Source organism: Borostomias antarcticus (genome assembly GCF_949987555.1).
Source record: "Borostomias antarcticus genome assembly, chromosome: 1".
In the NCBI taxonomy this organism is placed as follows: domain Eukaryota; kingdom Metazoa; phylum Chordata; class Actinopteri; order Stomiiformes; family Stomiidae; genus Borostomias; species Borostomias antarcticus.
The window spans coordinates 47,675,382-47,744,749 of record NC_140234.1 but is presented as its reverse complement, the minus strand read 5'-3'; the positions used below and the strand labels follow the sequence as shown (position 1 = coordinate 47,744,749).

At 44.4% G+C, this 69,368-nt stretch overlaps 5 protein-coding genes across 7 annotated transcripts in view; 2 read left to right on the top strand and 3 right to left on the bottom strand.

The window, feature by feature from the left end:
• Positions 1–9,231: 9,231 nt before the first annotated feature.
• igsf5b (immunoglobulin superfamily, member 5b) lies at positions 9,232–21,398 on the bottom strand. Of its 2 annotated transcripts, none has more exons than XM_084446707.1 (9): positions 21,274–21,398; positions 20,773–20,851; positions 19,090–19,398; positions 14,924–15,217; positions 13,195–13,323; positions 11,320–11,344; positions 10,560–10,661; positions 10,231–10,295; positions 9,232–9,696 (listed from the first exon to the last, which is right to left on the bottom strand). In XM_084446707.1, exons 2-8 carry the CDS (start codon positions 20,816–20,818, stop codon positions 10,280–10,282), a joined length of 921 nt encoding a protein of 306 aa, XP_084302833.1. In that variant the 5' UTR covers positions 20,819–20,851; positions 21,274–21,398; the 3' UTR covers positions 9,232–9,696; positions 10,231–10,279. The 2 variants fall into 2 exon arrangements, with proteins under 2 accessions (XP_084302833.1, XP_084302832.1); XM_084446706.1 differs by having other exon boundaries at positions 10,573–10,661.
• Positions 21,399–21,869: 471 nt separating this feature from the next.
• sh3bgr (SH3 domain binding glutamate-rich protein) lies at positions 21,870–33,552 on the bottom strand. Of its 2 annotated transcripts, XM_084437519.1 has the most exons (9): positions 33,414–33,552; positions 32,524–32,709; positions 32,316–32,396; positions 29,569–29,595; positions 29,036–29,062; positions 26,870–26,896; positions 24,297–24,326; positions 23,758–23,820; positions 21,870–22,755 (listed from the first exon to the last, which is right to left on the bottom strand). In XM_084437519.1, the coding sequence occupies exons 1-8, from the start codon at positions 33,456–33,458 to the stop codon at positions 23,797–23,799; spliced, it is 447 nt and encodes a 148-aa protein (XP_084293645.1). In that variant the 5' UTR covers positions 33,459–33,552; the 3' UTR covers positions 21,870–22,755; positions 23,758–23,796. The 2 variants fall into 2 exon arrangements, with proteins under 2 accessions (XP_084293645.1, XP_084293646.1); XM_084437520.1 differs by lacking the exon at positions 26,870–26,896.
• A 4,202-nt stretch (positions 33,553–37,754) lies between these two features.
• Positions 37,755–42,926, bottom strand: get1 (guided entry of tail-anchored proteins factor 1). The gene is made up of 5 exons (XM_084437506.1): positions 42,747–42,926; positions 41,658–41,823; positions 39,172–39,239; positions 38,929–39,043; positions 37,755–38,618 (listed from the first exon to the last, which is right to left on the bottom strand). The coding sequence occupies exons 1-5, from the start codon at positions 42,834–42,836 to the stop codon at positions 38,545–38,547; spliced, it is 513 nt and encodes a 170-aa protein (XP_084293632.1). The 5' UTR covers positions 42,837–42,926; the 3' UTR covers positions 37,755–38,544.
• A 515-nt stretch (positions 42,927–43,441) lies between these two features.
• On the top strand, positions 43,442–45,930 carry hmgn1a (high mobility group nucleosome binding domain 1a). The gene is made up of 6 exons (XM_084447435.1): positions 43,442–43,595; positions 44,983–45,006; positions 45,130–45,159; positions 45,257–45,289; positions 45,432–45,575; positions 45,672–45,930. The coding sequence occupies exons 1-6, from the start codon at positions 43,578–43,580 to the stop codon at positions 45,762–45,764; spliced, it is 342 nt and encodes a 113-aa protein (XP_084303561.1). The 5' UTR covers positions 43,442–43,577; the 3' UTR covers positions 45,765–45,930.
• Positions 45,931–48,572: 2,642 nt separating this feature from the next.
• Positions 48,573–69,368, top strand: part of brwd1 (bromodomain and WD repeat domain containing 1) — a 26,974-nt gene continuing 6,178 nt past the window's right edge. Inside the window, exons 1-40 of the mRNA XM_084442400.1 lie at positions 48,573–48,681; positions 48,781–48,839; positions 48,960–48,989; positions 49,204–49,263; positions 50,439–50,589; positions 50,685–50,783; positions 51,082–51,242; positions 51,350–51,571; positions 51,831–51,931; positions 52,048–52,118; positions 52,317–52,417; positions 52,581–52,621; positions 52,727–52,828; positions 52,918–53,071; positions 53,611–53,745; positions 53,886–54,014; positions 54,283–54,508; positions 56,333–56,545; positions 56,743–56,926; positions 57,972–58,062; positions 58,244–58,384; positions 58,522–58,592; positions 58,718–58,943; positions 59,085–59,201; positions 59,412–59,519; positions 62,407–62,531; positions 62,804–62,886; positions 63,003–63,114; positions 63,231–63,292; positions 63,507–63,662; positions 63,747–63,867; positions 63,955–64,080; positions 64,917–64,986; positions 65,101–65,154; positions 65,840–65,968; positions 66,060–66,212; positions 67,346–67,515; positions 67,625–67,800; positions 67,922–68,062; positions 68,148–68,309. Of these exons, the coding sequence (XP_084298526.1) occupies positions 48,645–48,681; positions 48,781–48,839; positions 48,960–48,989; positions 49,204–49,263; positions 50,439–50,589; positions 50,685–50,783; positions 51,082–51,242; positions 51,350–51,571; positions 51,831–51,931; positions 52,048–52,118; positions 52,317–52,417; positions 52,581–52,621; positions 52,727–52,828; positions 52,918–53,071; positions 53,611–53,745; positions 53,886–54,014; positions 54,283–54,508; positions 56,333–56,545; positions 56,743–56,926; positions 57,972–58,062; positions 58,244–58,384; positions 58,522–58,592; positions 58,718–58,943; positions 59,085–59,201; positions 59,412–59,519; positions 62,407–62,531; positions 62,804–62,886; positions 63,003–63,114; positions 63,231–63,292; positions 63,507–63,662; positions 63,747–63,867; positions 63,955–64,080; positions 64,917–64,986; positions 65,101–65,154; positions 65,840–65,968; positions 66,060–66,212; positions 67,346–67,515; positions 67,625–67,800; positions 67,922–68,062; positions 68,148–68,309 (4,870 nt within the window). The 5' untranslated portion in view covers positions 48,573–48,644. The remainder of the gene's footprint in view (positions 48,682–48,780; positions 48,840–48,959; positions 48,990–49,203; positions 49,264–50,438; positions 50,590–50,684; positions 50,784–51,081; positions 51,243–51,349; positions 51,572–51,830; positions 51,932–52,047; positions 52,119–52,316; positions 52,418–52,580; positions 52,622–52,726; positions 52,829–52,917; positions 53,072–53,610; positions 53,746–53,885; positions 54,015–54,282; positions 54,509–56,332; positions 56,546–56,742; positions 56,927–57,971; positions 58,063–58,243; positions 58,385–58,521; positions 58,593–58,717; positions 58,944–59,084; positions 59,202–59,411; positions 59,520–62,406; positions 62,532–62,803; positions 62,887–63,002; positions 63,115–63,230; positions 63,293–63,506; positions 63,663–63,746; positions 63,868–63,954; positions 64,081–64,916; positions 64,987–65,100; positions 65,155–65,839; positions 65,969–66,059; positions 66,213–67,345; positions 67,516–67,624; positions 67,801–67,921; positions 68,063–68,147; positions 68,310–69,368) is intronic.

Below are 69,368 nucleotides of genomic sequence, written 5' to 3'. Positions count from 1 at the left end.
AGATCGACAAGTATTCAACTACCTCAAGTTCTCCCGCACAACTTCTCTTCACTATTCTCTACACTGGCTCCCTGTAGCGGCTCGCATCCAGCTTAAGACTCTGGCGCTAGCCTACAGGGCAGTGAAAGGAACAGCTTTCTCTTACTTTTAGGCCATGGTCAAGCCCTACACCCCCTCCCGACCACTTCACTCTACTGCCTCGAGGCACTCCAAGGTCCCTGCGGACGATCAACCTGGAGTCGAGAAATTCTTTTCGGTCCTGGCCCCACAGGGCTGGAATGAACTTCCCACTGACGTCAGGACAGCGAAGTCACTGCCCATCTTTTCTCGCAGGCTGAAAACTGACCTCTTCAAGAAGTACTACTGTACCCTGACCGTTCCTCTTAGCACCTATTTTATTTGTGTTTAGCTGTTCTTTCACTTTTACTTCAGCACTGGTTACATTCGTAGATGCTTGTTTAGAAAGAAGATGCACTTATGATTTCTGGAGACTAGTAGTTCGCTTGACTGCTTACATTGAATGTACATATTGTAAGTCATTTTGGATAAAAGCATCTATTAAAGGACTGTAATGTAATGAATAAATATTGTAGCGCGCTTTCATAGGACAAAATGTCATATGAAAATGTCATAAGACAGATCTTATTTTCCAAGCAGTTCCTGTGCCCCGTACACTGCATGACTCTAGGTGATACTCTTTAATTGACATTTAAACACATACTGTACATCGAACATGAACACCAGCCGGAGGCCATTATTCACTACAAGAGTCTCAGCCATGGTGACCCATTATTAGTTAAAAAGAGTCGGCTGTCTAGGTCACACACACACACACACACACAAACCACACCACATAACCACAACAATCAAAACGTGGACACATTACTAAAACAACGATTCAAACTTGCAGCACAGCACTGGATCGGGGCCGGGCGTTTTGAGGACGAAGAAGAAGGAGACAAATGACAAATAGCCTACATGGAGGTCTCTGTCCGGACCCTAATTATTTAAAACCTATTAAATAAAAAAATGCTTTTAAAATCATGTGTCTGAAATCCAAACAGTACCTTGCCTGAGTAGAAAGAGTTTGAAACATTGTTTGGCTTGTCTTCCTAATTGCAGAGTAACTGTGGCTGTGGTCAGTGGCCAATCAATCAATTTTGCCAGATGAAGTCCTATGCAGGGGTTGAGTTGAGGTCCCAACTGTTAGTGATATATCAGACCTCATCCGTAAATCTAAACCTTCTACATGTCAGTTAGACCCCCTCCCCACCCACTTAGTTAAAGCCTGCCTACCCTCCTTGTACTCCTTCATAACTGCCATTATACATTCCTCCCTTACCTCTGGTCTTGTCCCATCTTCCCTCAAAACTGCCGCTTTAACCCCTACTCTGAAAAAAAACTGGTGCAGACCCCAATAATATGAACAATTTCCGGCCTATTTCTAATCTTCCATTTCTTGCCAAGATACTGGAAAAAAACTGTGGCAACCCATGTTCACACTCACCTCTTCAACAATAATTTAAACAATATCAATCTGGTTTCCGATCTCTCCACAGTACCGAAACAGCCCTAGTCAAAATCACTAATGATTTACTGGTGGCTGCCGATTCTGGTCTTCTTACCATTCTTGTACTTCTGAATCTCTCTGCAGCATTTGATACCATCTCACATTCCATCCTCCTAGACAGACTAGCCTGCATTGGTATCACTGGCACCCCTCTTCACTGGTTCAAGGGCCACCTTCAAGGCCCTTCATGACCGAGCCCCTTCATATCTCACAGAACTTCTCCAGTCTTATGGCGCGTTCCAGGCAACCCGTAACTCGTGTTTTTCCTACCTCCTACACGTGAAAATGCTCTGGAATGGCAGTCAAACCCGTAACTTCCCACCCGTGAACTCGTACAGATCGATGTACTCCCAGTTGTACTCTCTGACGTCACACAGTCCTCTAAGCAAGATGGCAGCCCCCATGGGTATGGCGACAAAGATAACTTTAGGGCAACGTAAAGTAAATTTGTACGTTGTAATCAAAATATAATAATAACTAACAGTTTAGTGCTAGCTAGCTAACATTAAGGTAAACCTGAACGTGACCATGCAAACGGTGAAAAGTCAATGATGTCAATAAATAAAATGTAACGTACAATTTCTTAGCATAGCGAAATTAGGCATACAATGTTTGGCTTGCCAGCTCTGACAATGTGCCAAATCTCAAGCTTTTACCATATCGGCTTGTTTACATTTATCCAGAATGCCACGCATTCAGACAGTTTGCCTGGAACGCTATGAAGACGTGAGTCGTGACTTGAAGTCCTATCTGGAACGCGGCATTACGCTCCCTCTCGGTCACTCAGATCCTCCTCTTCCTCCCAACTTGTCACTCCCCCTGTTTGCCTGACTACCATGGGATCCAGAGCCTTCAGCCGCTGTGCCCTCCGCCTTGGAACGCCCTACCACAAGACATCCGCGCAATAGACCATCTTCCCACCTTTGTTTCCCGCCTCAAAAAACACCTCTTCATACAGGCATACTCTTTTTCTTTTTTTAGACTGATATTTATAATTGTTTTATTGTTTTACGTTTGTAAATTTTTCGTCTGTTTACTTGTTTTAACCATGTACGGTGACCTTGGGTGTTTTGAAAGGTGCCTTGAAATAAAATGCATTATTATTATTATTAAGTGGGGTTGCCAACAGTGACATCTGATTGGTGGAGCTTGCACTGTTGCACTATAGGATTATGGGTAGTGTATTTTTTCCATATGATAGAGTTTTGGGGGGATGGGATGAGGACAGAAAAATACTGTAAAATTGTATTTGAAATACTGTATAATTCTGAAAAATTTCACACTACATCTACCATGTCAGCAAAATTTCATTTTTTCATGAACATCAGAGATTTTGCAGTGAATATGGGGAGAGCATGGCCTCAGATAGATCTAACTAAAAAAGGATAAATGTCAGAGCTTGTTTACACCATAGGAAATCCTGGATAAACGTTTTAGTAGGCCTACATACTGTGACGGGAATGAGTTGTGGAACACTGGATTGAGCATAGATTCATTGACTGAATGGATTGGATTGAACACAGGTGGAACTGATTAGCAGACAAGACTGGTCACATGAGATGCAAACAAAACAGTACCTGCTACAAATTAGGAACACGCTGGTCTGATCTAACTTGAAGCTGCACTAAGAATTACTTACTAGAAGAACTACTAGAGGGTGGTGACAAAAACATTTTTAAAATACAACATTGTAAAACTATACTGGGATACTCCCCTAAGGACAAACTGCATAAAGGTCAACAGCTAAGCTAAATGAAACTATGGGGAAGTGTGCATGAGGTAAAAAGAGGAAGAGGAGATAAATGACAAATATGTGAGTCTTGTGGCTGCCTGGACCATAATATAAAACTTTAAATATCTTTAAAATCATGTCACAGCACAATAAGTATGCATTCACATTTTTATTCTCCATCATCCTGGGCATGAAGTCAAAAGTTGCACCAAGGGCAAGTCTAAAGTTTCCACAAAATGCTACAGGCACCATGAGGGGTAAAAAAAAAACTAAACCAAAGACTATGCAATAAAACCAAGGCACACACTCAACAAGTTGAGAACAAAAGACAAAGCTTACAAACAAGATGGCACAGGAAACACAGCTACAGCAAATAATGAATAGCCAAAGAACTGGACTGGGGGAGCTTCATGTAGGCTATACACAGACTAATAACACAGGTGGAAACCAATCAAACAATCAGTGGCACAGGTGTCCTGTCAATCAGTCAATTTAGCCAGTTGTAGTCCTAGGGTCCGCTATCAGGGCGGGGTTGCCAACAACAACTTCTCTGATTGGTGGAGACTTTGCTGTTGCACTATAGGATTATGGGTAGTGTATTTTTTCTGTATGAACAGCAGTAGTTTGAGGGGACAAAATGAGGTTAGACTTCAAAATACTGTCAAAAATTCAGTTTTTAAGATAAAATTCTGAAGAATTTCACACTACATCGACCATGTCATAAAAAAATGTTTTTTTTTATGAACATTGGAGATTTATTGAGTGAGTATTTGCAGTAGCTGCATAAAGTATTGTTTACAGTAAAACATTTTGATGCGCTGTGGGAACAATTTTTGATATTTCAAAAATCTGTGAAGATCATTTGTGGAGGACAGTCTGAAGATGTAGTGTTGCAATTGGGTTGTCAATTGACCAAAAAATGTGGGAGGAGTAGGTTCTGATAGGTTTTACAGTTTTTGAGAATGAACTTCATAGTTCCTGCCAGCTCAAAGCATATGGAACTTTCTGCTCACTTGGGCCTACATTTTGGTGGTGTTTGCACGTACGGCTGATTTGTTATGATTTTTTTAAGTTTTCAATTTTAGATGTTTGCTGTAGCGCCACCATCAGGACTATTGGCCCACAATGCCAGCTGAGGACTGGACCTACAGTACAGTATGTGCAAAGTTTGGTGATTTTTCATGCATGGGAAGTCAGACTTCCCAAGAAGAAGTAGAAGAAAAAGAAGAAGGAGAAGAATATTGGGAAATACAAGAGGGGCCGGCAGCTGAGACAGCACAGCCCCTAAATATAAAACAGTGCCATGAGCCCTCACCAGCACATAATTACAGCGACCGCCTCCTCCAATCGCTACAATACAATTACTGGCAGTTGACACAGAGAGAAAGAGAGCAAAGCTAAGACATGGAGTTGTCATGCAGTGCTTACATTAGCGATGCACCACTGGAGTCTATAAGGAGAGCGATACACGCTACTACACAGTCCTCTTTATCCTTGCATTGCTAAAGATGACATTGGTGATGTGCATGTCTTCCTCTCCGATGCTGCAACTCTCTAGTGGGACTGTGCATTTGTAGTTTTAAAACTATCCACATCAGCGTTTTTACATAAACACAGCATTGTTGGTAATGTCTAATCTTTCTCTGGTATAGGGTATGAAATGGAATCTGACAAATGACAAAGTGAGTCACGCACACACACACACATACCCACACGCACACACACACACACACACACACACACACACACACACACACACACACACACACACACACTGGAAAAGCGGAGGTTGGGTAGGATTAGAGAGACTTCAGAGGCAAAGCAGTGGAAGTGCTCTGCTTTAGCTATGGGATTCAGATGGTGGCCATCTTTTGACCCCACTCCAGATCCAGTCACAGCCAGCTAATCAGCCGTTCGATCCCAGAGCGAAACGACATGTAACGCTCACTCTGTCTCACATAGAAATGGGCCAGCTCAACGGCTAGCCCTCACTGCTTGACACTTAAGTGGTGACGGTCCGTCGTATCTCCTCCTAAATTGCATTAATTAGCTAATTCAGAGAGCCTTAATTATGCTAATCGCATCAAGGATTTTAGCTCTGATTGGATGACACATAATACAATTGGTTTAGGAAGCCCTTTACTGGTGCACAGTCACCATGCTGCTAATGCCGCGTTCCAGATAGGATTTTGAGCCCGTAAGTTACGACTTCAAGTCACGACTCACGACTTCATAGCGTTCCAGGCAAACTGTCTGAATGCGTGGCATTCTAGATAAATGGAAACAAGCCGATATGGTAAAAGCTTGAGATTTGGCACATTGTCAGAGCTAGCAAGCTAAACATTGTATGCCTAATTTCGCTATGCTAAGAAATCGTACGTTACATTCTATTTATTGACATCATCGACTTTTCGCCGTTTGCATGGTCACGTTCAGGTTTACCTTAATGTTAGCTAGCTAGCACTAGCTATCTCTTGTCAACATATTTGGGCATCATTACATACACATAGCAGATTGTAGTGCATAATCGTTTGTATTATTTTGATTACAACGTACAAATTTACTTTACGTTGCCCTAAAGTTATCTTTGTCGCCATACCCATGGGGGCTGCGATCTTGCTTAGAGGGCTGTGTGATGTCAGAGAGCGCAACTGGGAGTAGGCTACATCGATCTGGTACGAGTTCACAGGTGGGAAGTTACGGGTTTGACTGCCATTCCAGTGCATTTTCACGTGTAGAAGGTCGGAAAAACACTAGTTACGGGTTGCCTGGAAGGCGCCATAAGATGCACTAGAGAGCGTTGGCTTTCAATAAAGGGGAAGGACCTGCTTATAAGTTATTAATCAGTGTTGGTGGCCCTGAGAGGCACAGATAAAGCATGACTGTTTCCTTTGCCCTGACCAGTACAGTACCCAGAAGGGCCTCTTAATTCAAGTCAATTACATCAACAGAGGAGCGTCCTGAGGAGGTAAACCCTGCCTATGTCACTGGTATTTAACATGCATGCATGTTACATGCATGAATACATATTTATAGGGCGGATGTCGAGCCCTCAGGCTTCACATACTATTATCATATTAATATTCAACTAATAGCATAGCCCTATAGCATTCCATTCATGTGACAATGAAAAGGTGTTGTTGTCGCCTCACATGGCGGTCGCACAAGCGAAATCGCCCTGTCAATCTCATGTGTCTACCTACACTCAGTATGCAAACTTTTATTTCTCTATGCCAGCAATACAAGCTTCTCGGGGCAAACTTTAAAGATGCCTGAACATGCTCATGTACGTTCACATACCTGGCTGGCATTCTGAGGTCAGCTTCTGTGTTTCTGTTGCGTCAGTGCTTGGTCCAGCTCTTCTAGATGCACCCAGTCCTACAGGAAGTGGGGGAAGCATATAACAAGCCACTAGAGAGAGACCGGCAAAGCTCCAGAGAGCCATTAGCAGAGCTTCCATATTTATTCATACATGAGGAGGATGCACAGCAGCCCCTTGCTAATTGCTGGTGGAAGCTAAGGAAAGTGACGGGGGAGCTGAACTCTGATGGCTGCCTCTTTTCATATTGGTCCCTTTAATTGCGGAACATCTGCCACATCTCCGGTGTCCTGTAAGATAGGGAGTAGAAAGTTTGGAGATGACAGGACCTTCTCCATGAGAGGCAGGTGATTATATAAGAGCTTATTGCCCCAAAGCCCAAAACCCCCGGGTGTCACCTGAGGAAGAATGTGCAATATGACCGCGGCCTCGCACCCGAACCCAAGCAGGAGGGGAGCAACAGAGAGAAAGGAGGAGGAGGAGATGGAGGAGGAGTGAAGGGGAGATACTGTAGGGGAGACTGCCAAGACTGTGGCAGCGGGAAAGGCACACCTTGCTTGGCCAAGTCTCAGGGTTTTAGATGGCTCCTGGCGATATGAATACGCTGTTTCTGAAGGGTAACTGAGAAGCGCGGAGCCCCAGGGAGGGTAAGGTTAGTCTGGAAAACAGAACAGAGGAGCGGATCATGTAATAGGCCTCTCATATCATGTCTATGTCAAACCCCAGCAGAGAACCTTTAATTTATTTAATAGCCGACTGTTTGGTGGTAGACGTTTAGGCCTAGTGCAAGAAAACAGAAGGCGGCGAAGATTGAGCGTGGCGAGGAGAGGACAAACACTTTCCCCTCATTCTCAACCCTGGTGGGATTGGCGAGACATGAAAGATCTGTGTCACCGTCTGGTGAAATAGAATTTGCAGAACAGAACCATTTTGGAATGGAATGGTATATAATGTCAGCCTGTTGTCACTATGTCATTGACATTAGAAAGAGACAAAGTTCCCGAAATGTCACCAGTGAATATGCTATGTTTTATTTACTTTCTATAAAAATCCCTCCCTCTCTGTCTGATGTGCTTTATAATATCTGCTGACTCTGAGATAGAGTTTGCATTTATAAGGCAGCAAATTCAACTGGAACAGGACATCATTGAGATAAAGAGGCAGAGAAGCTGGAGCCAAAATGTACTGCAATGCAGCCTATATTTTGATCCAGTCGAGGAAATTTACAATATGATAGTTTTTGTCATTAAAAAAACACTCCCATAGGCCCAAATGTCTCTCATCCCAAACAAGGTCACTGATATAGAGAATGCATACACACTATCGAGCAGGGCATCTTTCCTATTCACGAAGCATAAGCCACTGATTGCATTCTTCCATACTTCTCTCTGTCCGCACGTTGTGAAAGAATGTAGCAAATGAAGCTGTTAGCTACCCCTGAGATAGATGTCCTTTTTATACCTGCCGATGGCAGTAACATTAATGCTAGCTTGACTATATAAATTATATGACAGGTTCATATACCTCTGTCGCTGTCTGTTTTAACCATTATGAAATGCAAATGTAGCTCAGTAGGAATATCCCGCATTGCTAAGCCTCTCACTCATTCTCTCCGGAAAGCAGTCAATGTTCATTTCCACTCCAGGCTTTGCTATGGCTGCCGCAGCCATTTCCTCCCCAGATGAGGGAATTCATTAAGTTTGAGATATAGGCTAAGTAAGTGGGGGAGATACACTGACACACTGGTTTAGAGTTGAGTTTTAGAAATGATTATGTAGGAGGAGAGGAGGACAGGGTAGAAACAATGTTGTCTGGCAAGCTGTTGTTGGTGAAGACGGCTCTTTCGGATTGAGTGTTTATGATTCCGGTTCCTCCTCATTTAAGTTCTGAGGGACACTTCCTGAACTGTGGCTCAGGTTAAATGAGGTTGGGTTTCTCCTTTGCCCAGCTTTATTATTGTGTTTGAGCCAAGCTAGAATAGCATGACGATGAGTCAGAATGGGCCCCCTATTCATTTGGTTGGTGTAGCCTACATTGAACACATCAATTATTGATCCCTTACATTTTCTCTACCAGCATGGTTGTGTTACATAACCTACCTTAACACGCATACAGTAGTCTAATGGTCAAATCATGTTTTATTGAGACTGTTTACATCAAATGCCACTTCTGACGACCATGCATGGGAAGAGAAAGAGTTGTTTGTCTTTTGTGGCTCTCGTTTTCAGAAAACATGCCATCCGTTATCAAAGTTGACATTCATTCATGAAGACACTGACTGACGATGAACAGGCAAAACAAAATGGCAATTATTTCTCTAAGGGATTTTCATTGATGACATTGATGGCCTGATCAGTACAGCATGTCCACTTGTCCAAAAGATTGTTACTTGGTGGAAGTCTGTTGTCTGTTTCTCCCCATGAGCACATGCCTGTGTCTTCTGTAACTGCAAAAGGAAAGCAGCTGTTGGCTTACAAATCAGCATCAACAATGAAAGCGTAAGATAGTAAGGGTTAAGGCTATTGAGTTTCTTAACCATTGTGTATACTGAAGCCGGTGCTTACCTCATCCCAAAATGATAGAAGAATACATTTGTCAGCACAAAATATCTGGCAGTGGTAGCATTTTATTATAAGAAATAGTGAATATAAAATTGTACAACAATACTGTGTAGTAGAAGTACAAAACCTGGATGATATTGAATGTTTATTTTAGGATATCTATGTTTATGTTTAGGCTATATCTGGTATCAACAAAGTACAAAAGTATTTCATAAGTATTTCAGCAGTATTTCATAAGTACATGATACAACATGTCACATATACAGTAAGTGGCCCATACTACTTTACATTATTGACAGAGAAAAAAAGAATGTAAAATGTAACATTACATAACATAACAACAATTAAACAACCTCAATTAGACAAAGATAAATCATTATCATAACCATCTCCAATATCGTCAAACCGTAGTGATTCTTCGGACGGTCTTGGAGCCCTCTCCACCCATGTCAGTGTGGGCTGTACTCTGGCTATGCAACGAGAGGTTACTACTGGAAGACACAACATCAGGGACCTAGAGAAGGATCAGTGGAGGGCTCTTAGTTTCAAATATATTGAGGTAGGTTGAACTTTTGACCCTAAGGAAACCTAAGCAAAGACACTTTTTGTGAAAGGTCCATTAGCATTACAATGCTCGCCACTAAACACGAGACAGGGTTTCTCATGTCCACCTCCTCTCAGCCCTTTTAGATGTCCGGGCCGGATACACCAAGTATGTACGTTTGATCAATATGGTAATCAATTACAGGTCACCTTAGGCGCTTCCTTAGAGAGCATCTTAGAGGTTCAATTAGCTCATGTATTGATAAGCTACAAACATTCTTGACATAAAGCAGTGGTGAATCTATAAATCCAGGAAGTCACACTTTGAAAAGTCAGTTTGCTAGCCTATTGGCCTAACATCTCATATAGTGTGTCAATATAGCGTTGTGTACAGGGGGGCAGAGCCAGGAAGGCTGTATTATTCAGCTGCAGTCAGTATCTCTCTCTTTCTCTCTCTCTCTCTCTCTCTCTCTCTCTCTCTCTCTCCCTCTCTCTCTCTCGTTACCTTGTGAGTGCTGAGTGAGTCCATCTGGCTGTGGGTTTCCTGGGTGAGGTCAATGTGGCCAATGACTGTCGAGAGAGACACAGGTGCATTTATCTGACCTAACATCTCTGACCACTTCCCTTTAGGGGAGGAATTACATCAGCTGTAGCATGGGACATTGTATACAGTTACATAGATTTACAAATAAAGGTTCCCTACAACATCCGAAAAGTATTCAGTGTGAATGTATTATTTTTGATTTTTCATATTTTAATGTCACTGCACTTGTTTCATGTGGATTTGTAGCATGTATGTACAGTAATAGTGCTTAATGAGGAGACTGTACCTACGTCTCTGGCTCACCTGTGTGGCCCTCTGTGGCATATCCCATGTTGATCTCTCCCCTTGTCGCCTCAGCAACTGAGCTTCTGCCACTCTCCGATTCATCTATCCTGGGAGGGCCCAAACCAACGGCCCAATGGGAAAGATAACCTTTAAGATAATGTGAATCAGATTTTGTGGACAACCAATTGTCTCCCAACTGCAAAGGCCTGAGCACTGTTTCGGCGAAGAAATAGCTCTGGGGGTTGGTGAAAAGCTGTTCACACATGAAAGTCATTATGATTCATCAAACCATTTCAGTAGACACAACCTCTCTGTGTATAGTTCATCCACTACAGGGATGGAACCAATAAAATATATATTGTTAACCATATTAAACTGCTGACAAAATTTCAAATATTTCAGTATATTAGTTTAGTAGTTTATATTAGTAAAACTGTTTTAATAAAAGATGAGAGAGAGCTTTAATAATCCCCAGAAGGGGAAATCCGAGCGTAATCTTTATCGAGTGAATACAATGTAATTACCCTTTAATGCTTACCATTTCAAGTTCTTCCCTTCAGTGTACTCTCTTAATTAACTATAAAAGCTGAGTCTCAAAAACAATGGTAGGGTCTTTTGTTCACATCCTCTTAAGCAGCCAGAGTTCATCCTGGATATCCATTTGTCAGGTGGTTCCAATTAATTAATGCCAAGGCTTGGACTTTTAATACATTCTAAACCCACGTCAAATGGAAGTTCAGAATCACAAAAGGTAGATTGGGTTACCTTATTGCATCTGGTTGACTTGATTCTGAAAGACAACACAAAGACAGTACAGCTCTGAAACACTGAAGGATCTTACATCACAACAAGCATGCACCAACTCCAATGCTCTCGACAATGACCCTAACATTATGTCTAATTTTATTGGCCACAGGATCCGCTAACTGCTCGAAACCCTCCCCAATAGAATCTGGCTGCTGGGAATAATGTATGATCTTCCAACCAGCACATAAACACCCTAGCCCGCGGTCTGATCTGAATTGTGGAGCCGAAGCCCAAGATTATTTTTAATGAAACCCATCTCACACCATCATGGCTTTCTTATCTCAAGGTCCCGGCCAGAGCCAGAAACAATAGTCTCACAGCGGCGTAGGTGACCCAGGAGAAGTCTAAAACAAACACTGTCTTCTTCTTTTGCTTTGTTTGTTTACGGCAGGAGTAAATGCCTCTGTCTTTATTGGAATTTGTGTTGTATGTAAAAGCCCCACAATGTCCAAAGTTATTGATGTGACTACAATGTATTTAAACCTTATTCTCTTTCCTGTAATTACAATGACACGGTGAGGTGGACAGCCAACAGAGAGAACATATGAACTTGGAGCTCTGCCATTCTACTCAACGTGGACCATCCTGATTATGTTGATTTTGATGTCTTGGTCTTGAGTCTGTGAAGGGGACATTCTAAATCAAGGACAGTAGTAGCACACTATTGGAGTAGCACACTATTGGACCACTGGTATTGCAGGAGAGACATTGGGAAAACCTGCCTTTAAGATAATCCCTCCATTCCAAAGCATGGTCCTGATTTGCACTGGTCCCAGATCAGTCACAGGGATTACAGGAAGTTGAATGCATAGCTCGGGGGCACATTTTTTACTTTTTATCACACAAAAACAGACAGCTTCTCCTGCTTGGCCTGAACAACCATCCCTCTCCAGAAACTTTCCACCAACATCTCTCACTGTCTCTTTCTCTCGCTCTCTATTTCTCTCTTTCTCATTAGCTCTCTCTCTCTCTGCCTCTATCCATCTTTTTCTCTTCCCCCTTTCTCTCTTTCGTTCTCTCTCCCTCTCTTTCCCTCACTCTCTCTCTTTTCCTCTCATCCCATGTCTTTCTCTTTCACCAAAGGCAGTAGATCATCCCCTCAACTTTTATTGGCTGACTGGTACAGCAGCAAGACATCAATCCTAAAGGTGGAAAGGTGTCAGGAATGGGCGACTCATATCAGCAGATGACTGATATACTAGATAGTTTGGTATGCGCTCAAACGGGACAATCTGGCAGCAGATAGTGAAATAGATTCAATAGATGGTGAAATGAATGTGTACATAGAAAAGTACTACCAGTACGACTAGGGACTCTTTAGGGGGTAAATTTAGTTCAAGGTACTTCAATTTAGACCCTGGCTCCTGTGGTGGGAAAGAATGCCGCGACTTCCTGCAAAAGTTCCTAGTCCCTGGGGAAAGGTTCCTGCCAACAAAAAGGCCCGCTAGTATGTTGGCCGATTTTTTTGCCACGGACCCAGAAAGCATGTTGTTTCTCTGACCACCAGGTGGCACTGTGTACGGCCCATGTCTCCTTGACACCTGTCTCTCTCTGTGGGCTGTGCTACAACGCTGTCACGGACAAGTGGGAGAGGATAGGCTGAGCAAAGCAAGCACTTCACACAGAACTCAAGCTTTCTGCTGACAGCTGTGTTCTGTCTGCCATGCCCTTGCCTGAACGCCAGCGCGGGGGGGGCAGGGTTGCAGAGCCACCGCGTGTGACCGCCTTGCTTCTTCATTATACTTTAATCATTGTTACCGTGAAGGCGGGGGAGGGTGAGGGTGGGTGGACAGTTTTCATTGAGTGGTATAAAGTGATAAGAAAGCTGCTTACTTGCTCTCCTGCGTCTGCAGCAGAGGACAATGCAGAGGCCGAGCAGCAGCAGCAGGAGAATGGCGGACGCCGAGGCCGCCGTGGCGATGAGGGCAGTGCAGTCGTTCTCCTCCACAAGCACCTCCGCAACTGCAGCAGAGGAAGGACGTCCAAGGGTTCAGTCCAAAGAAAGGGAGAGAATCGTGTTTTCCTGAGCACGGTCGATAGGATATAGATGACACAATGCTATTGGGTTTTGCTGGTACAACGAAAGGTACTGCAGGGTCCAGGGTAACTTTTTGTTTACTTTTGTTCTGGTTCTTTTGGAGTGCTTTCAGATTTACAAAAAAACATTCATAAATTCTAAGTAGCTCACAGCACCAAATGCAGTTTCAGTCACAACAAGGACATATGTTCATGTATAGGAGGACTTCAGAGAGAACTGTGAACTCTGGCCTACTTCAGCTACTACTTAAGTTCCCTGTCTACTAGCTCTTGTCATCAACAATAGGACACAGTCGGTTTTCACTGTTGAATATGAGTTAAAGGATCACTGAAATTCTGAAAGGGAAAGAGCAATTAGAGATTTGTATGTGTGTTTGTGTGTACTGTAAGTGCCTGCGTTTGACTCTGTGTGTGTGCACGCCTGTGTGTGTGTGTGTGTGTGTGTGTGTGTGTGTGTGTGTGTATGGGGTGTGATTCGTATGGGGTGTGATTAGTGCCAGCACACCATACTGAAACGCTTGACTTGCGCCTACTTAAGAAGACGCGATGACGTCTAAACGCACGTGTATGATTTCCATTGACAAACAATGGAGAGACAGACGTCTCATAGCTGTAACATACCTGTAACGCAGACGCTGTGCACATGTTGTTTACACGAATTGCGCATCGTGTGCGTGACGGCAACACTACAGGTTAGATGCGCCTCACATATGCGACACCAACACTACACATGACAGTTTGGTAAAATCATAGATGTACGTACGTACGTACGTCTTGTAATGTGTGCAGAAATTGCATAGCGACGTGTCAAACGTGCCAGTGCCTTGCTTGCGCAGCAGACGTGTTAGCGGCCGCACGTGTAAGGTCAGTTGCCTTTAAATCATAGCTGGTTCTAATCTCGTCCTTGCCAATTGGTAATGCATTCTCAATAAATGGAATTCGCACATGTTAAGCAACTTGTTTTTAATAAAGCCTAATATCTGAATGACTCTTTCTTCGCAATTTAAAACAAATGTTCAGATACACGTGTTTCTTGTCAATAGAGGGCGCTGCAGCACCGTCAGCACCAGTTCGAACAGCCACAACCTATTTGAAAACGTAGCGATAGTGGAGATAAAACGACACATATCTAGGAAAAGTTATGCAAGGAGGGTCCTGGAATTTGATTGAGTGCAAATAAATATTCTTTTTTTATTCAATATGGACAAATGAGCCCCGCTCGCAGCTTCTAGTGCCCGCTGACTTAACACGAGCGTGCAAACGTTACATGCATGTGCGCAAAAGTGACACGGCACTTTTTACACGTCACCCTCTGAGAATGCGAGCGACTCGTAACGCGTGCGTATATGCACGCCTATTAATCAGCTCGCCAAAGTACCTTTATACACGCAATGCAGGCGACGAAAGCACTGAGTGTTTGTTACGCTGGCACGAATCACACCCCATAGTGCGTGCGTATGTGTGTGTGTGTGCTGTGTGTGTGTGTGTGCGTGTGCATGTGTGTGTGTGTGTGTGTTCTTCTTACCCACTGTCAGACGGACACTGCTGGACAGGGGGGTTGAGAGGGCAGACACGGAGGCCAGACACTCCACCTGAGAGCTCTCCAGTGCCTGGATGACCAGGTCGCTGGTCAGATTGTAGAGCCCGTCAGCCGTCCCTCCAGCGCTGACGTTGTATTCGCCCTTGCCCACCTCTCTGCCGTTCACCCGCCATGCCAGCGTGGGCTCCGGGTACCAACCCAGAGCCTGGCACTCGAAGGCCACCCGCTTCCCCCTCAGCGCAGTCACATGACCCCCCAAGATGGCCACACTGCCACCCTCTGGAACGACAAGGGTTTGGGTACTCACTGTTGCGTAATAGTAAAGGTTTTGGCAGTTTCATTCCATTGTTCATTGCGTTGCACCATTTTGAGTGTGTGTGGAGGATTGAGTCGGTTGATATGCATGTGCACGTGTGGGTTCATGAATATGAATAAGGATAGGAGCGAGTGCATGAATTTCATCAAGAGCATCTCATCCTGAGCCATGCATTTGTACCACAGCCAAATCTATCCTAAGACGAACAGTGCTTAAGCTCCTCAATTGATCTGTTCACTTACGGAGGCTCACCCAGGATTTACATTCTTCCCTAAATGATTGATCATGTGTGTGTGTCTCGATTGGCTGATGGTTGAGAACGCCTCTCTTTTCCCCCATCTGACTGCCACCCAAATAAGCCACTTAAAGGCCCGGCCATATCTCATATGTGAAGTCTGTCGTCAGGCACGGAGAAAGGCAGAGGGTCCAATGGTGCAATTGCGATAGGCTGAATAATTACCCCAGCTTTGGGGCTTTGTCTCACAGAATTACATTGTCTACGTTGATAGATCATTAGTATCAAAGCCCTGGATGTTCCGTCTCCTACATCTGCCTCCCCTACCCCTCACAGGCTGACTCTCCTTCCCCTACCCCTCACAGGCTGACTCTCCTTCCCCTACCCCTCACAGGCTGACTCTCCTTTCCCTACCCCTCACAGGCTGGCTCTCCTTCCCCTACCCCTCACAGGCTGACTCTCCTTCCCCTACCCCTCACAGGCTGGCCTCACAGGCTGCCCCCCACAGGCTGACTCTCCTTCTCCTACCCCTCACAGGCTGGCTTCACAGGCTGCCCCCCACAGGCTGCCTCTCCTTCCTTGATTTGGTGTCATATAGTTTGATGGAGCTGGGCCTGTCCTCCCCTCTGAGGAGGAAGCTGTGACTGAGACGGCACCGAGGCCCTCAGCCAGTCACAGGCGGCACTAATCACTCATTAATGGACGGCGCAGTGTAGCGATGATGTCCAGTCTCGCTTCATTAGAAAACATACTCCTAAAGCCAATCGCTGAAGATTGATGCCTCTGAGGGGAAACACACACAAAAAACTGGGTGCTCCTCCCCGACATTCCAACCCAATCATTGAAGTCAGTTTTTGATGTTAATCACCGTAACACTGTTGTCTCTGGCAGCGTGGCTCTGCCAAGGGAGCAGGCTGGTGATGGGGAGGAGGCGCCTACTTTCATTTCCCTGGTTTTTAACAGGACCCTCGGCTGGGAAAACAGTCTCTCTGAGGGCAGTGTTTAATCTAGAAGAAGTATGTGCACCTTCAGATGAGTAGGACCGTGTACGGCTCTGTCTGCAGCATCAGCCCCTTGGTGTGCGTGCGTACGTGTATGTGTGTGTGTGTGTGTGTGTCTGTGTGAATTTATTCTGATGAACTGCACTATGTGCCTCTCCAGTCCAATCACCAAAGGGATGCTCACTCCATTCTGATTTACATCAAAGGGGCCTCATCTCCAGCCCTTAGAGACAACTGTTCATATACAGCAGCCCATATTAAAGTCATATTGATTTGTTTGTGTGTGTGTGTGTGTGTGTTGTGTGAGTCTGTGTGTTATGTGTGCACACACATGCACGTGTGTGTGTGTGTGTGTGTATGTGTGTGTGAGAGTCTGTGTGTTGTGTGTGCACACACGCACATGTGTGTGTGTGTGTGTGTGCATGTGCCCATGCCCTGTGCGTATTTAGATCATATTTGTATGGGACATTTACAGTGGAGGGGTGAGCAGAGAGCAGAGGGCTGGCCTCTGGTATAGATTTGTGAGTCTCCTCCAACAGTATATTTGTACCAAAGGGTCACAAATCACAGGCAGAGTTGCTGACTGTTAACTGGAAACGGCCAGACAAACAATTAATTTGAAGGCTCCTGTCAAGACTGAGAGATCCTCTGCATCTACGCCAGAGTGCTCGATCCGGCATACACTACCATTAATGGGTCCATATGTCAAACGGAATTTGTATCCCCAGCCATGCAGGAGCGCCTCCCTGTAATAAATTTGAGGCGGTGGGTCATTGCTTTGTTCGTAAAGAGGACATCGCCTTTGCGCCGCTTTTTGAACGTTTTTTTTTTTTTGCTGAGTTCTCAGTGTGTAGTGAGGGCCAAATTATCTGAATTATACACGGGTGTGCTGATTAGATTCATCATCGAGTTTGTCGTATGTCATCATTACTGATTTGCATACTCAATTACGCTAAGTGAGCAGTATCTAATACCTTTATGGACCAAATCCCAATGATTATCTCATATGTGACATATGTGATTTCACCAAGCAACATCACTCCATTGAGAAAGTAACTTAATACCAAAATTACAGAGCCTTATCTATTCTTGACATATTAACACTCCTTTACATCTGTGCAATCAATCTCCTTCCATGTGCAAGGATGTCTGCACAAAAGTGAAGCTCAGAGCATGTGTACTAGCCCATTCAGACATGCAATCTAAACCTGTCATTTGTAGGGATCATACCTGCATGGGGACATGTGTGAACGGGCCAATTTCCCACGTCAAAACCATGGGACATTCCATGGAAGATGCCAATATGGCTGTGTTGTGTACAGAGTCTACAGATGCACATGAATGCAACTACAACCTTGTAATTTGCAGGAAGACTCTTGGACGCCTTCTATCCTCATGACAAGGCAGGAGACATGCGAGGAAAGAGGGATGGCAGAGGAGGGTCCAGTAGTGTATATCAGAAGGATGGAGGCAAAGAGAGAGAGGAGGGTATATGAAGACAGAGAGGAGGGTATATGAGCTGAAGGATGGAGGCAAAGAGAGAGAGGAGAGTATATGAAGAGAGAGGGGAGGGTATATGAGCTGAAGGATGGAGGCAAAGAGAGAGAGGAGGGTATATGAAGAGAGAGGGGAGGGTATATGAGCTGAAGGATGGAGGCAAAGAGAGAGAGGAGGGTATATGAAGAGAAAGAGGAGGGTATATGAGCTGAAGGATAGAGGCAAAGAGAGAGAGGAGGGTATATGAGGTGAAGGATGGCCGGCTCTAAAAACAGCCATGGTCTCTGACCGGTGCCCCCCCCCCCCCACCCCACCTGTATTTATAACAGCGCCCAATCGATACCCCTCCCAAACTGCTCCGGCGCTGGCATTAACAATGTCTTAGGGCCCAGTCCGAACAGCCATGGCAGCACTCCTCCACTGCAGGGACCAGGACAAATTAATTCTCCCCCGTTGATATACACCCAGGTGTACAGGGCCAGGGCCACAACTAAATCAGACGCTTTAGAGTATAACCCGGGAAAATCTGCTGCTTGCATGAGTACCCCACAAACAAATTAAACAAAGGCAGGCAATTGATACGAGCAGGCTGGGGGAGGGGGGGACATTGTCCTTGTCCTCTGAAGTCTGACGGAGGATGATGTCAGTTTGTGGGCGGCGGCGGCGTTATTGGGGACGAGGTTTGACGTCTTTATCTCTCTTTTACGCTGCACTTTCTTCTCAGTCAAGCCGAAACTCACTGTGACACCGGCTTCTGTCAGGCTATCATTATTCCAGGCACCAAGAGTTCCACCTGCTTTGTTTTCTATGCATCTGTGTGTGTGTGTGTGTGTGTGTGTGTGTGTGTGTGTGTGTGTGTGTGTGTGTGTGTGTGTGTGTGTGTGTGTGTGCGTGAGTGAGTGCTTGCGTTTGTCTGGGTGTGAGCTTGGGTGTGTGCTGTGCGTTAATCTGAAAGCGAGAATCCTCATTAAAATAGAAAACCTCACTTCACACCAGGGCCTTTGAAATGTTTTCAGTCTTTCTCCCTGCGAGCCACTGCGCGTCAGCCAACCAGCAGATACCTCAAGGACACCCAGCCAGAGAAGCAAACACAGTCACAAACCTTGAACAAACAATGTGGCCGACTCTCTGTGGATGTTCTGGAGGTCGCAGGTCACCCGGCCCTGGTGGCTGTGCTCGGCCCTTTTCAGCACAAACTCCCAGCTGGACAGCTTCTCTGTGGAGCGGTTGACGGCGGCCACGTTGGGGTTGTTGGACAGGACGCCGTGCTGGGCGGAGATGGTCAGCACGGAGCCGGCGTTGAGGGACCACACCATCACGTCCCAAGGTTGAGTGGTGCTGCAGGTCAGCTGGGCCGGGTCGCCCCGCAGGACTGTGAGGGCCCTGGGTTCGAGCTGCAGCACGGCCTCCACTGAAACAGTGACACACCTCTGCTGAGTTCACATTTCTACAAGGCTCGCGTGATCAATCTTACCACGAATGGACCACATCATATTTGAACTGGTATTCTGGGGTGTCGTAGGATTCAGCAGCCTGGTTGATTGTTAAGCAGTAGCAGCAAGTACTATTACCTCCAGCGTGAAGGAAACAGAGTGATCGAGACTTTTGGAAGGGTAGCCTGACCAAATCATGTTTATCTATATCTGCCTCGTTGTGAATCTGAGTAGAAATTTCAGTAAGGCTCAGATAAAAGGTGAAAAAATGACCCATGCTTGTCAGTTCCAGACAAACACATAAGTCATAGTTAAAATGAGGAGGGAGGGAGGGAGAGAGAGAGAGAGAGGGAGAGAGAGGGGGGCGGGGGGAGAGAGAGAGAGAGAGAGAGAAAGCGAGTGAGATGGAGGGAACATGAGAGGGAGGGAAGTCTACAGAAGAGAGAAGGGGGAGGGTTAATAGATAAAGAGAGGGGGAGAGAGAGTGAGAGAGAGGCGGGGGGGGGTCCTAAATCTGTGCTGTGCCATCCAGATGAGACCCATGGATTTGGCTGGGAAGCAGCTCAGGCCAAGCAGGATTTAGTGAGTACAGACGGACTGTGTGTAAATTAGTCTCTCAGACAACCACGGGCAGGACACGCCATTCAGCGCCGGCAGGGTAAACAGTTTACCCAGGTACCATAGGCGTTGTGTTAGAATTGATAATCCGTGAAGAGAGCCTGATTAAGAGTAAATAGATTGAGAATCAGCGATGAGAGAAGATCCATAACCCACTCGCAACTTTCTTCCTTTATAAACCATCAGCCCCCAAATGAATTTCTGAGCCATTTCACGGCTTCATTCCATTGGAGAATATTAATGTGTTAGGAGTTAACTTGTGAAATATGAAATAATAGGTCCATGCCTGTGTAATCTTGGTGATATATAACTTGTTTGTGGAGCGCCAACTGTGCAGCTTGTGTGTAGACCAGAGTCATCAATGATTCATCTGTTTAGGAGCTCTAAGAAATATCGAGACCATCATAGGCTATACGGCTATACTCATATGAGTCAGAGAATGAAGAAATAAACATATTTTGTTATCTATTTTGTGATGTGAACCACTGACTTATATGTCACTGACCACTATAGCTCACTAGCAGCAAAAGCCTGCCATTTTGCGAAAATTAATTATGCAGGGCATAGGCCTATAGATCATTAGGCAGTTTAATTAGTGCGCCTGAGGGTTTCATATCTAGAGTCTAGTGATCAAGCGCATGAAGGCATTGAATAATATTATATTCAGGCACATTAGCAGAGTCTGCTGAAGGGTTCTTATCTAAGTTGAGTCAAATTTTGTAGGAAGCTCTCACCTTGGCCCACATAGCCCAGCAGAATCAACAGGATGAAGTTGTCCATGGTCACCAGGGAACAGTCAAGCCATTGTCCAAGCTGAAAAAAGAGGATACACTGTGTGTGACGAATTTAACTTAACCTTGACAACGCACTGCTGATAACGTCAATAATTAATGTGCTACTCAATTCAAACTGGGAAAACATCAGACATTGTTTAATATTTACTTTTTAATATGCCTTTGAGCCAATGTGGTCACATTGGAGAGATTAAACAATGTGTTTTACAAGTTGTCAAGGAAAGCCTTCTTGATGTAAACATTGACAGTTCATGAATTATAAGCGCAAATACACTCAGAGGAACATCAATCCCTTCAACTAAATGGCCCATCTGGATAGGCGACAGCCTCTCACATCAACCTACCTACAGAGAAACACAGCATGACTCTACCTCCAGAATAATGTTGACTAGGGAAAGTGACTTTCCAAACTACATATTTTACATATTGCCTCTCACTTACCTTAATGTGACTCCTTAGTAGATTTGTAGTAGGTGCTGCACTAGCCCACTGTCTGTGTGAGAAACTGTTGCGACGATGCTGCTACACATGTTTGGTTTGCCGTATCGCCCCGAATCAGCCTGTTAAACATTACCAGACGGACAGGAACTTTGGTCTCTGCCTCCAACAAATGGCGGTAGACATATGTCATCACCCACATTAAGAACAATGCCATTGAAACTTCCCTCAGTCAGTTCACAGGGGCTTCGGAGTAGCTCCCCTCCCTCTTTAGGAGAATGGGTAAGGCCTGAGGATGTGTGTGTGTGTGTGTGTGTGTGTGTGTGTGTGTGTGTGTGTGTGTGTGTGTTTGTGGATTGTGTGTTTATTGTGTGTTCTTGGTTTGCCTGTCCGCCTTGCTAAACAGAATTCCTCTTTGTGAAATGTCCATAGGACCACCTCCACCCCCACCTCAGCCTCTTGGTGTCTCCAGGGATAACTGCATTAAGCCCTTCATCCTGTTGGCTTGTACTTGCACTGCCCAGCGCTGCACATTGCTCTATAAATAAACACAATAGAAGTAGGAAATAGAACACAATAGACCTGAAAGGGTTATTTATACCACTCTACTTTATTGAGATTTCCTACTATATTGAACAAAGTGTATAAATCAAAGGACAGTATAGTAGTAGTACTAATAGTAGTAGTAGTAGTAGTAGTAGTAGTAGTACTTATAGTAGTAGTAGTAGTAGTAGTAGTAGTAGTAGTGGTTGCCGTATATGGTAGATGCTTACACAGTCGTACTGAACTCTACTGATGGAACAGTGCATGGAGGTCTTGATATGGACTATTAAAGAAGGTCGCATTCACACACATATTATAGATAGAACATGTTTGACATCAAGTCAGAGGCACAGCATGAATCAGTCGGTTCCAGTCAGAATAGAGGTCCATTCACTGGTCGCAGGTCATAATAGTGAGCTAAAGTGGCAACAGTATCTTCACTCAAGTACTCCTCGGTGTGTATAGAAGTCCATGTGTAGGCACTGCACTGTATCAGGGATCACATGCTCATCCTATGCAAATGGTGGCATAAAACAACCATTAACAATTTGAAAACGTGAGAAGAACATCTGAAATTCTTCACAATATGACTGTGTATGTACAATGAAGCTGGTATACACACCACTATGCATTCAGCTACTTTTTGGATGGGAGTTACAATATTTAAAAAATTACCAGTGTTACACATATTAAGAACAGCTATACATATTCTCTTATGTCCCTAAATGCTAAATATAAAAATCAGGTCAAAGTTGCAGTCAAGAGGCGTGGGGTGGGGGTATCTTTGAAGTACGGTTGGGCTGCCCTGCATTTCCAGCAGGGGGTGAATGTGCGCTCCAGGTTAGCTGCGTCTGAGGAGGAGGGGGGTTTGAAGGGTCAGGGTAGGCCAGGACAGGGGTCTCTCCAGGACAGGGGTCTCTCCAGGACAGGGGTCTCTCCAGGCTGAAACGACAGGACAGACAGAGAGAGGTCATGCAACCCTGTCTCCACGGTAGCTGAGGGCCCTGCGTGCCCATGGGCCCACGCCATCTTATGTGTTCACGGGGCTCTTCTCTAGCTCATCTCTAGCTCACTTAGAAGCTTTCTCTAACGTTACATGACAGGGTTTTTAAAGGGGGGGCGGGGGGGGGGCATCCCATCAAAGCCTGTCTAGTAGCTTCTTCTTCCCTCTCCTAAACACAACTATCTCCTACGGCGAGCCGAGCAAAACATTCTCAGTAGCGGAGAAGTAATGAGTGCAGCTTTGAAGATTATGATTATTATACCATTATCATCATCGCCCCCCAGGACAAGAAGATTCCTGAGATATCATTATTGTAACTGCGCATCAGATCGCTCCCTACAGCTGTTTAAAATGGGGAGCCTTGTGACTATTAATTCAGTTCAATTCAATTCAATTCAGTCTGTATTCATTCTGGATAGGTGATGGGAGTAAAACAAGAACAAACGTAATAAAACACTTTAACTTATTAAAACAATTAAAGCAATAAAGGCAATGGAACTAAAATGTAAAATGATTAAAAACAATTCAGCGTCTCTGAATACTTGTGAAAAAAAACAATAAGCCGTTAGCCTAGTCACCCTTGAATGGGCAGGCAGCCTGGGTTTCTGCCATATACACAAGTGAAAGAATATCCCCATTATTACCTTGGTGCACCTGAGAGTATTGTTGTAAATAATACAATGGTTTAATGCTATTATGAGGATGCACTTCATTCCACACAAGGGTCAAAGGGACACAGAGAAACAAACACATTGTATTGGTCATGCTCCATCTTTAGGATTAATCTAGCCAGCCACGAATGCCAACATTTGGTCTACAGCAAGCCAGTTTAGGGTACTGCAATGGTCCACTCAAGATCTTAGAGCACCATCTAGTGACAGTTAGGGTAACTACAACAAAGTAATGTGCAGTATAATATAGCAATATGTACAGTATTCTACCTGGGAAGCAATACATCGTGTCCTAAGTCTCTCTCCTGGTTACTCCTGATCCTCTTCTGTTTCCTGGAAAACAGAGTGACAACAACATCAACAAAAAACAGCAAAGCAATGAAAGATATAGTGTTAAAATAACAACAACAAAATATCACACAGTAAAAATATCGCATTGAGTCATATTGTGATTTGAAGCTATATCCCTTAAGTGTCTTCACCAAAAAAAGAGCAAACATGACTTATCTAACAGAGTTAGAGAGATACCAGCTCTCCCTCTCCAAAAACAGTTACAATTATCTTTTGAATTGCTCTTGCATAAGATTACAGAGGAGGGGCAGGAGAATGATTTAATTCAGATAAAGTAGTATCAGTAACTGCAACAAAAGTTTATCAGTGACCCTGGGGGGCCCATCATGTCTCGGGGTTCAGATCCATTCCCAACTGTGAAACAGTCTTTGCAGGCAGATATAATACTGCAGTAGCAAAGGCAGCCGTTCACACGTGACAGACAGTGTGTTCACCGTGTCGCAGTGCTACTACAGTACCTCTACTTCAGCCACCTCATCTTCTTCCTCCTTGGGAACAGCAAAAGGGGACAGAGAGTGGGTGTTACAGCAGCATTTAGTGTGTGTGTGTGGGTGGGGGGTGGGGGTTAACATGAGAGGGGTTCAAATTTGATAATTCAGGTATCAAGAAAACTGTGGGGAAACAAACCAGGGTGGACATGTCACACTAGAGATACGTATGTCTGTATCTCCCCTACTTCGGCCAAGGGAACTAGTTAGCCACATGGGCTATCCTTCCCTGAGGACCAAGTGTGGTACTAGTAGACTATGACTCGTGTGTGGGCCTTTAAGCAATTGCCCTCTCTGAGATGGTATCATATGACATGAAAGTGCAAGGCACTGCATACTTCACCATGTCATCAGACCACGTTCACTCACCATGCATCTACGGGGTTTGGTGCCCTGCTGCATTAGCATATCTAGAAACCGGTCTATGCCCTATGGGTTAAGTCAGAGAAGATTACTCCTACTTTCCACTAGTATTGTAACTGAGTCAATGTTGTTGTGATGAGTAGGTGTAAATGAATGTATGCTAGTGAATATATAGCGCTTGCATTCAACGTTTGATCAACACTTCCACAAACTATTTACAGGCCAGTCGGTTCACTGAGTGCAACAGCAACGGCACTGCCTATACACAGACCCCACAGGACGCACGGGGCCCCACTAGAGGCTAGGGGCGCCCAGACTTGACGCCTGGTTAATAATAAATAGATACAAATAGATAAATAAATGGAGGAGCCGATGGGCCCTCAAATCTATTCACACTTGGGGACCCTTAAACCCTAGAGCCAGCCCAGGGGTAAATGGTAAATGGACTGCACTTATATAGCGCTTTTCTCACCCCTAAGGGACAAAGCACTTTACAATGGCCTCTCATTCACCCATTCACACACACTAACACACCAGTGGCGCCAGCAGGCCATACAAGGCGCTAGTCTGCTCACTGGGAGCAATTGGGGGTTCAGTGTCTTGCTCAGGGACACTTCGACATGTAGACTGAAGGAGGCGGGATTCGAACCGCCGACCCTACGATCATTGGACGACCCACTCTACCTCCTGAACCACAGCCGCCCCCGTGCAAGGGGAGTGCAAGGGGGCTAATACCGCCAAGATCTCAATGCACGGTGGACATTTCAAAATAACAAACAACACTACATAAATCCCATGTGCTTGTCCTGTCTTCATATATGGTCACAAGACCCTTGTTCAGACCATGCCCAGATGTAACCAAGTTCTAAGCAAGTCACTGTGACTCAGCAGCATGGCAACACGGTAATGATACCCAGTTCATAAACAGATGCATGTGGCTGACTTGCTCTCTATATGCACACAGTCACATCTCAACACCGAACGATGCATTCAAAGACTCCCATAAGCAGTGGAAATGCTCTGGTGAGGTAATGGCATGATGCTCACTAAAAAACAGAGGTAAACACGTAAACCAACGGGCAGCGACCTTCATGAAGATACACTGCAATCACAACAGATGCATAAGGACATATTGACTTTGAAAGACTTGGTATCACAGAGGTGCTGCTACCCTTGGGACAGAGAAGGGTAGAGAAGGTACCAAACCCACACATGTCATGCATAAGATCCACTGACTCCATTTCACGGGCCACACCATGCAGTGAGGCTGGGAGTACAGTCAGAATCTAACTCTGATACCTGGGCCTCTTCTTCATCCTAAGGGATGGGATCATAAGTCATAACAGGGGTTTGTAATATTTCAGTGTCAAAGAAGGAACAAAAGCCACAGATTTTTTTTCTTGTTTTAAGAGAAACGGCATGTCACTAAGGGGACTACGTGAGGAAAGGAGAGGGGAAACCTAGTATAATTTAACAATATCACTTTGTGTTCAGCTGGGAATGTTGGGCTGGTCATGCAGCACATCGTAGCTGATTTCTACTGGAGGGAACAAAGCCATGCAGCACAGAGAGAGAGAGAGACAGAGAGCGTTTCCGAATAAAAGGTCTCGAGGACATAAGATGCCACAAACTACAACAGGAAACTACCTCACTGATTGGCTCTTCTTGCTCCTGTGAGGGGGGTAAGAGGAGGAGGAGGAGGCGGAGGAGGAGAGATGCAATGGAAAGAGAGGAAAGAGGAAAAGAGCAGGCAGTGGCTGATCAGAAAGTAGGAGATGTGTGTGTGTGTGGGTGAGTGTGGATGTGGGTGTGTGGGTGGGTGTGGGTGTGACAGTGTGATAGTGTTCGGAACACTTTTCGATATGATCAAGAGTGTTCTTTTTTTGTTTGACCAATCCTACTAGACTGCTCATCCAACTATGTGAGATATTACTTTATTGGCATGACTTACACAAATGCCTACAGTCAGCAGAGCTAACCTAGAGTGAGACGGGGTCTGCAAAATCTACCTGAAACTTTAAATTGAGGAAATACAGGAGATGAACTGTGTGAGTGGTGGAAGCAAGACAAGCAGCACTGAGAGAGAGAGAGAGAGAGAGAGAGAGAGAGAGAGAGAGAGAGAGAGAGAAAGAGAGAGAAGAAAGGCGAGGGAAGTTGAAGAAAAATACGCATCAATCTACCTCAAGCTGTCGCAGCTCTTCTTCCTCCTAGAAGGGATAACAGACTGAGTGTCAGAGGTGTGGATGGAGGGTGGAGGGTACTAGAGGCATGCACTAAGAGAGGGGTCAGATGTTTCAAATGGAATCTACTGGACAGATCAGGCTGGCAGGACGCCGCTACTAGACTGGAAAGAAATGAGGAAGAGGATGTTAGAAGAGGAAGAGGGGGAATAAGAGCAGAGAGGAGGGAAGGAAGGAAAGGAGATGTTCTGGAGCGGGAGAAGGGAGTGAAGACAGTCTAAGGATGAGGGGTGAAGAACAGATCACAAGGCACGGCTCTCGAGTCCCAACAACGCAATGAAGCCTCCTCTGATCTCCAGCAAAAAACAAACCCACACATCTGGTGACTATAGGAAACAACCGGAGAAATTCACGTCTGCGGACACCCAGTTACCTCCGACCCCAAATCCTCTTCCTCCTGGAGAAACCAAACCGAGAGATGCACATAAGGGCAAAAGGGGGGTCAAATGTACGGTGTGAAATACAGTATGAGTGATGATGATATATTAGTGATCTATCGATGAGACTTGAAAACTTTCTTCCAACATAATTATATACATGAATAAATTAAAGTGACCAATCTGGGGCGATTTGAAAATCAACATTATCTGTAACTGATACATTCTTAGTACTACTGAACAACCAAGCACACTGTTAGCCCTTTCCAACATAGTAGTAGTAGTAGTAGTAGTAGTAGTAGCAGTAGTAGTATTAGTAGTAGTAGTAGTAGTAGTAGTAGTAATAGTAGTAGTAGTAGTAATAGTAGTAGTAGTGGTAGTAGTACTTCATTGATCCCTGGGGGGACATTGCACTAGACATAGACAAAATAACTGTAACTGAAACTAAAATAACTGGGAAATACGCAAACTACCCGTAGCAGTGGGTATAAGCTATAGGTAGGCTGCAAGGCACATTTCACAATCAAAGAGTTTAAACTAGGATTCAATCAAATATACATTGCCTTATTTACACTTGAACAGTAGCTCTTTTTCCAATGACCGAATTCACCAATTAATTGTAAAATATGTCTCTATTAGTAGTAGTTTAACTAGTAAGTAATTTGCATGAAGACATTACGTCAAACAACCTGATCACATGGAAAAAAACAACCCAAATACTCAGATTGTTTTGTGCTCCAAAAACGACTCATGCTACCGTTTGCTGAGCTGGTTTAGGTTTAGGCATAAAAAAAGAGTAGGTCAAGTTTAGGCATGAAAATCGAATGGCTAAGGGATAGTAATATTATGAATATACTGAATACTAATATTATGTTTACTGAATTACTATTAATTATTATTTTATATTTTGTACATGGGGCCTTGCCATGAAAATGGTAGAAATGGATTCCTGCTGGCCATATAGTGTTACTGCGCCATAGTGGATCTGCTCAATGCATTCTACAAGGTCTAAGAACAAGCACCAAAAGAGCTTCTAAAACACCCCAAGCTCTGAACTGTAGATTTAGACAGCTGAACTCTGTGGATTTAGAAAGATTACTTCCTCCTGAGTAGAATAGTGAATTGTGGATGGATTGTGGATTAATTGTGGTGACCACCCCCAGTGGTGGGCTCTGGTACATGTAAAAACAATCACAGTATTTGGTAGTTTTTTCCCATGGGATCAAGCTGCATCAACATAGCTATGTTTGGTGTAATCCCATCCCAAATTGTCCTGTTAAGGATCTACTTTCTGAAATAACAAAAGTGAATGTCTTTGTCTAGGAAATCTCATAATCTTTTTGTTATGGGATTCATGCAACGGTTTGTGTGGAAGATTCAAAGGAAATACATCAATCACATAATCCCTCTACAAGAGACCTGTGGAAAATGGGCGAGGTGACAGAAACAGTACAGGTGGTTGTGGAGATACAGTCAGGCTTAATGAAGAAGGGGATCAAGACACTGTACGGCAACAAGCAGCTACAACAGAGGAGAATGTTGAAGGTTAGTTGTCTGGACGTCGGACAGAAACCACACTCACAAAGATGCACACAAGGCTACGTCCAAATTGAACACCCAAGGCCCTTGGCACAGAAATTAAGACCATTCTATGAATATGGAAAGTAGTTATGAATATTGAATACTACAGCTAAAGTACAAATAAAACAATTCACAAATAGAGCTATACCTCAGAGACCGGCTGATCATCTTCTCCCTAAAACAACAGATAGTAAAGATAGAAGAGATCAAATTTTGTATATATATACTGTATATGTATAAGGCCAGAATAAAAAATACGAAAGACAATGAGAAAAATAAACTGTGAAAACAAATCATGCAATAAAAGGGTGCCTCCCTCTGCTGTCCATATAGTGTTACTGTGCTATAGTGGATCAATGCATTCCACAGGGTCTAAGTCAGAATGAGCACCAAAAGAGCTACTAAACACCTCAAGTCTGTGGATTTAGAAAGTAGTCGGGGTCCTGAGTAGAATAGACTACTTTTACTGAGACACCAGCATATTTTTTATGTACAAAGTAAAATACACTTGGCAATGGGAAAAATGAATTGTGGCGACCGCTCCCCCGGTGGTGGGCTCTGGTACATGTGCAGGTAGATCTAAAGCCCTTTGGCATTGCCGGGACAATAATGTCTGAGAACGCAGTGAAACAAGACTCCATGACTGTTAATCAATTTTAATCCTAAATAAAGATTTCTTACCTGGGTCTCCTCCAGTGTGCGGGCCTCCTTAGAAAAAGAACAGAAAGAATTGTCTCAATAAGGACTGAATGCAGAATGACGATGGAACATAACTAGACATTCTGTGCATACAGTAACAATGGAAACCCTCTCCTCACAAAGGTACAGTTTAAGATGCTTCGACAATCATGGAGCAGGCACACACAACCACGACATGGTGGGATGTTCAAGGACCTGCACCTACTGTGCACACCTGGACATGGACACTGTTCCACACAAACCATGGGTAGTCAAAAACAATGGACATTCAGTGCAATGAGGGGATATCAATACCAATGGTTGCATGGTCATGGGGAATGTGCAGATGGGTGTCAATCACATGTAAAGCTAACTACAAGGTAATACAAGGAAGTAGTTAAACATCCAACAGGAAGAAACATCTCAGGGACGAATAGGAACAACATGTCGATAGGAGCGGTTACAGGTGGGTTAGTAGTATGGCGTCCAGGGTTGAGGAGGAGACGGGGACAACAGGAACTGGAGGACTACAAATTCTTGATGAGGAGGAAATGGACAACATTAAGGGGATGGAGAAGTGTCTATGTCGGAGGACACACGAAGGAAACAGGATTCTGGGCAACCAATTACAGTGTCTTCTGTGGCTTCTTCTGTGTCTTCATCTGCCTCTTCTTCCTCATCTGCCTCCTCTTCCTCTTCCGCCTCCTCTTCTTCTGCAGCCTCCTCTTCCATGGCTTCCGCGTCCTCCTCCTCCTCCACAGCCTCCTCACCCCCACTCTCCTCCACTTCTCTTCCCACCTCCTCCGCAACCTCCTTCGTTACCTCCTCCTCCTCCTCTCTGTGTGCATCCCCGTTACACTCTTCTACTGGAACCTCCTTTTTCTGGGGTGAAAACAACAACTTGCCATTAAGTAAAAAAAAACACTTTGTTAAAATAGTAATGATGCAGCTGTCACAGGCACACATCAAACGCCATGAGGGGAGAAGCTCAACAGCAGGAGACACATGTTCAAAGACCTCAGGAGCTCCTCAGGGTAACAGAGGGACATGAATAAGACCTCAGGAGCTCCTCAGGGTAACAGAGGGGCATGAATAAGACCTCAGGAGCTCCTCAGGGTAACAGAGGGGCATGAATAAATCAACTGTAATGTGGGGTGAGCAGCAGCACAATGGTCCTATGAATGGAAATGAGAGTTTGGGAATGATGGATGGTGTTGGTAGGACTAGAACTGCATGTTCGCTCAAAGCCAACAGTCCATACAGGTCCAAATCAGTCTAGGCAACAGTATTAATAAAACACAACCGTCATTGCAACCCCACAGCAACCTAAATGGCAAATAAACAGTCCCTGTTCTCTAGAGAACAGCAAAAGCACAGAATATCCCAGGTTTAGTGGGCTGGACTGTCCCTGGCTACCCTTCTGAGAAAAAATAATTCAATTCCTTTCTCTGTGATGCCCTAGAGCAAAGTCACAAAAATAGTTGAAGTTCAAATTTGTTTACTGCAATTGTCTTAATACATCTAAATATTTCCCTAACAATTACACATAATTAATCAATTAATTAATTAAGTGCCTTAACCCTAACGCTACCAATTTCACAACACTAACAATATCCTCACTATACTGTAAGCAGAGACCTGAGAATTCATATTCAATGTTGATAAACATTGGCCAGCCTATTACAGTAATCTAAAACTGATAGCTTCATGGGGCTGTATGCCAACAGTCTTAGACAGAGAGTAAACAAGAAATCTGAGCTGACTGCAAAAAACATATCATGATGATAATTAATGTAGTTCAATATGTTTTTACAGAATGATGGTAGAATTTGTCTGATTTAGCTGGCTCCTTGCTATAAAAACAATTATGAAGAAAAACAGCATGCATCAGTTGCATTTGTCAAAATAATGTTATTCCTCATTCTCACACTATTGACCAATTGGGTAGCAAATCACTAACTGTGCAAACATAAAAATTATGCTTTAAAACTGTGTGTAAAATTTAACAGATGGCACATTAGGAGGAAATGCTCAATTGTGTTAATGATAGATTGTTACATTGTTTAAAAGAAAAATAATAAATTCTCACTCTTTCATGCACAAAATATTAGCAACATTACTGATTACTGAAAACCACTTGACTGCTACGGGTTAACTGGGGAAGATGATTATGGTATACTGGATGGGAGGAAAGAGGAGTTATGGTCAAAGAGACAAGAACGTAAGGGTGAGAGGAGATGGGGAAGGAAAATTAATTACGAGTGTGTCATCATCAGGTTGCTCCTCTGCATCACTCCCGTTCTCAATGATATGAGCCTTTTCGGCCTGTAGTGCTTCCTGTATCAAGAAAATGGTCAGGTTTAATGGTCAGATGATGTATCATAATGCTTGGGGGCAGGGCTATCCTCAACAAGTGTATCCATCTATATCACTTACACACAATTAGCGTCTCGCTAACCCAGCTTGCTCTCCACAGGAATATGATATATGGAGTGCGCTGGGCCATGTCTAACTTGTCCAAGTCAGTTGAGCATGAAAGACCTGAGGCACACAGCACTGAGCTCTGTGGTTAAACTAGCAACACGGTAGCTATCCAAACAAAATCATCCTCACAATCTGGCGTGTCAGTCAAACATTGTTTTGTAAGGCCATGTATCTCAGAATCCCTTCAGGAGAGAAATATTATTTGTAGTTGTGAGGCTGACAGGCTATGTATTTAATACCATTAAGATAATGTATAGCTTTCCAACCTTTGAGCCTGGTGGAGGGGGCAGTCCCAGGAAGGAATACACCAGATTGTCTTCTTTGGCATCGAAGAATGTCTCGTAGTCCTGAAGAACACATTCATACACACACAAAAATTGGGGCTTTTATTTGGCTCCTTGAACCAATACACAAGGTTTCTACAAATGTTCACCCATATAGTAGTAGGCTACATTCCCCAGACCCCATGCTCACCCCACAGTAGCTCTCTTCATTGAAGATTTGAGGCGGAAGTGGAATCCCATTGCTGGGCTTTTTCTCCTGAGGAACATTCTGCCTCATCCACATGCGGTTCTCCTCACTGCAGGCAATGTCCAGAGGGGAGTAGTCCACCTTGAGGGCTTCAAGGAACCCAAGCACATCCTGCTGCTTTTTCTTGATCTGAAAGACGGTTATGCTCATGAATAAAGGACATTTTGCAGTATTTTATTATTGCCTGTATGCCTTCATAACTGAGTGTGCAAAGAGGAGAGATTTATTATTATTATTATTATTATTATTATTATTAGCCTATTATTATTATTTTATTATTATTTATTATTACTAGTATTGGGCTGTTACTACTACTATTATTATTATTATTATTATATTATGATTATTGTTGATATTAGTATTATTATTATGTTTAGATTCTTATTATTATTGTTGTTGTTGTTATTTTATTATTTTTTTGCCGAGACAACAAACATGAACATATTCTCTCAACTATTTGAAGCAACTCCCTTTTTCAGGCTAGTTTGTATTCCACAAAGATGTCCCAGAAGGATCTGCATGTGAATAGACTATTCCCTTTTCAATATAGCCTATAGCTGCTGCAGGTTTGGAATGTGATCTCAACGACTGTCGAGATATATAAGGACACTCGTGTAGCGCCACTCAGCAGAGAAATGTAGTCAAGTAAATGTGGTTAAAGTCTAGCTTTCCCACTCTTTCAATAACATAAAGTGAGCACTAAACAAATAGGCCTATGTGCCTCAAACTTAGTCCTATTCACACACGGCGCGCACGCACCAAAGCCTGCAATAAAGGATATTTGAGCGAAAACCACTTTGCAAGTTTAAGTCAGAGACGTGGAGTGTGCTTACCGCGGTCGATCCAGATGAAGTAGCTAGAAAAACTTTAATAACCATTTTGTTAAAGTATTCTACACAGTGCAAAAGAAGGTCCTTAAAGACACAGACAGACTGCCCTAATATTAGAGCGCACCCAGGACATTACTCTGTGATCACATAGTCACCACACCGCTGTGGCTATTTTTATCCCCAAACTCACCATCACTGCAGGATTGGTGGGCAGTGTTATATGGGTGCAGCGCTGGCCGGGTGATTGGCAACTTCAGCTGTCTGTCGGCATGGGGACCATGAAGTTAGTTTGCAGCTACGTGCAAAGTGCATATATGGACAGAAATAGCCGCTGACCAACAGAACAACTAGCCCACTGAAAACAAAACTGTTTTGGAGGGCCGTTTAAATTGGTAGGCTAGGCCTGTTATGTTATGCCAGAGACATAATTTCTTTATTTTATTGTTTTAAAACTGATGTAATAATGTTAAGGTAGCCTATTGGTGTGCTTACTGTTTTGGAAAACGTTGACTATTAAAATGGTTTAGGCCTAGCCGCTAATTAGTTGTAGGCCTACAGTATCCAAAGTATTATTTTCCTGTCAAGAAAACTACATTTCCCACAATTGAACCATCCTAGTGAACCAGTCCTTTCTTTTTATCTTATTGCTTTAATATAAAATCTGATGTAATGATTGTGTGTAGCCTAGTATTTACTACTGGTATTTTGGAAAATTAATTGGAATATGATTTAGCCGCTTAGCCTAATTCTCCAGCTTTGAAACTACATTTACCATAGTTCCATTCTATTGAAAACGCCTTTGTTGTTTCTAGGGCAACCAAAAATACTTTTTCAAGGCGTTAGACTGACCAAGTTCGTAAATGACACCTCGGCTCAGATATAATCTGAATACAAGTGAGTAAAGGAAAAAAAAAGCTTATGTTGGTGATAAATATAGGTGCTAATGTACAATGAGCTACAGTTAAGATTTTTGATAAATCAGTTTTAAAATTGATCAATTTCGCCAAACCTAGGTTTGTAGCTAGTTAACGTTAGCCACGTCATCCCATTCACAAACAAATGAATGCAAATAGACTATATTATATTTGATCTGTTATGAAGTTCCTCTATTTGGTTTTGATTTTTTTTTTATATATACACACACACACACATATATATATATAAACTGAATCAGCTATTTTCCTTCTGTCCTGCAGAAAAAAAGTGGAATCATCTTTGAGAGAGACATGTCTCTGAGTCACCACAGCATAGTGCAGCAGGAGGAGGCTCACTGTGAGGGTGCAGGAGATGCAGACTGGTCCAGCTACTCCTCACCCCAGTCCACCAGCTCCCGGTCCAGCAAGGAGTACACCAGTCCTTGGGTGGACTCTGCAGATGAGGATGATGGAGACCATTGCCTGAATAAAAACTCACTCGCTTCATCAGACAAGAAGCAATCTTCAAAAACATTGAAGGCACAACGTAGATGTGAGGTTGTAGGATAAAAGGGGATAAGGGTGTTAACTTTAGGCTGTGGTCCTGGGTTTGAGGATGTAAATTATCATCATAGTAGGTAAGCTATCCATATTAGACACCATGGGCATCTCTTATGTTCTTTTCCAGCTCAAAAGAAGGGAGGACAGCATTACCTGAAGCAGAGTCATGCAGCCAAAAGCAAAGCTCCGATGTCCCCTCCAAAAAAGCGGATGGAGGGATCAAACCAGCGAATCAGGTCGGCCCGTATGCACCAGATCAAGGAGCTGAGCAGCAAGGTGAAGGAGCTGCAGCAGCAGTTGAGGGAGGCCACCACAGAGAACCGGCTGCTGAAACAGCTCCAAGGACGGCACACGGTGGCGCTACAGCACTTCCAAGACTCACAGAGCAGCCTTCCACAGGTTTGTGGCATTTAAAATAAGGATCTGGCACACAGTCATATCATAACCATAAAATACAATTATACACGACATACAACATACACTACTGATATGATGAGAGGGAAAGCTAGTTGGGACGTGAATAAGGAACTTGACAAAACAAGCCACTTAAAACGTATGACCACATCAAGGAACTCAATGATGCATGGAGAGATTAAAAAGCTGTCATCACATTGGCATCACTTTATACTTTTAATTAGTTTGACATTTAATGGGACTCTGCCCCCCCCCTCCAAGGTTCTACTCAAGCACAGCAACGAGGTGCGTGCCCAGCAGGAGCTGCTGCGCCAGGCACGGCTGCAGCGCGACAACTTGGCCCGGCGCCTGCAGGCCACAGAGGAGGAGCTGCGGTGCACCAAGGACGCCCTGCGGCACCTGCAGCTGCTCAGCCAGGACCAACGCCTGGGGGAGAGGGAGGAGCTGAGCCACAGGCTGTCCCTGGCCACCGCCGACCTGGAGAGAAAGAGCAGGAGGACGCAGGTACAAGCTGGCCCTCACTTATGTGATGGGGAGGCAGATAGAGGTCACATTTCTTCGGTTCACAGGATGTCGTTAAAATTAAGGGATTATCATCTTACTTCTCTTTGGTCCAGTCGTCATTGTAAATAAGAATTTGTTCTTAGTTGACTTGCCTGGATAGAGTAAATATAGGTGTATTTAAAAAAAGGGGGGAAAAAATAAAGAAGATTCTACCAACGCCATCCTACTGTAGTGATGATATGAAGCCACAGTGAAGACAGTATTTTGACATTTCATTCAGAGATTGCAACATATTGTTCCACTCATTAATGCAGATTAATTTGTTACATCAGGATTTGGAAAGGAATCTTGAGCTGAGCCGAGCCTATTTCAGTCGACAAATTGCCACAGAAACAAGGAAGGCCAATGAGGCGCGAGAGCTGTCTGCATCTCTTGACGAGCAGATCAGTCAGTTGACACAAAAAGTCAAGGTAGGTTGAGAGCAATATAGCAGGTAAACTAGTTTAGGCCTCAGTGGCAGTGGATCCAAACATTCCAAAGTGTCTGTTTGTGAGGAATTATTCAACATGCAATACAGTATTATTAACACAAGAGGGAGTCTCATACAATGTTTCTAATGGTATTTTATTTTATGGTATGTTGAAGTATCAGGGAGAATAAACATTGCACTGGAAGAAATGAACATTCAATTTTATTTTATTTTTGATTATTTGTTCACTCACTGTTATCATGAAACATAGGAAAGAGAGAGAGAACTGGAGATCAACAATATCTACTCGCACAGATTTCCAAAAGGCTGGAACAAAAAAGGTACAAAGATGTGGAGGCAATTTACATACATTATCTATAGCACTCACGTTCCAGATCATATTGTCACTCTGTTTTCCTTTTGTGAATCTGAGAGAATCCAAGGCAGTACAGACGGACACTGTGTCCCCTCTCCTCATCGAGGCTCCTTCCTGTCCAGTGGAGTTAGAACATCCCAACACAGATACAGAACTGGAGACACAGAAAAGTTTGGTGGGCTGGGTATGCAATCTGGCTGACCATTTCACACATCTGGTTCACTGAGCTGTGTTAGATACAGTACTAAGCATTTGGCTGGCAGTATCTGTTAACTGTGTCCGAGTTCATTTGTATTTATTTTTATTTAACCGTTATTTAACCAGCTTAGTCTCATTTAGATTAAAAATAGCTATGCAATACATGAATTCACTCAATTCATAAACATTGGACTGATATTGATTTCCAGGAGTCGTTTGCCATTGATGACACAGAAGAGGTAGCAGCAGATGATGAAGGTGCCGTGGACAATGAGGACAGTGTCGGTGAGCATGTGGCTTCTCTTGGGTGGGGGGGTAAACTGAAATGGGACTTACAGGATATGCAAACTGCATGGCAAATACTTGTTTGTACTCTATAGACTATATAGATAGGTTAATTTAGGCTTCAGTCACCAAACTGATATTTCTTGTTATTTAAATCAGGGCAGTCAAATGCTCTGATGCTAACTATAACATTAATCCGCAAAAGATGAGCAAGACGACTGTTCAGAAAAGAAGGATCTACCTCTGGAAGGAGATGGCTACTTGGCAGGGGAAGAGGGAAACATCCCCCAGGCCTTGGAGGGAGAGCAAACAGGGGAATGTGACAACCAGGTTCAGTACAGCCTGGAGGACTTTCCAAACACAGAACACCTCACCAACAAGGCCCTCAATTCACCCTCCAGGACCAAGCGTCACTACACATTCAAAGAGACCATCCAGAACCTCCACAGCGGGAAGCCTGCCTACAGCACCCACAGCCTGAGGAGGAGCCCCCCGAAGCACATCAAAAGCCAGGCGAGGGTTGAGGACTTGGGGTCGGGAGCGTACGAACCCTCTTTCGTTACTCTGCCAGCTGGGAGGGGGCCGAGACCGGACACTCCTCAGTCCAAGGAGATGCTGGTCCACAGTAAGAAGAGCAGCTTGATGAAGGAGCTTTTTGGCCATGGACAGATCACTGATTCCCTACCCATGCAGACAGGCAGGTCCAAGGATCATAGCTCTGACCTGGACAGTAGATCCTCTTACCACATGGGTGATGCCAGTCCAATCTCACCTGGGAGAGACCAAGATCCTATTTTTCTGACCAAGTGAATGTAGACCAAACATAGATAATATATTTGGATAATTTTATTGCTACTTTTTCTTTAATAAATCTGCCACAACTAAGCATATCACTGAATAGAGTGGGCCTATTCTATACACAAAATATAACAATGTAGATGGATTGGTTGACTTATTTTGTAAAAGCCTGTCTTTGCAACACCATGGTTTTCAACATCTTTATTGATCCCTACATTAACACTCTGAAGACCCAAACAGTTGTCTCATTCAGTCACAAAAGAACAGATCAATACAATATGTGCCACATGTTTTATAGCAGCCTTAGAATACCTGCAACCAATATTAAGTCACATAAATAAACTATTTAAACACCAAAACACAAAACCACTAATGTAGTTTCAAACATTACAATACTGTCATCTAGAAATTTGCCAATGTCAAATGACAAGAGATTCAAGTGCAATTTACTGGCAATGTAAGGCAAAGTTTAAATGTGAGCAGTTTCTAACAAAGGTACAAAAACATTTACCAACAGTGTGTTTTATCAACAAAGCGATGAGTGCAAAGTAAACACTGCTTGAGTTTCTCCTCTGAGCTTGAAGGACAGTCGTCTATATTAAAACAGCATCCTCCTTAGCTAACAGCATGAATGCCGATGGTAACAACTTTGTTGCACACAACCAGCCAGCATGTGATTCCGACTCCACCTGTGAGGAGACAAAGGCTCAGACCTACTACTCTTAACCGAACAGTCATTTGCATTCAACCTGGCAAGCTTTGAACTAGGTTTATGACAATTCCTTATTAGGTGAACAACGATTGTCTTTTGAGTGTTTACAGAGAAACAAGAAACAAGCAGAGAAATTCAAGAGGGGAATGCAAGCAGAGTGTGCTGACATAGATCACAAAGGTTCATGAAATCTCATCATTTTTAATATAGACAGATAATATTGAATACAGTGATTTAATCAAATGCGATGCTCACATCTCTTGATCTTCGTTGAAATCTCCACTAACCTGCAACTCCAGTTGGGAAGGCAACCAGCCGCTCCAATGGGGCAATCCACTTGCTGGGTACCACCGTCACCGGGTCAACATAGTACTTCCAAATCAGCGAGATCATTAGAGCAGCCTAGCAACAGACAAGAAGAAATATGATTCAGTGGGTACCTCACAATCATATAGTGGCATTCATACAATGGCGTGGTCAATTTCACATGGTCAATTTCAACCAGAGTTTTCATTATGTTTCAGACATACCTGCAGAATGTAAAAAACTATATTCACCACCCATTTCATTTTGGCTTGTTGTGCAGTTCTTGACTTGACTGTAAGAGGAGAAAACATGCTTGTAATGGCAACATACAGATCCTGACAATTAAATTGATAAACTAAAATGTTTCCATTCATGAATAATTCTATACACTAAATAATATAGTATAATTCATATACAGTATAACCATATAATAATAGTTTTCTATACATTAAATAATATATCTTAATGGTTATCATATTCCTCAATGTAGTGAAAGCATAACTACATGACAAGAATAGTTAGAATAGTGCATTATTTGTGTTGTATAGGGAACGGGAGGAACTGGAAGGACAAATGAGCCTTACATGTAACAAAATGTATGCAATACATATGTCAGGGATAATGCGGGACATTGTGAAAATACTTTCCATTCCTAAATTCTGAAATGTATTCCCCTATGAACAAAAGGAGTTGAAGACACAGGGGCAGTGACTGTGGAAACACTGGAGAGAGTGAGCGACAGCTGTTGGGGTGGAGCATATACAGTGGGAGGTCTGAAGAAAATGCGGCTTCCTCAAGAAAGGAAAAAAATGTATACCACAGTGCACTTTATGTACTATACATCTAGATCACTCTTGCTGTGGCTCGTACTGTGGGGATAAACTAGGCAGCATGCATGGTCTTGCAAATTCAAGAAAGGTAAAACGACATGAAGGACCATGTGAGGCTAATGTTTATGACACTCAGCCTGATGGCTGGAGAGGAGACATTCAGTCACAGTGTCTATAGAGTACAAACAAGTCCGTCTCTGCTCCGTCTGGTAATATGCTTTGACCATATATATACTTCCTGCTTCTATAGGGCACGGTGCTGTGGCTGAGAATGAGGGACAGCAACAGGCAGCAGCTGCACCACTAGCCCCCCTAGTGAACACTCAGTCTGTTCTACCAACCCCACCTGCCACTTCCCACACTTGGTGTTTTAACGTGCAAGGCCTCTACAGCAGCACAGAGCAGTTTGAAAACCCCCAGAGGTGTGGGTCAGAGGATTTTCCCGCCTTTTTGCCACTCACTAGAATATTGATAGCACACTCTAAAAGAGAGGGCTTAACAATACATTTTGAAACTGGGGCAAAAGTCTGTCTGTTATCTTCCTTTTATCTTACTTCAGGCGTGACAGTCTCTCACACTTGGTTTCTTCAAGTTCAACTTTTCTCTTATGTGTATTAAAAATACAATGAAATAATTGTGCTCTGGCTCTCTCTGCCTTAACAAAAGGGACACATGACATTACATATTACACAACAACAATGTGTGGTGCATGCAAGTGCATCAGCAGCTCAGCAACCTGACTGCCTGTGGAAAGAAACTGTTACTGAGATGGGCAGTGTGTGATTTGATGTTCCGGAAACATCGGGGTGGCTGGTGTCCTTAATGAAGTTTTGGGCTTTCCTTTTTCAGCGAGTGGTGTAAATGTTATGAAGTTGTGGTAGTTCGGTGCCAATGATTTTTGCTGCTGTCTTTACAGTCCTGTGAAGCAATCTGCAGTCCTGCGCTGTGAGAATACTCTCAATGTTACATCGATAAAAGTTCACAAGAGCTTTGGTACATCGTGTTGAGAGACTATGTGGGGGTGTCCGAGATGTGTGTACTAAGAAATCTAAAACGATCAACAATTTCAACAGATGATTCATTGATAGAAATAGGAATATGATCTTTCTGAAGTCAACAATGATTTATTTTGCCTTATTGACATTTAGAGAGGTTGTTATCATGGCACCCAAAGAAAATACAACATGAGGACAGTCTGTTGGGGGTTAATTTGAGTGTTTATGCTATCATTTTTTAAGTCAAACTATAGTTGAATTATTTACTTTGTGGGGACCTATTTTCTCTGTGGAAGTAGGAAGGCGGAATGATACTTCACATTACCTACTGTACTTATTGTAGTGCCTGTGTTTGCATTCGTAGGTAATGTTAAGTATCACTCTGCCTTCCTACTTCCACAGAGAAAATAGGTAAGCAAAGGATTCAATGATAGTTTGACTTCTTAAACAATTATGATAAAAAACTCAAATTAACCCCCAATCGGCTGTCTTATATATATTTTATTTGCTTTCGGTGCACTGTGGAGTGGTTAAGTGAGTTTGGTGGTGGATGCTAGCCTGTACCATTGCATTGCGCTAGCATTAGCAATAGCAAGACATGAACGCCCAAACAAGGGGCAGCATGGAAATTATCTCAATCAATAAACAACATAATGGCTAAGTAGTAAATGAGGCCCTATGTCCAAAATTCCCCTTTAAGGCAAGAGACAGGTTTTTCTAAAGTATAGGTACAATGGTTGTTTCCTTAAAACAATGGAACAACACACAATGTCAGGGACTGGTTAAAAATATCAGTAAAACCTGAGGTAGCTGAGGACACAGGAAATGATGTTGTCTGGTAAAGCAGCCGTCATTCTGTGATCATGAATGTTTGGTTTCTCTTACCATGTGTCTTTAGTTTGTCTGTCATCTTATTGATTTTACGCTCTAGTCTGGCATATCTGGCAAATTCATCCATCATGCTGATGGAGGAGTGCTCCTTCTTCATGTCCTGGATCTCAGCCCTCATCTCCCTCTCCTGCTCCGCATCTTTTTGGATGACCTTTGACAGCTTGATATTCCAACAGACAAAATGTTACTGCCGTAACTGTGACATAAACAAGGTGTAGGCTATTGGAAACTAACATAAAAAAAAATATATATTTTTAAAGATAGCCTACACCAACACATCTCTACTTTACCTTATAATACCAGTATGCTCTTTCAATGCGAATCAAATAGTTTTTTGGACGGTATCTGACTCAGAAAGAAAGCCACATGAAAACAATGTAGCAAATTCAATCCCTTATAATTCCCCATGCTTTAAGCACTTGTTTAAGTATACGTAGCTATTTGTTTTGTTTTAAGTTGGAAATGCGGTACTCTTGCTCGTGCATTCAGCTACTGAATTTTGAAAAAGAAAAATACAGCTATATTGGCTATCGGTGATGGCACCCCATGTAGGCTACACATAATAGAGCGACAGAAATACACAGACAAAATGAATTAACGTTACAAAACAACATTGAATACACGTGAGTATGCCTGGGTGTCTGAGGGACATTTGTTCCCATGCGACCACGCCCTCTTAGTGGTTACAAACTATCTATTTTATGATCAGCCATATGCAAGCAGGATTAGCTAGCACAGAGCTAGCCTAGCAAAGAGCTAGCCTAGCTGGGTATGCTGTGGGTTAGCCAGCCCAGAGCTAGTCTAGCCCAGGTTGGCCAGCCCAGAGATAGCCTAGCCCAGGTTAGCCAGCCCAGAGTTAGCCTAGCCCAGGTTAGCCAGCCCAGAGCTAACCTAGCCCAGGTTAGCCAGACCAGAGATAGCCTAGCTGGGTATGCTGCTGTGGCACGAGAGGGGGACGGTTTAGCTGAACGTGCACGTGCAAATTATACGATATGCGCATTATGCTGAGGATATATGGACCCACTGGTTACATGAACCCTGATGATAAACAGACTGTAAATGGCCAATATAAACCTTACTTACGAAGGACGATATGGTCGGTAACAATATTTTGACGATATTACACAAAAAGACAGACCCCAGCACCAGGAACCAAGCGTATGCAGTCGCCATTTTTCTTTATCCTGTCTGGCAAGCTAGCTCGCTACCTTTGTTACAGCCTGCCGAGAAGCAGCTGTGTTCGTCAGAAAGGGACACAGTGCTCTGCGCAAGGCAAACCATTTGGCAAGGCACAACACAATTTAAATAGAAAGTGCTGATTTACAGAGAAAATACATGAGGGTGCAAAATATAGGCTTAGATACAATTATCATATGCTACGATACGCTGACGTAAAATGCACTATAATTATAGCCTGTTCACGTGGATACTTTTAGGAGCAAAGGTAGCCTAGGCTATAATTCTAAAATATTTATAGCCTTTTCTTTAAAAGCTTTTAGTATTCTTCAAGCCATAACCTAGGCTACTAGCCAACGCAACTTTTGGTCAGAATTCCCCACCCCTTTACAAAAAATGAGAGTTGGGGGCTGATTGGCATACAGACTTACCCACACAGGTAACTTGCTATGGTTTAAAACTGTGTTGCCTAGACCTTAAAGCCAATCATGGCAACAAGGGGCGGAGAATTTGTGTTGCCCGTCAGGTTGGTAGGATAAGGAATACAATATACAGAGGGGGGATCCAATCCGGTTTGAGCTAGTTCCTGTACTGGTGGAACATTTATGTTAGTAAGTTACAGTGTGTCCTGGAGGTACTGCCTGAGTTACACTGATCACGTTCAGTAGCTCCTATAGAATTTTCATATTTTAAGGTTTATTTGCGCTCTGTCCTCTAGACAAAACAAGCTAAGCAACCATGCCGAAAAGAAACAAAGTAAGTTGAAATGTGAAGGCTACATTGTATGCCTTGGATTTGAAGCTAATTTACAATGTATCATTTCACACAGCAAATATTTTCTAAATGTGAAACAATTGCATGTGCATGTACGCTTAACGATGATTAATACACTGTTACACCGTTTCGAGGGACTCTGGATGTTTTTCATGTGTCTGTCCTGTTGATATGGAAGTGGCGCCTTTTTTACTTAGCGCACGTAACATTTTATCACTAACTGCTTCGCGCACTTAGTAGCCTAGCCTAAAATAACACATAGATTTATTGTACACTCATAAACATCTAAAGTATTTTTGTGATCTCTGAACCTTAATACAAAGTATCTTTAATTTGCCTTCTCAGCAATGAGATCAGACAAAGGGGTGTAACCCACCAGCGACGTTGCCATCGCAAAAAATCGTGCGTAAAGGGACTCTTATCCTATATTTTTTTGTGCTTCTGTGGTTAATAGACGGATATAATGCGACTTCCAACATAGTTACCTTTTAGTTTAATTCCAAAATGTTGATGCAGATAGATTCAAAAACGACCACTTCTTGACCTATGTGCAATAAAGCGTATTGTAATGCGCGACACCCTATGGCTCTTGGAAAGGGTACGGTCTACGGGTGTCATGGCAGCCCTTGCACATTCGAAAAGCATTGTTTTTCACAGTAGCTTTGATCATACCGTCGTCAAATAGCTCAAGTTAAATAAAGATGAGGGAAATTCTTGCCTTGGTGCAAGGAATTTTATTTTAAAATATTGTGTTATCCGCATTCTTTCGCTCTGCTTTCCTACTACGGATTTAGGATTATGCAACTAGCCTATGTATCCCTAGGCTATGAAGGCTCAGATTCAAGGGAATCCGTGATCACAATGAAAATATTGTATTTTATAAGGGAATTATAGAAATTCGAACAAATGGCGGGAAGATTTAGTCGATTGGTTGACGTAGGGGTGGATGCGTTCATGTAACAAATCCCCGTGTGTTGAATGAATGCGCACAGGGGGCGGGGTCTCTTTTTCCTCTTGTAGTCTAGGCTATGTTTATTATTGTGCTTTGTCCTTAGAAATAACTTTCTGTTTAACGTGCATGTTTTATTAAAACCATAATGCGTAACTGGGCTCGCATATAGGCTTAATCTTCACCTTGACCACAAGATGCCATATGGCGCGCTATAGCATTGTCGAAATGCGAAAGTCTCCCCTCCCCCACCCACTTCAAGATTACATAATTCCTCTTTAACTTGGGGGGTGTGGGGGGCACAGCATGTGAGCCCATCCCCCCTAGCATTAGCCTACACACCCACTTATCCTCACTCATGAATGTGGGACTGTTGTTCTTGGTTTACTGAGACTGTTCTTGTTTTTCCTCCCCCCACAGGCTAATAATGATACTGAAGTGGAGGTGAGTAGCCTATTTCATGCTTTTGAGATTTCATCATCTTTTTCTTTTTTTGTGTGTTTTGTGTTGTTTGCATTCTTTTCCCTCCATGACTGACTTAGAACGTTTTGTTCTATTTTTCACCAGCCAAAGAGGCGATCCCTGAGGTTGTCGGCTGTAAGTTCACAGTTTTTATGGCACTCATGAAAATACAGGTAAATGTTGAGTGTGTGCAGTGTGACACTAATGATCTAATATTCATTATTTTTTTCAGAAACCTACGGCAGAGCCCAAGGCAAAGCCAAAGGTAAAAGGCTATTGATGTCAAAGTCTTGCTTTTTCCCCCTCAGATGCCATTTGCTCCTTAGAATATGAGTTTGTACACTGCAGTGTTGGCTACTGACTGTTGTATAGGCCTACTGTATCTCATGTATGTTTTGCTTTTATAGCCAGCAAAGTCGCCTGCTAAACCCAAAAAGGCAAAGGAGGTAGAGAAGGCCAAGCCTGAGGAGAAGAAGGAAGACCCTGAGCCCGAGCAGGAAGAAGAGGCCCCAGCAGAGAATGGAGAGGCGAAGGCTGAAGCTGAGGATGAGGTAAGACCAGATGATGCCTGATTTCTGATCAAGGACGGCTCATTGGTAGATAGATGTACATATTTACATTTGGAAATGTCCTTCCCTGTCCTCCAGGAGACCCCTGCTGCTGAGGAGCCAGAAGCTGAAGAGGCCGAGGAGCCAGATCAGAAAGAAGACGAAGAGGAGGCAGAGGAGGAGGCAGAGTAACATCCTTACCTGTTCACCAGCGCTCCCTGTACCTCCTTTCTTGTACAATGCAGAGGATATTTTTATCAACTATTTTCTTAAAAAAAACAAACAGGTTTTTTAGTAGTATGATTGTAGGAACACATTTTTTTAAAATACGAAAAAAAAAAAAACATTTGGAGAATGACTCCGTTGTATCCCACATTTACACATGTCTGGAAGAAATGTTATGGTCATTGTGTGGTCAATGTTTCTTTTTCTTTTCTTTTGTGGTCTAATTCTGTTTTCAAAGAGGGAGGGGGCAGGTTGCAGCTATAACATGCATTCATGCCAATATCAGGAATTTGTTGTTCAACTGGGAGACCTTGCCTGAGACTAACATTCCATAGGCGATATGAGGGACTGTGTATGTAACCTGTATTGGATTGGGAGGGATTGGGGGGGGGTTTATACACGATAATACTTTGTTTTGTTTATAATGGGGGTGTGGGATGGGGGGTGACTGTTAAAGCTGTGCTCTATGAATATTTACTCCTTTCTCCATGCATTTTTTTTTCTTCACAGTTATGGTTAATCATGCTCACTAGTACTGGATATTTTGTCAGGCCTGTGCATTATGTGAAATGGTTCTTGTCTCTGTTTGGCAATGACATTGCAATAACATTTGTATAGCTGCTGTGAAAGTAGGTTTTTCATAATTTCGATATGCAGTATGTAACGGTACATCGTGAAGCTGGTTAAACGAATGGAAGTGTTCTTAGCCAAGCTAATAACACAAAACACACACACATTACAGTTTTACACATACTGGCTGTCGCTTATCCTCTTAGGATATACTGATAAGAAAATTACTGTAATTTCACTTAATAACATCAAGTGAACATACCAGAAGTAGCAAGACTTTCATGTGGTGTTAGGATTTATGTACCAATGTACAGTTTCCTCAGTTTTTTTGTAGCTGTATCTGTGTAATGGTTGGTATAAACATGCCAATTAAAATGGTTGTAATTTCTCTTTGCTGTTCTCCATTTTCTTGTCACAAAATCCACAGGTAATACATAAAGTGAGACTGGAATGGGAGAAGTGGGTAGGGTAGGCTATACAAGAATATGAAACACAAAGCTTTTACACAGTGTTTTATCTTGAGAGGCCATTTCTAAGGTTTTGATATTTGCCTGGATCTCTTCTACTTATTGAAGTCATGATCTGCAGTTAGTAAAACTGTCCCAGTCCCATCTATATAGCATCAATAATGAGCATTGCTATGCTGACATTTTTCAGATTCTCTGTAGTTTTTAAATAAATAAAAAACCTGCCACAGTAAGATTATAGTCCTACAATTATAAAATATATGATGCCTGAATTATCATTACCCTTCTTGAGGAAAGATCCAACAACTGGAGTGATCTCAAGGTGCAGGGGGCTTGATTTTCACCAAAAGCATGTGGTTAAACGTTTAACATGAATAATGGTGATAAAAGCAACCAAACTGGAGTATGAACCAAACATAATGATGTTATTATTCTTTGTCTACTAACTTTCAGTCCAACGGCTGGGAATAATAAAGCCACAATGCCCCTACTAGAAGACAGAGCTCCTTGAAGACTGCTCATTTCTGCTTTTCACGCATGGGAAGTAATGAATATAAGTCACTAGATCTCTGTATAACTGGGACAAACACCCGCCTCCCACCCAACCCCTTACATCATATATTTCTTCTTTTTTGTGTTTTACAAAAAAAAAAAAAAAAAAAGATGTGTGACTGGTCACTTGTTCTTATAAAGAGCTTTACTGATGATGACTGGCATGCTAGTCTGTTTACTTACTCTAAACAAACGTGCTTGTAAATCGATGGATATCATAAAAGTGTCTGCTAAATGACTAAAATGTATAGGCCTATGTAAAACATTAAGAATCATGTAGCCTATGATGAGGCTACAAGATAGCTGACATTTTCTGCATTTTTTTCTTCATTAAACTGACCAGTACAATATTGATAAAGACAGTGACAGTGTGAATGCATATTTTGGGCAACATGACACAAGTAATCATTTCCACACTTTTGCAACACTTTATAAATTAATTAATGAATGTTAATCCCATCATGTCATTTTGCAATAGCACAGAAAAACTTGTATAGGCCTACATATATGTAGGCATACTCACAAATCTGTACTAACATACATATAGCCTACATACAGACACAAATGAGTGCAAACCAAAAACTGCTGACAGTGTTTTTTATTATGCAAATGTCATCCATGTTTAAATCCACATTGTTCTGATTCACAATTAGGCTACTAGTAGGATAGTAGGCTACATAACAGCACAGAAAAGCATCTTGGCAAAAGTGTTTTTTATTCTCCACAAGCGCACATATTAAATACAAATTAGTGCATATAGAAAAACAGAATGCGGAACATGAAATGAAAGAAATCAGACTCAGAAATTGACAGACCGTGCACAAAACTGTCTCGCCATCATCACACGTGACGTCATCAACAAAACATTCGACCTTGTCGACAAAAAGACGACAACACGGTCTTAGAATCATACTTTTACAGGTATCAAAGGCGTGGTTCGTGTATACTGATTGAACGGTTCCAGGTGTGTTCATTTTATAACACCGAGGCATTTTATTTCGAGGCTTCGCTTTGTCTTTGTTGTCGAACCCAGAAAACGTTCTTCCCCACCCCCTGTTTCCTGTGCTGTGACGGAAGTAAGTCGTATTGCTGAGGCCTCATCCTTCCAATGGCGACTGAAAACAGGCTGAATAGAAAGCGGGAGCAACCGTGGAGGGGGTCAGAGCAGTGTAACTGAAATTAAATAAATATATCATACTCTCTCACTAGTCATAAAGTTAGTTTTAGATTGTACACCCACCAAATCACGGCCGATTCAATGGCCAAAAATCGGAATATTTCGCTCCTTGAATCGGGTAAGGCGCACAATTAGCCCAATTTATTGCTCAATTTACAGAGATAAATCCGAGTTAATTGATATCCAATTAATATTATTTCCATGTATTCATTCATAGAGCTGTACTACTTGATCTCTCGTTTTCTAACGACGGGTCCATGTCGAAGAGCCGCTGAGGTGAGCTTGAGTGCGCCCGTATTGCTAACTTTAGCTAGCTAGAAATTGTAATGTAATGCTCGATTGTTCGTGAATAGATAATTATAGCATCTTAGAAACACCTGTTTATATCTATTGCAGGTTCTAGTGAGCGAATTGGAAGAATATCAGGTGTGTATTCCTCGCAGCAGCGACGGGCTGTCGGCATTGCATGCATCCCGGTTGGACTGTCTTGAACCGCAAACTTGTTTCGCTCGCCCGACTTTTAATGCCTCTCTGACCGTCTCACTCGTTTGACATCACACGTTTTTACTAACTTAATTTCTGGTTGTGTTTCGAGCATCTCTAGTATTGCGATTTCTTATCCAACCTCTTATTTTGACAGCTCTTACCCTGCAGGTTAGACTGGCAAGGAAATGAACATCCAAGATCATACGAAGATTTGGTAAGATATTTAAATCTGCTAAATGTAAATTTGTCTTAATGGTCTGTTATTGTTGAATGACAAAACAGTCACCATGCCTGTGTTTGTTTGCTCCCTTTGTCCTATTCTTGCCTAGTCGCATTTGTCTTATGTGTGCCTAATATTGTGATTCAGTGTACGAAGAATAGGCTACACATTTTTTGTTCTGAAGCCATGATCACTGTTCATTGAAAACAGAATTTGATAGAGCTTTTATATTATTTAGCTAAGTGTTGTATTGCAGATAGGGTGGGGACTCTTGGGTGCTCGCAACGTCAAGATATCTCGTCTAGCCAATCCACGGCCTAGATATCCTGTCGTTACGTTATTTTTCTTCTGACCTGTGTTGTGATTCGTCAGTACCAGGAATGTGTTTGCATATGAAGCCCTGCCTTCTTCAAATACAGAACACTGGTGTAGCTTAGGCAAGCAGTGTGCACCTGAAGCAGAATAAGCATAAAAGTTACACAACATTTTTTATACTAGAGCATCTGGGCACAGACTACCAGACTCATAAACAGATTTTCCCCCAGGCCATCAGGCTTGTCAACCAGCAACATTAATCTATGATCACATGATCACTTCGATGTATGCCCTAGTCACTTCCTGTGTACATTCAATGTACATCACAATCAATATACATATCCATTGGCACTCCTACACTTAATATTTATAATATTTATGGCTGTGGAACTGCTGCTAGTGTTTTACTGCCATGTATAGTTTTGATATTCTTGCCGTTATTTGTGACTATTTTTTAACATGTAATATTTTGTATGCCTACTATGTAGTTGTCACTTGCCATGTCCTAAGAATTTCATTGTTCAGAATGACCTTGTGTTATTCTATGCACAAATAAAATACTGACTAGGACAATAGTTGCTTTATTGGAGGAATGAATTTGTAGGAATTTACAGGTATGTAATTGATTTCCTCAGCTGCCAATGACAAATCAGTGTCCCCTAATACCCCTCAAATGGAATAAGATGGACTTTTTTTTTGTCTCTCGAAGGTTTTCATAATTAAAATGTCCATTGTTTTTTGATATACCTCCTTGTTTTAATCATGGCTTTGTATGGAGAGAGCTTAAGATTTCTCATAAACATGAATGACGGCTCATTTACTTTTCCTTATTAACACCTAATTTTCACTGACAGGTTGCAGCCAATAGACATATCACACCGGACCATTTGCTGCAGATATGCAAGCAGATTGGTCCCATTCTGGACAAAGAGGGGGCGTCCTGTGTCCCAGGCGTACACTCCCTTCTGGGAACAGGGAAACAGTCCTTACTCCGAACATCAAAAGGTATGGATCTCCTCATTGCCTGTCCCTGCTTGTACTGTATTTCCTCCTCACTGATTGAAAACGGAGGCATTAGGTTTTTCTTCCGTCTGTTCCAGACTGCGGTGATGTTCGGTGGAAAGGTACATCATATGCAGCCCTCCACAGGGGCAGACCACCAGAGAGGCCTTTGAGCTGCAAGAATCCTCCCAACCTAGGTGTGTGCTTGTTTCCCGGTTAGGTAGTGCAATGATCCCACTGTCAGATTTGCATTGCATTTAATCTTATACTATGACACTGCTGTCATATGTAATCCAACATGCATACTTTATAGTACATTCTCCGACACAGATTAAGCCTATCAAAGATTTACTGACATGTGACTGGAGATTTTCCATTGGCTTCTAGTCTTTAGTTCTGGTCTGGAAAACCAGCCCGACATGTTTTGTATCGGCTCATCTTATTGGTCATTGGTATTGCTTTGGACTCTAATCTGTGGTACTTTGTGGTTGACAGTGGAGGTGCACAGAGGACGGGAGCTGACGGGCACTCAGCGTTACAGCACCATTCACCCGGTCAGCAACTATCTACACATGCGGATGCACAGGCGCATTCTTGGCCACCTGTCCGCTGTCTACTGCATCGCATTCGACCGAACTGGACTCAGGATCTTCACCGTGAGTCCAGCTATGAGAAGGATCAATATTTTGGTCAGAAACAGTGTGTCAGGTGATACTTTGGACGACATATTATCTCATCTCATCTCCTCAACCCCGTCTTCAAGGGCTCTGACGACTGTCTGGTGAAGATATGGTCGTCGTTTGACGGTCATCTTCACTCGACCCTGCGTGGACATTCTGCGGAGATCACGGACCTCGCCGTCAGCTATGAGAACACGCTGATAGCGGCGGGCAGCTGTGACAAGACCATCCGCGTGTGGTGCCTTCGTACCTGCGCCCCGGTGGCCGTGCTACAGGGGCACAGTGGATCCATTACCTCCCTACAGGTAGGGGCAAATACGTCACGCTGCCCACATTGTGGAGATGCGGTCAAATGGTGCAAGAGTGGAAAGAGGCTGTATTGTACATCTTATCCCAATTGTGCACCTAACATCAATAATAGCTTTGTAGGTCATGGAACTGTGCTGATGGTCTTCAGCACTCATATCCCTTAGTTAGGCCTGTGTGCATAGTGGTTTAGTTTGGCGTGGTGTCCTTCTGATGATTGCAGTGGAATATAATTGTATGAATTGCATCTGTCCTCAGTTCTCACCATTTGCCAAGGGCTCCAAAAGATACATGCTGTCCACTGGAACTGATGCAACAGTCTGCTTCTGGCAGTGGGATGTTAACAACATCAATTTCAGGTTAGTCGTGTCGATTTCACCAGAAGAAATGTGATGACTGACTGGTTACATCCTTAAAAATACTTGCTGTAATGCAACACGTATTTATATGAACATTTCCCCTTTTTTTTGTATAGTGACCGCCCGCACAAGTTTACTGAGAGACCAAGGCCAGGAGTTCAGACTGTGTGTTCATCGTTCAGTCCAGGTAAGACTAGAAAATGGTCTAGTTAATTCTGTTGTAGTAGCTAGTGACACATGAATACTGTTGGTATTTTGATGAGTAAACTTGTTGAGTCATGCAGGTTATAGGTAGTAAGTTCACCTTTCAGTGTGGTTGGCCAGAATATTTCAGACATTCCGTAAGACCAACGTTGGCCGCGTTTTTGTTTTGTAAAATATTTAGGTGGCATGTTCTTAGCGACGGGGAGCACTGACGATGTCATCAGAATATATTACCTGGGCTGTGGAAATCCTGAAAAAATATCAGAGCTCGATGCACACACGGTAAGATCGCAGTTCTCAAAATTAAAACATCATAGCAGAGTAGCCACATGCTAATCACATAGAGAGAGTAGGAGTTACCATATCATCACATAAACATTCACCCCCACCCCCTGCCTTTTAAAGGATCTCATCATGCCATTGATTTCTCCTGACCTCTGTCTAGGACAAGGTCGACAGCATCCAGTTTTCCCACTCAGGAGAAAGGTATGGTTGATGCCCCCAATATGAGTCCAGGTTTTGCATTGAACCTGATGGTTTTGCTTCGGTCGAAGCGCGACGACGGTCTAAAGCCGGCTTCCCCTCTTCCAGGTTCGTGAGCGGAAGCAGAGATGGCACGGCGCGGGTCTGGAGGCTGCACCAGCGCCAGCAGTGGAGGAGTGTCCTGCTCAACATGTCCGCCACTCTGCCAGGGTAAGGAACAGCTGGATGGCACCGCGCTCCGTCGGCCGACTTGTGTGGAACTTTGCCTTTAATCTCTCATCCGTTTCTCCCGCCAGCAGGTCTGAGCCCGTGACGGACGAGGAGAGCTTCTTTAAGCCCAAGGTCACTATGGTGGCCTGGGATCGCCATGACATCACAGTCATCACGGCAGTAAACAACTACCTCCTCAAAGTGTGGAACTCCTACACAGGGCAGCTGTTACACATCTTAAAGGTAAGAAGGACCACAGTGTGTTATGTTCTGACCCTTCTGTTATATAGCAGCGGTCCCCAACCTTTGTTGCACCATGGACCGGTTTCATATTGACAATATTTTTGCAGTCCATATTCTAATTATATCATAATCATCTTTATTGTGAGCCTAGTATGCCTAATCGGTAATAATGCAAATAAAAAATAACATGCATAACATGGATGCGATGGTAAATGCAAGCATTCATTCCGCTCCAAATTGCAAAATAGGTCTTGATCTTAAATAAACAACCAAAAACAACATAAGATATAAAAAAGATTCCAACAACAATATATATTTTCAACTTGTAAGAATGCACTTTGGACTTTTTGTCGGGTTTTGAGTTTGCGCATGCGCAATTTATCCTTTCCGTGCGGCCGTGAGCGAATGGGTGGGCCCGGTGGTTGGGGACCGCTGTTGTATACATGTCCACATCTGTCCTTCAGTGTGTAGCTAAAGAAAAGGCCTAGCCAGCTGGTCGACCTGAACACGTCATGACCTGAACACTGTCTTGTGTTTAGGGCCACGAGGATGAGGTGTTTGTCATGGAACCGCACCCGTTCGACCCAAGGATCATCCTGTCCGCCGGCCATGACGGCAATATCTTTGTCTGGGACCTCGTCAAGGGTGCCAAGACACAGCACTACTTCAACATGGTGAGGAACGCCTGCGTACTTTCGCTTACCTTTTCTATCTCTTTAATCTGTGACGTTTTACTGCTTTACTCTCAACTCTGATTCTCAGCCGTGACCAGCTGTCATCTGTCGTCCGTGGTTGTTCTCGTCTCTCCCCACAGATTGAGGGCCAGGGCCACGGGGCCGTCTTCGACTGCAAGTTCACTCCTGACGGCCAGCGCTTCGCCTGCACAGACTCCCACGGCCATCTGCTCATCTTCGGCTTCGGCAGCTCCAAGCCCTACGAGAAGGCGAGGCCTTAGGCGCTTTGCACTATATGTATGCTGGGAAATTTCAAAGATAGCGGAAGAAAGACACAAACATGAAGCGAGCAAAGCGCAGTCCAGCGCGGGACGTTCTTATCAATTAATCGACTATTGTTTGTTAAGGTTAACAGTTATTGATTAATGAAATTCCTTGAAATTTGCAACCTTAGTTGCATCGCGTCCCCGGCTGATGAAAACCCTTGAACCCGTAAATGGCAACTGAACGTCTCTTTTGCCGTCTCTCTCCCCTCAGCTTCCAGACCAGGTGTTCTTCCACACCGACTACCGGCCACTGATCCGGGACACCAACGGCTTTGTGCTGGACGAGCAGACGCAGCAGGCGCCACACCTCATGCCGCCGCCCTTCCTGGTGGACGTGGACGGCAACCCCCACCCCCCCAGATACCAGCGGCTGGTCCCGGGACGGGAGAACGTCTCCGCACAGCACCTGGTGCCCCAGCTGGGATACGTCGCCACAAGTAAGAAAATTAACCGTCTGGCAAAATGCGATCCGTTTGGGTTAATTTGTGCTTGCCATCTGCAAGGTCAGGGGGTCCATGTAACGTTAACAGTTTAATTTTATCTCTTTAATTTGATCAATGACGTGACTAAATAGAATAATACTTAATTGGTTGCAATATTTCAATTTATAATTTATTTTATTATGAAATTGAAATTTGAAATTGAAATTTGACTATGTGGACTCATTTTTTCCAATTGTTGATTTTTGTACATGCTCCTTTGAAAAATGAGAATTGAAATATTGACAAAGGTCAGAAAACTGGAGTATTTCCTGTTTTTCGCCTCATCTGGAGGGAGGAGGGGAGGGAACTCCGACTGCACGTCATCAAATGTCACAGCGGAATCAACCAATCGCACCGCCAGCTTGTTTCTGGCACTAATTTCAGTTTATTTCTGTCTGCGTTCCCTGTAGTCAACTAACGTTGAGTTGGCATACAGTAAGATATAATCCATCTTTGCCCAGTACATGAATATACTATGCATATTCACCAACAACTACTTGTCCTATGTCTATATATTCATGTTATCTTACCACCATAACAGATATATTCAAAGCATAACTTCACTATTTTCGCCATGTTAAAATCGCTGTGCTACAGTTACAGTACTGTTAAGGCCAATTTATACTTCATCGTACAACACTTTTGAAAGTGTCGACAGACAGAAATGACATCACTGTCAACACTTTTTTTGTGTCGGACAGGGGTGTCTTACACCTACCAAACATTCTAATGTCAGATGCCGTCACTTTCATCGCACAGCTGTGATTGGATAGCTAGATAGAAGGCACTTCGTTGCCATGGATCAATCAGCCAAGCGTCTGCAAGTTACCATGGAGGTAAAAAGACACTTCGCTGAAGTATAAATGCTAAATGTCGGTCAACATTTTTTTTTTCTATCGACAGACATTTGTCATACAATACTTGTCGACTGAGTATAAATTAAGCTTTAGTTCAATGAAATTGATAGTCTTCTGCTCGATCTAGCCTTCAGTAGCCTAGGCTGGCCTACTCGCCAAATGTCAAGAGGTGGACATCGTCCTCTCTTCCTAGAATCTGGTTATGTGCTTTTCTTACATTTCCTTCCAGATCAAGTATTTATCTATCTATCTTAAGCAGTTTGATTAGTGTCATTATAAGCACGGATAATAACCAGGCATTGACCCGACCCCTGGCCGGACTTCGATGAAATTCTCCATTCATTTTCTATGCGGTTGTGTGTGAGTCATCCTGCCCACAGAGAGTAGCCTGTATGAGTCAGTCGGCTGTAGTTTATCTGTGTATTATCATAGACTCTGAGGCTGCAGCGTAGGATAAGGCTCGACTATTGTAAGAGCATTACACAACAAATGGATGTATAGCCGGAGTTGACCCCTCACCCAGGCTCGGGGTGGTAAAACGATAGCCCCTCGGCCCCGAGCCTGGGAGGAGAGGAACATCAAACCCACACGAAGAAGAAGAAGAACGACAACAAAATGCAAAATTTAAATAATGCAACCAATTACATATTATTCTATTTACTCACGTCATTGATAAAAGTAAACCGCTAAACGTTACACGGACCTCGGGGGACTGTGATAAGTCTGCTAGTGCCAGGTGATAATATGATTGGGCTCTACAGCTGCATTGGAACCAAATGTGAAAGTGTGTATTATTTTTCTTCCTTTGTGAGACGTGTGTCATGGGTGTGTCTACCCATGTGTGATTGCACACCTGTGCATTGACACACTAACCCACCTCTTCCTTAACACTACCCCCCCCCCCCCCTTCTCCTGCTCTCAGGTGACGGGGACGTGGTGGAGCAGGTGATCAGCCAGCAGACGGCGGAGCACGAGGAGGCAACCGCCAGCACCCGCCGCAGCGTCCTGGACGAGGCCATCAGGCAGCTGCAGGAGCGCCAGGATCGCCGGGGGAGGCCGGAGCCCGGGGGTCAGGCAGACGGTCAGCCAGGGGGTCAACAGGCCCAGTTCCCCGCACCAAGCACCCCACGCAGAGGTAGGCAGCGCGCTCCGTCAATGGGGTGGGATCGTGCGGCCAACTGGTGCATTGTCGGCTGATTTTCTCCATCCTCAAGCATCGGTCTTCCGATGCTCCCCACGCATCGTAAGACCGGGAACGCCGTCGGAAGCGCGAAGTCGCTGGCGCTGAACGTGACGTGGCCGCTCATGTCATTGTCCCTTGATTTCCCCCAGCCTCTGTGAACGAGCGCGGCGAGGTGCAGTCGTCCCCCAACGTGGGCCTGCGTCGCAGCGGCCAGGTGGAGGGGGTGCGCCAGATGCACCAGAACGCGCCCCGCAGCCAGATGGCGACGGAGAGGGACCTGCAGGCCTGGCGGCGCAGGGTGGTGGTGCCCGAGCTCACGCTCAGCGGGTACAGGTGAGGTGCCAGCTGTGTCGCCCTCTTCCTTGTGCCAGCGTGCGCATATTACATTCTCTATAGTCACGTTTGAAAGGCCGACGGTAGTTCTTATATGAGGATATTCAGAAGTTCATATCATATCATAGGATATGTCTACTATGAACCAACCAAGTTCAAGTTCATGTCATATATGAGGACATGTCAACAAGGAACAAAGTTGCTCATATCAACAAACCTGTGCAGTGTTTCCCACAGGATTGGCGTGTAGCTATGGCAGGGGGAGGGAGGGGGAGGTCCGGGTGGAGGTTAACAAGGAAAGAGGTGCCTGATCTATATAGCTTACATCGCGTGTGTTAGGCTAACGTTCACTAGTTATCGTAAGTCAAGTGAGAAAACAAGCAGCTAATGTAGTGTGGTAGACATCGCTAGCGAGTTCAGCGAGCTAACAAAGTTGACAGTTGTGAGATTTTGATGATTTGAAACAGCTTGACTTTCGAGACCATCCCGATTTCGGGAGCTCACATTCTGTTTCTCCTGCAAATGAGTCTGGATATTCTCCATAGAGATCTGTTTGTGCCAGATCAGAAAACGATCTCGCCAATCAGTGTTGGTTCTGAGGAACTTGAAATACGAACAGCTACACTGGGCGGGTTTAGGGGTGATGACATGGTTATGCGAACTAAACCTTCTGGAGCGTCAGGTTAAGTTATAATCATGGCAACAACTAGTTGGCTAGCTAGAGGATTGACAGGAGCCTTGAGAGCGCAGCATTGGATGATCTGAACCGCGTGGAAGTTGGAGATGGGGACTGTGTGTGCAGCAGCGAGGCTAACAAGGCTATAAGTACCAGAGTGAGAGGGAACGGTCTGAAGGGACGGCATACGGTGCAAAGCTAAGCAAATGACGTTAGCGGTATTGAGCCATTTTATTTGATTAGATTTAGGAAGAGGAAGGGCTCATTATGAAACTGCCAGGAGGTCCGTAAACTGTGGCGGGCCGCCACAGCCAAGTCTGTCGATGGTAAACACTGCTGTTATTATACTTTGTGTGAACGATCTTCTAGGGGCCAGGAAGATTTCCGGATGGCCAAAGGAGAGGAGGAGATTGCGCTGTATAACGCCAAGAAGCGCAGGCTGACCTATGGCAGCTGTAGGGTGAGTAAAACTATCTTTATCTATCTATCTCTCTCTCTATCTCTCTTTCTCTATCTTTCTCTATCTCTCTCTCTCTATCTCTCTCTCTATCGTCCAACCAATTCAAACATCCTGAGCAGCTCTTCGGCGTAAAACGACATTGGCGCGCTTGAACATCCGTCGTTCCGTCTTTGTCATACAGGATGATTCCGACGACGAGCCCCTCTGCGTCAAAAAGCCTCAGTCTCGCAAGAAGCAGAGGCCGTCCCAGAGCCGCGACGGGCTGGCCGAGGAATTCATCGAGTTCTCGTGCGAGGAGGGAGAGGAGACAGCCACCTCGGAGGTAACGTTAGGGCACATTCTAACATACCTGTGCGAATGAGAAATATGCTCTCAGCATGTTCCCCTAAGGAGGTAAGATGTCGACGTAGCATCGGTGAAAGCACCACATTTGAGTAACTTCTTGCCTCCTCTCTCCAGGATAATGAAATGGAAGTCAGTGAGCTGGACTCCTCCAATGAGGAAGAGGAGTGGAAGAGCGACAGTTCCTGGTAAATACTTTAATTTCTTTCTGTCTCGTATTACATTGCTCTATAACCATGCCCTTACAATACAAGACAAACTGCCCTGGCTGGCTAACAACAGTGTAACGCCACACACTTATTGTGACTGGCAGCCACTCGACCAGCGAGTACTCCGACTGGACAGCGGACGCGGGCATCAACCTACAGCCCTCCACCCCCCTGTCGTCACGGAGACGAGTTCGGCGGCAGATCAGCAGCTCGGACGATGAGGAGGCGAACGAGGAGGAAGAGGAGAAGCCGCCCAGCGACGAGGAAGAGCGACCGCTGCAGAAAACAAGCAAGCAGAAGTCCAAAAAGCCCAAGAGCAGGATGCCCAAGGTTCGTCAAGTAACATAACGTTATCTATACTTGGCACCTACTCTATATGAATCCATTTTCATTTCAGTGTATAGACTATTAAAGTATTAGAAGTACCCAGGCCAGAAATATTGTTCTAATGAGAGTTAGTGTTCCGATCAGCGCCCCAAAGCCCGGCCATCAATCAACCGAGAAGTGTCCAACGAGTTCCGGCCCTCCACATGGATCACTGATGTCTATCCCAGGAAAACTCCCTTCGTGCCCCAGATGGGAGACGAGGTATGTGAAGAGGACTTGAGATCCCACTGCACCCTTCTTTTAATATGGACCAGTTTTCTGCCCAGTCAACTAAAAATATCCATGCAATGAGAATCTCCACTGACCAGTTTTTTTTGGGAGGGGGTGGGGTGTTGAATCCAGGACGTGTCTTCACCTATGCCAGGGGATGTGTTTTTGGGTCTATATTCACCTCTGCCCCCCCACCCTCAGGTGATCTACTTCCGCCAGGGTCACGAGGCGTACGTGGAGGCGGTGAGCAGGACGAACCTGTACTCCATCAACCTGGAGAAGCAGCCCTGGAGGAAGATGGAGCTGAGGGTGAGTCCTACAGTGTGAGGGTGAGAGGGAGATCAACAGTCTGGGGGTGAGTCCTACAGTCTGGGGGTGAGTCCTACTGTCTGGGGGTGAGTCCTACTGTCTGGGGGTGAGTCCTACAGTCTGGGGGTGAGTCCTACAGTCTGGGGGTGAGTCCTACAGTCTGGGGTGAGTCCTACAGTCTGGGGGTGAGTCCTACAGTCTGGGGGTGAGTCTGAGGGTGAGTCCTACAGTCTGGGGGATGAGTCTGGGGATGATGGCGCGGCGGTTTTGCGACCAGTCCAGGAACTCCCTCACCAGAGAGGAGCTCCTGAATATCAGGGAATCTACCCCTGCGGATTTAATTCAGGATTTTGTTCCACTACAAGAAACAACGCGTATCACGCCGTCTCCCGCACTGCAACACTCGGACCACAAAACCATCCACTTGATTCCTAAATACAGGCTATATACAACTATAAATACAACTAAAAATCTCTAAGCCTGTCGTTGGGGCATTCAAGAAATGGACCAGCGAAGCTAAGAAAGAATCGTGCGCGATGCTAGAACAGGCTGACTGTGATGGGAGCTAAATTGATTGGGCGGGCACAGAGCCTGGTGACAGCCAGGATGAGTACACAGACACTGTGATGTCATTTGTCAGCTACTGTGAGGACGTATGTGTTCCAACCCACACCAAGGTCAGCTACAACAACGGCAAGCCCTGGTTCACAGTCAAACTCAGGAGGGCAAGGCTGGAGAGGGAGGAAGCAAGGAAGAGTGGAGACAAGGAACGGTTTAAAGAGGCCAGGTACAGGTTTAGCAAGGCAGCGAAGGAGGCTAAACGACGCTTCTCGTCCTTTGTCTGGAAAGGCCTGAGACAGATCAACCTCAAACTGAAATCCCCCCCCAGTCCACTGACGACCCAGGCCTGGCCAACGACCTGAACCCCCCCCCCCACTGCATCACAGCCCCTCACCATCCTAGAAAAGAATGTGAACCGCCTGTTCAAGAGACGGAAGCCCTGGAACCCGGCGGGATCAGACTCTGTCTCCCCCTCCATGCTGAAGTTCTGTGCTGATCAGCTGTCCCCGGTGTTCACTGGCATCTTCAACACCTCAGTAGAGACGAGCCTGCTTCAAGACCTCCAGCATCATCCCTGTCCCCAAGAAGTTAAAGATCACCGGCCTAAATGACTACAGGCATGTCGCCCTGACCTCTGTAGTAATGAAGGCCCTTGAGCGCCTTGTTCTGCTGCACCCCAAATCCATCACAGACCCACTCCTGGACACCCTGCAGTTCGCCTAGAGAGCCAGCAGGTCTGTGGACGATGCAGTAAACATGGCCCTACACTACATTCTTCAGCATCTGGAAAACGCAGGCACCTACGCCAGGATCCTGTTTTTTGATTTCAGCTCTGCTTTCAACACCATCCTCCCGCCTCACACTGGAATACGAGCTCTCCCAGCTGCATGTGCCTGACTACCTGCAGGTAGATCACTGGCTTCCTGTCCGACAGGAAACAGTACATGAAGCTGGGCAAACACATCTCTGACTCCAGGTCCATCAGCACCGGCTCCCCCCAGGGCTGCGTCCTTCCCCCCTTCTCTTCTCCCTGAACACCAACAGCTGCACCTCCAGCCACCAGTCTGTCAAGCTCCTGAGCTCTGCGGACGACTCCACCCTCATCGGACTCATCTCTGAGGGACCTAACTAAACACCAGCTCCCTTGCCAAGAAGGCGCAGCAGAGGATGTACTTCCTGAGGCAACTGAAGAAATTCGATCTACCAAAGGAAATGATGGTACTCATCTACATCTCCATCATCCTCACCTCCTCCATCGCTATATGGTACTCTTCCGCCACAGCTAAGGACAGGACGAAACTGCAGTGCGTCTTCCCATCCGCCCCGGCCGTAATCTCTTCGTGCCACTCCCCTCAGGCAGGAGGCTGCAGTCCATCAGGACCACGTCTGCGCGCCACACAGGCAGCTTCTTCCCCACGCCTCTTCCCCACGCCTCTTCGTGTCCCCCTCTGACCCCCACCGCCCCACCACAGACTCCACCACTGCTGAGAGACACTGTTGATAGACACTTGCACATGAATGTGTGTATAGGACGCACCGCGCTCACACAACATGCCACATTCACATATACACATACACACATTCGCCTACACATTACACTCACTGTATATACACTGACTGCACTACTTTTTTGTAAATTGTTCTTTTCTTTAGCTTATCCCTTTTTTGCACTAGCTTTCTGTACTTTCCCTTTGCACTGTCCTGTCTTATCCCTATCCCTGCACCCTGTCCAATATTGTCTAAATGGTATGCGCCTCGCCCGAAAGCAAATTCCTAGTACATTGTAAAACAGCATGGCAATAAATGGAGTCCAACAGTTGGAGGGTGAGGATGAGTCTGAGGGTGTGTCTGAGGGTGAGGATGAGGCCTACAGTTGGAGGGTGAGGATGAGGCCTACAGTCTGAGGGTGAGGATGAGGCCTACAGTTGGAGGGTGAGGATGAGTCTGAGGGTGAGGATGAGGCCTACAGTTGGAGGGTGAGGGTGAGGATGAGGCCTACAGTCTGAGGGTGAGGATGAGTCTGAGGGTGAGTCCCAACAGTCTCATGCCCAGCTGAGCTCTCCTGTTTCTCACTTCTCCATTATTTCCCCCCGCACGGATTTTAAAGCATGGCAACATTGTATTTTGAAGGGGCCTACAGATGAACAACAAACGCTCAATTTATCAATATGCCATCAACTGTGTCTAGTTACACCAACCACCAACGGGTTAGGCTTAATTGATAGTTGCTATTTAGTTGATCTATAGGTTATCTGTGGGGACCCTCACCAAATGTTGTCACTGAAAGGGTTTGATTGGCATAATCATCGCTGATTTCTCTCCTCAGGACCAAGAGTTTGTAAAGATAACGGGGATCAAGTATGAGGTGTGTCCTCCAACACTTTGCTGCCTGAAACTTACCCTGATTGACCATGGCACTGGCAAGATCACAGACAAGTCATTCTGCGTCAAGTAAGTCAGTTAGAGAAACTTGTGAGTTAATATGGCTGCCCCTGGAGGAGGACAGCTTGGATGCTCAATGCTGACGACCGCTTTAGCGCGTGTTCCCGTGTTGCTTCTCATTTGCACGTGTACGGTGTGTCACTGTATGACGAGAAATAAACAACCCTGAAAAAGTTTGTTTGAGTGTTGTGCGTAATGCTTGCATAAATCACCAGTAGTACTGTGGGACTACAAGTCCCAGAACACACGGTAACATCTGTATTTCGATTGGTTCTCCTCAGGTATCACGACATGCCAGATGTGATTGACTTCCTTGTGCTTCGGCAGAGTTATGATGAGGCGCGTAGTAGGGTCTGGCAGCCCAGTAAGTTTGGCTAATTTACTGTTAAGTCTGCCGGTCACGTCGGTATTTCCAAGCTGAAATTCAATATTTGTTGTAGTATTTACACCATAAACACAGTGGTGTTGTTTCCTGTTCAGGCGACAGGTTCAGGTCGGTGATCGACGATGCCTGGTGGTTTGGGACCATAGCGTGTCAGGAGCCATATCAGACTGAGTACCCTGACAGCCATTTCCAGTGCTTCAAAGTCAGGTGAGATAAAGAATTTCCAAACCCCCGACATGCAGAAATAACTGTTTGGGGCTGTATCCAAAATACTGTGACCGCCGCGCTCTCAACTTGGCCGGCGTCGTCTTGTCACTCACCAGATGGGACAATGGAGAAACCGAGAAGCTGAGTCCTTGGGATGTGGAAGCCATTCCAGAGGATGGTAAGGAACACTGTGCTGTCCAGCTGTCATGTACTTTGGAGTGAAAATGTATCTCCAAAAGGGGAACACTACTGTTCTTTTTGGCTGCATTCATTTTGGCTGTATGTTAAAAGGGGAAATTGGATAGCTACAGGACTTTGTGTAGTGTTTGCTGTATATAACTGCAGAGTAACATACGTACGTACGTGTCTGTGTCTGTGTGTTCATTCTCCAGTCCAGCAGCCAGACTCCGTGGGTGGCGGAGTGCCGGTAACGGCAGAGGAGATGAGGGAGGTCATGTACAAACCGCAGGCCGGCGAGTGGGGCGAGACGAGCCGGGACGAGGAGTGCGAGCGAATCATAGCTGGCATAGACCAGCTCATCACCGTCGGTACGCACACACACACACACACTTTGTCACACCCAATAATGTTTCGTCCAATCCTAATTGAGGCCTTTCTCATCTCATGGACAGATATTGCAGCTCCGTTCTCTGGTCCTGTGGACACAGTCCAGTACCCTACCTACTGCACTGTGATCCCCTACCCCACAGACCTGGGCACCATCAGACTGAGGCTGGTCAACAGGTTCTACCGGTCAGTCCAAGCTCCTGAGGGAAATAGTTTGCCGAAGGTTTGATGGTGTTTAAGTGTGTATTTGTAACCTGTGGCTATGGTTCCCAGGCGCCTGTCAGCGTTGGTTTGGGATGCGAGATACATTGTGCACAACGCCCGGATCTTCAACGAGCCCAGAAGCAAGATAGCCCACTCGGCAAAACTAATTACTGAGGTCCTTCTGAAGTTTGTCAAGTGAGTTGTCCAGTAGCCAGGGCGGGACATTCACGATGCCCCTCACTCTGGCCGTGATGCCCCCAAAATAATTGTACCCCCTTGTGGGCGGCCACCATGGCTTTTGTGTCCCTTCTATAAGTCTCAAGATTGCTTTAGAAGCGTTAGTGGTCTCCTGTTGTTTTCTTGCATTGCTGCAGCTCTCAACATGGCTAGACTAATAGTGATTTTCACCTCTTTTAATAATTTGAAACTCTTTCTGGAATAATTGCTTTAGAGTTTTATGACAAACTGCAAATTTGTTGTTTTAAATTAACAAACATATGTGTATGGTCATGGCACAGTTCAAACGGGATCATGAAATGATTGGTTTATTGCCGTTGACTACTGTACATATTATTTATGAAATAAGGTCCCATGGCACAACTCTTCCTGCTTCCGCTGAACACTAATTGCGAAAACTACTTCCTGTTCAAAGACAATACTTATTTTTTATACTTGTCAGGTCCTACTAATCCCAAATAGCTTGGAGAAATTAAACATGCATATCAATCAAAAGCTCGGGTCTCAGCAGGTTTAATGAATTCAGTGAAGGTTACGTCATGTAGTATAGTATAAACAATGCCTGCTAGTAGGCTTTGATGTGATGAGACACTGGCTCCAAGTCCTCTTATTTCACTCAATGTCCTTTTTGCCCTGACATGCTGCCTTTGTGCTCTAAAAATTGAGTGATATTGAAGGCCCTTGCCCCTAAAATGACGAAATTCCAGCTCTGCCAGTAGCTTGAAATTAATTTCAATGTTATACTTTAAGATGGTTCTATCAGTAGTAACAGTTCTTTTCTTTGGTTTCCTCAGCAACCCTAGCTGCACAGATATCATGGAGATCTACAATTCTGTCGAAGAGATGGACGACACGGATGATGAGGTACAACATTTGGTTTCACGTTGCTATATTTATGCCTGAAGTGTCAGTAATGATGGATACTAAACTTGTTTATTTGGGTATTTAACCGATTTGAGTTTGAATGATGGTTCTCAGGATCTGGACGAGGTGGAGGCCCCAGGCACTTCTTCCGGATCCAGACTGCGCCAGGTGAGCAGCGGTTAAGTGTCATGTTACTCTGCGCATGTGTGAGGGTAGTAGTACTTTGTAAGGAAAATGGCTGCTGCTGCTGTTACTGCTATTGAGCAGAGGTTTCAGTAATGCATGGTGGATTATAATTGTCCAACATCGGTACAACAGAACACAGAAGTTCCATATGGAGCTTTCAAATGTTCTGTTAGCTTTCAAGATACTAGATAGTGTTAAAGACAGTTGGCGCTTACCACTTGTCCAAGCCTCTCGTTTGTGAACATGAAAGTCAGTCTTGAAGAGAATCTTTGTCAATAATTCGCCACCATGGGGTGCTGGTGAACTGCAAATGAGTGGAGATGCAGACTGCCTACTACACACGATATACTGGCAAGGGAGAAAGTAGTAGATCAAAACTGCAGATGGCTGCATGGGATGCTGCCAAAGCACATATCACTGGGCAAAAGACTGTCCACGCAAAATTGACTGAAGAGGAGAGACAGACAGATGTTATTGAAGAATGCAACCTTACTTGTCAGGCAATGATTCTTTTGACAATCTTCATAGTGGAGTCGTTGGGATCAGCTGTGATTCACACAGCTAACACTAGAACGGCGTGTGGAGAAAAAATGGCCTGATCATCACAAATGTCCTTCAGTTGTCAATTTATTTATTTTTAACCAATTTTTGACGTTTCTGTTGGAAGCAGCACTCAGTGGAGGCTGTACCAGACAGGGATGCCTGGAAGGGCCTGTGCAAGCGCCTGCTCAGCTACATCTTTGAGTGTGAGGATTCAGAGCCCTTCAGACAGCCAGTGGATCCTGACTCCTACCCGGTAAGCCGACACAGAGAGCGATAACATCACCATACTGACAGACACTTGTTGATCAGATGTGATTAAAAATCTGTTCCATCTCTGTTCCCAGGACTACCATAGCATCATCGACACCCCCATGGACTTCGGGACGCTGAAAAGGAACCTGGAGGAGGACAGCTATGAGAACCCCATAGAACTCTGCAAAGACACCAGACTGATTTTTGTCAACGCTAAAGCCTACACGCCTAACAAACGCTCAAAGGTATGCTAGTGCTCTCTTTTAGTGCTAGTGCTTTCTAGGATTTAGCCTGCTTTTGTTGGGCTTCTTGATTCATTCTTTATAAGGAGCTTGTTTTGTCAGTAATACTACCCCAAGCTCAGCAAGGAAGGGGAGGATGGTACTCTACTCTTCACAAATTTGATTAACCTTTTGGGCTCCCTCAATTCCCTAAATCAATTTAACTACTGCTGACAACTATCTATACTGAAAGGTTTTGCAATAAAGTTGTGATTTAGTCTCCACAGCATTCCCCAGCCCATGATTGGATTATCCCGCAGAGGACACAGTCCCACTATAAAACACTGGATTTCAAGTGGTGCCAACAGCGCCCTCTAGTCTAGACACTGAGTACTTACATTACATTAGTCATTTATCCAAAGCGACTTACAATAATTGCATTTAACTAGGTAGTCAGTGTATTACTACTCACCAGCACTCACAAGTGCATCTCCTTTCTAAACAAGTTACTATGAGCATAATCTAGTGCTAAATCTAAAGTGCAAGAGTAGCAAAATATGAATACAATAGGTGCTTCAGAGGGAGGATCCTGGTAGTACTTCTTGAAGAAGTGCGTTTTGAGCCTGCGGTGAAAGATGGCACTCTCATGGCAGAGAGCTCTCTTTCCGACCCTCCTCTGAGGAGTATAGCAAGCTAGGATTTGTCCAGTAGTAACCAGGCTAGCTTAGATATTGTGCTTTTTGTTCCAGCAGTATGACTTTCTTGCCTGAAAGAAAAATCAAGCTCCCATCAAAATCAAAGTGGCTAATGTTAACCTTTGCAGCAAGAGTTCATGACACTAAACAAACTTGTTTGTTTGAAATCAGTTCAAATGTGATAATGAAAAGCAACACATTTTATTTTCACACCTTGACTACAGACTAGAGAGTAGTGAACGAGAAGAGAGGAGACAGACATTTTGACTGTTATGGTGTAATTCAGGACAGCGAGGGCAGCCAGGACAGGTGAATGGGGACAGGACAGGTGTCCCCAAAGGTCACAGGACGCATCAGAATGGCAAAGGAAAATTGGTTTGTTAGATTTGGAGAATAGGCCACTGCCGAGGCGTTCATTTCTGTGCTGCGCTGCTGATTTTAAAACCTCGTCTCCAACCCCAGATATACAGCATGACCCTGCGACTCTCCGCCTTCTTCGAGGAGCGAATCAGAACAATCATATCTGAATACAAAACCGCCGTCAAGAGCAGTGAGAAGCTCCGCCGCAGCCAGAGGTTCCGCAAGAAGCTCCAGCACCAGGAGTCCACTGCACCCAGCGCCAACACCGCAAGGTGGGCCTCGTCGGGCTTGGGGGGGGGGGGGGGGGGAGGGAACTAGGGTCTATGGGCTCAGACACAAAGGACCTACAAGTCTAATCGTGTCTATTTCTGTGTCCTGAAGTGAAAAGAGGGCCGCCCCAAAGACTCAGGAAAAAGTGGAGACGGTGTCGCCAACCAAATCTACCTCAGCCAAAGTGTCTGCTCCCGAGAGAGCCAGGAGGAAGAGCCACCGCAGCAGCTCAGGCCACACGTCCTCCGACGACTCCTCGGGGTCCAAAGCTGCGTCCTCCACTCCTGGTAACATCGCTTTCTCTCTTCAAGATGGACGTCCCATATCAAGCACATGGTCTCAAACAGTCACTGATTTGAACACGGTATGGGTATTGAGCATTTTCTCCTATTGTTTCTCCCACATTAGACTCTGACAGCGAAAGTGATGTGACTATAAGTGACTCTGAGGACGAGAAGCGCACAGGAGCCTCGCGGCACCATCGGAGTCGAGAGACCAGGGGCAAAGGGAGAGTCACCAGGAACAGAGGGGGAAAGAAGCGGAAGAATGGTGAGGATTTCACACGACCACTTCCTTTCACACGGGCTACTTCCTTCCTGTCCCTAATCAACTCTTTTGATTTATTGCGCTTCAGTCGCTGAGAGTGAGAGTGAAGAGGAGGACTCTTCCAGCGAGGGCGAGGAGAGCGAGGGCAGGGGCAAGTGCGCCAACTCCTCGTCTCGCCGCTACCCCAGCAGGGTCAAGAGCCGGAGCACCAGGCTGACGAGGAACAGCGCTGTTGACAGGAAGCAGCCAGGTAAACGGCAGCGCAACCAACGCCATTAAAACAGGAAGTAGTATGTCGCATACGGAAGAAAAAATGATGACACTAATGCTACATGCATTCATTCTGTTTGGGTTTCCAGTACCTTCTATAGGCCATGAAGTAAATGCTTGTGTTCTGATTTGTTGTTTAGTCACATTGGTTGTTGGTCACATGATCAGAGCAGCCATTTTCCCTGTCAAACAAGCTAAAGAACAGCATGATTCAAGACCTTGTTTAATCTTGCTCCATCTGTCTGTGAGATCCTTTGAGAGGCTTTGCTACCTCTGTCCTAGTCTCACATAGCCAGCCCACATCCTCACCTTGTTGTTGTTGCGCTGGAGAAAGGTCTGGCTGCAATAGTGTTGTCACGATACCAAAATAACTACTTCGATACGATACCTGCTAAAAATATCTCCATACCGATACTGAAACGATACCATGGCAAAAACCTAAAACATATAGGAAAAGTAGGCTAATGGAATAATGCAATGTCAGGTGTAGCCTACTGATCTCAGTGTTTGCTGTCTGCTGAGGCGGAGCAGGAATGTGAACTGTTTAAACTAAATTGATTACATAAATATTTAATTGTATTATTTTATTCATTAAATTAAAAAAAAAAACTTTAAAATAATAAGCTTGGGATGCTACAATTATAAACTGAAAGTCTGCTCTGCTCCACTAGTCTGACACTCAGATTTAATTGCTATTCAGATTCAGGGGTGGGAGCCAGGCTACTGATCCTCTCCTTCACTCTGTCCGCGCGCAGCAGAGTGGGTCGCAGCCTCGCAGCGCAGAGCAACGGTGTTCACGTTAGGGCATGACGAGCTCCAGAGTTTACAGATTGCCTCATTGATGTTATGAGGTTCCCCAGCTATTCGCATTTGGTTTAAAGCTCAATGAGAACGTTTTTATGGTTCAATATTCACCTTTACTTGATATTAGTTTATGAATTGGCCTTAGAAAGACCCCCAAAATTATTTTTGTGACATGCGACTGCATGAGACCCTGTGAATTTATTATTTTAGACTTTCGGTGTACTGGCTAGTACAC

What these genes read in the sequence shown, in the direction of transcription:
- igsf5b (XM_084446706.1), bottom strand. Translation starts at nt 20,818, where the DNA reads ATGGACAACTTCATCCTGTTGATTCTGCTGGGCTATGTGGGCCAAG. An exon ending in CAGTGTCCGTCTGACAGTGG is followed by an intron (nt 13,324 to 14,923) that starts GTAAGAAGAACA and finishes CCTCTGCTGCAG; the next exon opens with TTGCGGAGGTGCTTGTGGAG. An exon ending in ACTCACTCAGCACTCACAAG is followed by an intron (nt 9,697 to 10,230) that starts GTAACGAGAGAG and finishes ATCCTTCTCTAG; the next exon opens with GTCCCTGATGTTGTGTCTTC.
- sh3bgr (XM_084437519.1), bottom strand. Translation starts at nt 33,458, where the DNA reads ATGGTTATTAAAGTTTTTCTAGCTACTTCATCTGGATCGACCGCG. An exon ending in CTTCATCTGGATCGACCGCG is followed by an intron (nt 32,710 to 33,413) that starts GTAAGCACACTC and finishes ACCGTCTTTCAG; the next exon opens with ATCAAGAAAAAGCAGCAGGA. An exon ending in ATGAAGAGAGCTACTGTGGG is followed by an intron (nt 32,397 to 32,523) that starts GTGAGCATGGGG and finishes TGTGTTCTTCAG; the next exon opens with GACTACGAGACATTCTTCGA.
- get1 (XM_084437506.1), bottom strand. Translation starts at nt 42,836, where the DNA reads ATGGCGACTGCATACGCTTGGTTCCTGGTGCTGGGGTCTGTCTTTTTG. An exon ending in TACCGACCATATCGTCCTTC is followed by an intron (nt 41,824 to 42,746) that starts GTAAGTAAGGTT and finishes TGGAATATCAAG; the next exon opens with CTGTCAAAGGTCATCCAAAA. An exon ending in AGACAAACTAAAGACACATG is followed by an intron (nt 39,240 to 41,657) that starts GTAAGAGAAACC and finishes CTCCTCTTACAG; the next exon opens with TCAAGTCAAGAACTGCACAA.
- hmgn1a (XM_084447435.1), top strand. An exon ending in ATAATGATACTGAAGTGGAG is followed by an intron (nt 45,007 to 45,129) that starts GTGAGTAGCCTA and finishes ATTTTTCACCAG; the next exon opens with CCAAAGAGGCGATCCCTGAG. An exon ending in GATCCCTGAGGTTGTCGGCT is followed by an intron (nt 45,160 to 45,256) that starts GTAAGTTCACAG and finishes TATTTTTTTCAG; the next exon opens with AAACCTACGGCAGAGCCCAA.